General features: G+C 43.8%; 1 protein-coding gene, 4 non-coding genes and 2 pseudogenes across 11 annotated transcripts in view; 1 reads left to right on the top strand and 6 right to left on the bottom strand.

The window, feature by feature from the left end:
- LOC109758074 (isoleucine--tRNA ligase, chloroplastic/mitochondrial) overlaps positions 1-5,645 on the top strand; it is a 12,701-nt gene extending 7,056 nt beyond the window's left edge. For all 7 annotated transcript variants that reach the window (XM_020316916.4, XM_073508791.1, XM_073508790.1 and 4 more), the window contains 11 exons: positions 31-167; positions 582-729; positions 1,393-1,524; positions 1,918-2,046; positions 2,444-2,571; positions 2,641-2,805; positions 3,206-3,331; positions 3,764-3,837; positions 3,941-4,190; positions 4,840-5,019; positions 5,108-5,645. In XM_020316916.4, the coding sequence (XP_020172505.3) occupies positions 31-167; positions 582-729; positions 1,393-1,524; positions 1,918-2,046; positions 2,444-2,571; positions 2,641-2,805; positions 3,206-3,331; positions 3,764-3,837; positions 3,941-4,190; positions 4,840-5,019; positions 5,108-5,362 (1,724 nt within the window). In that variant the 3' untranslated portion in view covers positions 5,363-5,645. The remainder of the gene's footprint in view (positions 1-30; positions 168-581; positions 730-1,392; positions 1,525-1,917; positions 2,047-2,443; positions 2,572-2,640; positions 2,806-3,205; positions 3,332-3,763; positions 3,838-3,940; positions 4,191-4,839; positions 5,020-5,107) is intronic.
- A 26,438-nt stretch (positions 5,646-32,083) lies between these two features.
- On the bottom strand, positions 32,084-32,167 carry LOC120975097 (small nucleolar RNA R16). The gene has a single exon (XR_005770935.1). It is a non-coding gene; the product is annotated as a small nucleolar RNA R16 (small nucleolar RNA).
- A 49-nt stretch (positions 32,168-32,216) lies between these two features.
- On the bottom strand, positions 32,217-32,303 carry LOC120975098 (small nucleolar RNA R16). Its single transcript, XR_005770936.1, has one exon. It is a non-coding gene; the product is annotated as a small nucleolar RNA R16 (small nucleolar RNA).
- A 1,744-nt stretch (positions 32,304-34,047) lies between these two features.
- On the bottom strand, positions 34,048-34,118 carry LOC120975086 (small nucleolar RNA R66). Its single transcript, XR_005770924.1, has one exon. It is a non-coding gene; the product is annotated as a small nucleolar RNA R66 (small nucleolar RNA).
- A 276-nt stretch (positions 34,119-34,394) lies between these two features.
- On the bottom strand, positions 34,395-34,491 carry LOC120975067 (small nucleolar RNA SNORD96 family; annotated as a pseudogene).
- A 626-nt stretch (positions 34,492-35,117) lies between these two features.
- Positions 35,118-35,241, bottom strand: LOC120975031 (small nucleolar RNA SNORD14). Its single transcript, XR_005770878.1, has one exon. It is a non-coding gene; the product is annotated as a small nucleolar RNA SNORD14 (small nucleolar RNA).
- Positions 35,242-35,775: 534 nt separating this feature from the next.
- On the bottom strand, positions 35,776-56,758 carry LOC109758083 (heat shock 70 kDa protein 4-like; annotated as a pseudogene).
- Between the last annotated feature and the right edge of the window lie 15,331 nt (positions 56,759-72,089).

Below are 72,089 nucleotides of genomic sequence, written 5' to 3'. Positions count from 1 at the left end.
TGTCTGCCCATTGTGGTTTTTGGTTGTCAGAACACAAGTACCCCTATGACTGGAGATCGAAAGAACCAACCATATTCCGAGCAACTGAACAGTGGTTTGCCTCTGTGGATGGTTTTCGGGATGCTGCACTGGATGCAATCAAGCGAGTAACTTGGGTTCCTTCTCAGGTATTTAGCTGCTTTATTTCTTGTACCTATATTTTGAATCAGCAACCGTGTTTATGTTCCTTTGGTTTATCGTCTCACTGAACCTCTTTGAACTGTTAATCTGCTTATTAGTAGTGATAAAACTTAACGCTTGGCAACAGTGCTTGGTATGTTTGCTCAGTGCATATTTCTTATCTTAACTAGTGTATCTGCAGAAGAGCTTTAAGTTCCGTGCATATTTCTTGTCTTGATTTTTTTTTACTTTGGCAATTGATTTCTTTGTTCCTTATATCTGGTTTCATGCAACATTGCTGTGTTGCCTTGCAATCTATGTTTGTCATGCTAGCATGCATTCACCTAATCATACTCTTGAATTGCTATTGGTGTTTTCTGACAAGTTAACCTTGTTTCTTACCTGTGTTTCAACATCCTCAGGGTGAAAACAGGATTGTTAACATGATCTCTGGCCGTTCTGACTGGTGCATTTCCCGGCAGAGAACATGGGGAGTTCCCATTCCTGTTTTTTATCATGTAGACACACAAGAACCTCTTATAACCGAAAAAACGATTGAACATATCAAGGGTATGCCGATGTTTATGATTTCTTGCACTTCTTTGTTAGGCTCCCTTTGCATTTGCAACACCATCATTCTCAAGCAATTGCTAGTCTTGTTTGAAGTTGTCCCTCAAATATTTTTAGATAATGCTCCTAGATGTTAACTTTCTGGTGCAACATATGAACTGAATTATGTGCCATATCTTACAGTATTTTCATCTAAGACTGTGTTTGACATTGCGGCGGGTGGATAATGACAATCTAGCTTATCCAACCAGCTTTTGCCTATTTTGATGCTTGTTTAACCAACTTATCTCTAGTTCTGTGACTATTTTCCCACAGCAGATTATAAAATAAGCACATCGCATTGTCAATATAATAAATAAGCACAGCGCAGCACATTCAGCTACCCCAAACTGAGCCTAAATACGGCTGCTGTATCTGTACCAAGTCCAGTTTAGAAATTTTCAAAGACATCTCTAAGATCCATTATGTGATCCTTTATGACAGCTTTTATCCATTTGCACTTGTACTTTCTGAATCATTATAAAACGACCTTATGCTTGCCATGCTTTCTCAGGCATTTAATTCCATTTCGACTTCTTTCCTTCTTACAGGAAAACTGGCTTTACTTCTGATTGGATTTTGAATCACATGATAGCCCGCCAATATTTTTGTTTTTTTATGCAGGTATAGTGTCAGAAAAAGGCAGTGATGCCTGGTGGTATATGCCAACTGAGGAACTTCTTCCAGAGAAATATCGTGACAAAGCATCTGAGTATCGCAAGGGCACTGATACAATGGATGTTTGGTTCGACTCTGGTAGGTTCCTGTCTTCATTGTTCTGCTAAGAATATAGTATATTTTAGAAAGTTCCGTTGGTGATGGTTATCAGTTGTGACAATGCATAAATCAAACGTTCACCATAGATCTCTGTGCGCGCGCGTGTGGCCGCACACTGTGAATCTTGACAGCTGCCATCATTTTAATCGCCAAGCCAGCCAAGTCATGCGTTATAATCTTGCATTGATGTCATTATTGGGCTTGTTATTGTGTATCCAGTCCTCCAGACTTATTTGGTTTTCCATGCCACCTTTTCTCCTGACGTCACATTAGTCCTTACCTCTAAAGCACTCATATTTCAATAATATCTTGAGATTGAGCATTGTTAAGAACACTTTCTATTTATTGATTCCACATCTTCTCTTCATTCAGGCTCCTCATGGGCTGCTGTTTCAGCAAAACGAGATGGCCTTAATTTCCCTGCAGATGTATACCTTGAAGGTTCAGACCAACATCGTGGATGGTTTCAGAGTTCATTGTTAACCAGCATCGCTACTACAGGTAATTATGGGTCCTATTTGTTGCAGTTCGTTCGGGTTTAATATCACCAGAAGTACTTCTTGTTGCGACCTTACATTCTTAGGAACAGATATTTCTTATATAAGATATAAGTTACCGCGTCACACTAAGAGTCTACACCGTGATTCATCAACAGTTATTCATTCCACAAGATATCTTTAAAGGCATTTTCGCTATATTTTCTGTATACTCATATTTATGTTAAAAAATGGAAAATTATCCATATGCAATGATCAATTATGTTTTATTTGTTTATTTTTCACGAGAACTCGGAAATCTGAACACTCATCGGTCTTTTATCTCAGTACTTTTGACATCTGAAATCTGGGGACTGACATAATTGGTTCTTCATTCTCCATTTTTTGCATTAAACAAACAGGAAAGGCTCCATATTCCAGTGTTATTACCCACGGTTTCGTATTGGACGAAGAAGGTTTCAAAATGAGCAAATCTGTTGGTAATGTGGTGGATCCTGAGAAAGTGATTGTTGGTGGGAAAAATTCTAAGGTATGTTGCTACAGAAACTTATGTTACTTTCTAGTTTTGAGGAGTGAAATATGTCTCAACCTTGTGCAGGAAGAGCCTCCTTATGGAGCAGATGTTCTCCGTCTATGGGTTTCTAGTGTAGATTACACTGGAGATGTGTTGATTGGTTCACAAATCTTACGCCAGATGTCTGACATGTATAGGAAACTACGAGGCACAATGCGTTTTCTGTTAGCAAATCTCCATGATTGGAAAGTAAGTTCAGGTGGCCAAGTATATATTTTCATTTCATTTTCTGATAACTGGAATGCCCCAGCTAACAACAGATGTTCTTACGCATTTTAATGTACCTTCTGATAATTTGAACCCATACTCATTTTACTGAACTTCTCCAGAGTATATACTTTTTCCTTCTTTCCTCGGTGCAAAGCTTTGAACTAATTTTGATTAAGTGAATATAATTCTTGGAGTTGAGAATTGTTTCATTAGATGTAGATAATAGGAAGGATGGCATGATACTCCCCTAGCTAAATACTACACACTGTTAATATTTTTAATTGTTTCTCTAGTTTCTTTTTCTTATTTATTTTTACAACTTTCCTTTCAGTGCATGCTTCTTTTCTAATCCTATCTTTTTTTATGTTCCTGTCTATAGCCGGAGAATTCTGTGCCCTACAGTGATCTGCCGAAAATTGACCAGTATGCACTTTTCCAACTGGAAAATGTCGTGGCGTCCATGAAGGATGGTTATGATAATTACCAGTTCTATAAAATATATCAGGTGTGTAACATTTTTCCGTAGTCACACTAATTCAGACTTACTTTTCTTTGCTCTCCTTTCCAGTTCCTCCTTTTTTTACACTGTGCGTGTGTGTTCACGTGTTTCTATGCACGTGCATGCGTAAACTATGGTTGGAACTATGTTTATCTGGTTTGGTATATTCAGGTCATATTTCTGATAAACACAAAGTGTGCTTAGTGAATATATGGTTTGCCGATTAGCAGTTCACTGGATTTGGATGATCAAAGTTTCTGGAAGTGGAATGATCTTGTTCAGTTACTCCTTTGTTTTCGTTCTGCATTCTGGAAGTTGTTTAATTTTCTTTTTCAAAATTTCAGATCACATGCGTTGCACAATTGTTATATTATGTGATGCCATATGCTTAGGATGGTCCACTTCAGATATACATCGACATATGTTTCTCTATTTCAGACCCTTCAGAGATTCGCCATCGTTGGTTTGTCCAATTTCTATTTTGATGTTGCAAAAGACCGACTTTATGTTGGGTATGACATTCATCCAATGTTCATTTCCATCTGCACCTAGTTCTTAGAATTGATCTAGCTAGTGTTGTTTGTTAATGCAACTTATGTCATCTTATCTTATCAGTGGCCGAGTTAGCTACACGAGGAAAAGCTGCCAGACAGTACTTGCTGCACATCTACTCTACCTTGTTAGGGCCATTGCTCCGATTATGCCACACTTAGCAGAGGATATCTGGCAGAACTTGCCCTTTCAACACACCTTGGAAGATGGATCTGTTGCCAAGTTTGCTTTTGATCTAAAATGGCCAGATAAGAATGAAGAATGGCGCTCAGTTCAAAAGGATGATGTTGATTTTCTGGGTGTTATCCTGGAGGTACACAACACTTCTGTATCACTTTAGAGGCATTCATTCATATACTAGTAGTTGTGTTTCTTTGCCATGGTATATGGGTTGTAGGTAGGGATGCAAGTGGCGCCCTCCCTGTCCTGCAAAACTATGCAATTAGCATACTATGGCCACAAAATTAACACTAACGTGTACTGGGGTGTGTGATATGTGGCACACTGCTTACATCCCTAGTTGTAGGTTATAACTTGACCGATGTATTCCTAGAGGCCAGCCATCTTTTCTTCAATAAATGTTTTATGAAACCCGTGCCTCCAACTTGGACCATTCCAGTTCAACACATCCAAGTTCCATCATATTGATCAGAAACAGATGAAACCACTTCTGATGTGTAATACACACATTTCTGTTAAATTGGTTAATTAATTGCTACTACCTCTTGAACTGCCAAAACGTCTTCACATTGGTGAACAGAGGGTGTAACTAATGTAAGACGTTTTCGCAGTTCAAAGTTCAATCGTTAGTGAACAGAGGGTGTAGATACTAGAACATTTGCAGCTCTTTTATTATCATTATTATTTTATGGTCATTATTTTAATATATTTTGTTGCCACACATGAGTTCATATCTTCAGCACAGATTTCTTACAGATATTTTGCATTTGCTTGTTAACCAGTTGAGATCAGAGGTGAACAAGATTTTGGAGAGCGCTAGAACAGGGAAGCTGATAGGCGCTAGTTTGGATGCAAAGGTTTATCTCCATGCTGAAAATCCTGATACGGTATCCAAACTGAAGGAGCTGGCTTCTGCAACCAATGATGCAGATGCTCTTCATCGCCTATTTATCACGTCTCAGGTAGAGCATTTGTCTTTTCTCAAAATCAGAGGCCCTCTTTCCGCATTCAATTTTGTTTTGACGTCTCCTCTTCTCTGTCTTTCTGCAGGTGGAGATTCTCCCATCCCTGAGCGAAGAAACCAAATTGGGTGTGTCCTATGCGGGAAAGTTCAGCGACCCACGCACGGGAGAGATCTGGATCGGTGCGACTCGTGCGGATGGCGTGAAATGCGAGCGCTGCTGGGTTTACACCAAGGACGTTGGGTCGTTCCTTGACCATCCTACGCTATGCTCGCGGTGCCACGGCGTCATTGATCTGCAACCGCAAGCATCTCCTGCCACCGCCGCCGCCGCTGTCGCTTGAAGAGCGGCGACCTGGATCTAACCTCCACTTCATTGTGAAGATTGTAGGTGGAATTCATCGACTTTTTGTTCCACGAAGAAAGCTTTGACCGTTATACTGAACAAAATAGAAGAGAAGATTTTTAGGGGCTTCTGAAACCGGTTTTGAACCCCATTTTCTTTGTATGTAGTACAACTACACATAAGCTTTACCAATTTTTAGTAATTGGAGTTTTTGACCTTCCTGTACCCGTGTTGCAGAACTCCTCCCACTATACAGTAGATGAAACAATTTTGCGCCTAAACTCGATGGATGTTGCTGATAAATACTTCCTCCGTTCGTAATTACTTGTCGCAGAAATGGATGTATCTAGACGTATTTTAGTTTTAGATATATCTTTTTCCGAGACAAGTAATTCCGAACGGAGGGAGTAACAAGGCCACTGAAAATCCAGAGAACAGCACACTGTTACAACAGCTTCCAAAAACTTCATACAATGTCATTCCATGTAAATTAACTCCACGTACTACATCTTAATTTCACACATAGCATGCGGCGAGAGCCCATTGCTCGGAGTTCCTTTCTCCACCCCCACACCCCCCCAGCGTCGCCTAGCTCTGGCGACTCGGGGGTGAAAACCTAGCGCCGCCACCAGAGGCTTTGCCGGCAAAGCTCGCGCAGGACCCAGGGACGGCGGTGTCGGCGGAGCGTTTCTCCCTCCGGTTGGTGGGGCGTGGCGACGCGAGGCGCAGTGCCGGCGGCGCATCTGGTCGTGATCGACGGCGGTCTCACTTGGCGTGGGCTGCTGTGTGCTGGTGGATGCGAGGCGGCGGTGGGCGGTTGTGCATCTGCGGCGTGGCGGCCGAACGACCAAGTGGTCTGGATCTGGGTCCAGCGAGCCGGTCAGGCGCGGCGCCAGCCTGCATGTGGCGCGGGGCAGAGGTGTTGGGGTTGCACGGTGTGTGTGCACGGGATGCGTGGTCGTGCGGGGGTGCAGCCATGCCGGTCTGGGGGTGCTCCTTGGCACCCAGATCTGGTTTCTTCCCGCAGCTCGCCTGGCCAACCGGCGGTGCCATGGCAATGACCAGGGGGCCGGCGGTGGAGGCCGTCGACGGGGATTGACTACGGCGATGACGGGGTGTGGTCTGTGGCAAGGGGCTTGGATGCGGGAGGCAGCCGACAACGACCTGACTGTAGGGTAACGCAGCAGAAAACAAAAAATTTCCGACCTACGCACCAGCCCAGGACCACTATGGAGACTGCATACATGGTTTGATCTTTTTCGTTACCGACTCGTAGCGCAGCGGGAAGTAGAGTCGATGACGATCGGCGGTGCAGATCCCCGCAGCTAGGATTTACAACCTCCCAACCGCGAGGATGTAAACCCTCATCTGCTCCTCAGACAGCCCTCCGGGAGGCGGTCGAACAGCCCCCCGGACGGTGTCGCGGACTGCCCTTCGGGAGGACCTTCGAAACTCGAACGGTCACTCGGACAGCCCTTCGGGAGGACCTTCGAAACTCGGACGGTCACACGGACAGCCCTTCGGGAGGCACTCACGAACTAAGACCGAAACTACGATCTCTCTACAGAGTTGCACACATACGGTGTCATCTATCCGGCAGGGCTTCGCCGTCCAGAACTAGTTCCTGCCGGAACCCAGACAGCCTTACGGCTCTACGAAACTCTTTTCGTGGGAGGGAGAGAAGAAGCCAGATAATGCATGGCATGTGTATGAGAGCAAGGGATGATCCTTTAGGCAGCCCCCTCCACCCCTATTTATAGACCAAGCCCAATGGTGGCTTCTCCAAGAAGCCAAGGGGGGAATACCAAAAAGGCCCTCAAGGTGGCTTCTCCAAGAAGCCAAGCAAAAAGCACTTTCACTATTCATGACGACATTTTTCAGCGTCCGTTCGAACTGAAAATATTTATGTGGGCTCAGAACATTTCCAGTACCCACTAAAATAATTTTCAACGCGTTTCGAAACAATTTCGGTTTAGTGATTTTCATCTGCGAAAAGCAAACAAGAATGCGTTTTCACTATTCATGAAGACAATTTTTCGCGTCCATTAAATCCGAAAATATTTCTGTGGGTCTTAGAATAATTCCAGTACACACTAAAATGATTTTGGATTCGTTCTGAAACAATTTCAGATTAGTGAATTTCATCTGCGAAAAACAACCAAAGCGGTACCGGCAGCTCCGAAACATTTTCGGTTTTTATTTCTGAAAATTCCAAAAAGCTTCCAGAATGATTCTGGCATCCTCCAAGAATTATCAGGCATGTGCCGAAACCAATTTGACTTAATGGTGTATCCCGAAACAACTTTTCGGTATCATCGAAACTTATCCGATGACCTCTCTCTACGGTACGATTCCGCTGTCCGAAACTTTTTCGGTGATTTTCTCTCAGACTACCTGTCTAGTATTCAGCAGATAGATGACCCTTAAGCGTGTGACCCTATAGGTTCGGTGAAGTATAGACATGACCCGGAACCCCTTCCGATCAATGATCAACATCGGAGCCGTGGACACCCATATTGACCCCTATACCCACACGAATAAATATTCGAGTGAACCTCCAGTTGTCGTGTGCTATTCCTGTTGCTTCGCGATATGTTACAAATACCCGAGGTGAGACATGTTGGCATTCCCGTGGATCAACAACTTGTCCACTATGCTAGTTACCTCGTTACCGGTTTTGTTCTCTTTTCTCGTTTCGTGTTCCGGCATCCCCGTGATCAAATCACAAAGTGTCTGGCCAGACGATGATGGACACCGTAACACCGAGAGGGCCCGAGTATATCTCTCCATCGTCGGAGGAGCAAATCCCAATCTCGAGCTATCAAGTCACTTAACATACTTTCCCATGAACCCGTAAGCCGCCGTAATAGCCATCCAGTTACGGATGACGTTTAACAAACCCCAAAGTTCATGAAGCAAGCATGAAGAAACTCGATACTCTCATGGTCTAAGGAATTATGCAAACATTAACTATCTCTGTGTTATAAACCATTAACTTGTGACGAATGTATCTCATAGCATAACATCAATTCGGGTTGATTCAACACAAATGTCCTTCCTGACATTGTGCCCTCAAAATTGCTTGGCATAGACATGCCCATGATTGGGAAAACATAATCATCATGCAACACTTGAGCTAGTCTTAGAGGCACGACTAGGAATACATTTTACCGTTTATTATTCCACACGTGCATATGGGTTCTCCCCAAAGCCTTTATGGATATACGGGCTCGGAAACCACAGCAGTTATAGCATGGAACATAAACATAATTATGAACAGGGAGATAATCAATAACATTTATTATTGCCTCTAGGGCATATCTCCTACAGACTCCCACTTGCACTAGAGACAATAATCTAGCTTATGCTAATGCACTTCACACCTGTGGCACACCGGTGTAAATATGCTTCGCTTGTGGTATAGCCTGATGTCCAACGGATCTGACGACTTCAGTTCCGTGTGTATCTTTGCATGTCCTTGCGTTTTCACGTTTTCACAAAATTCATATTTTGTGTGGACTTGGCTTTGTATGTATGTGAATCGCAGGTCGAACCTGGATTCCTCAGACTGAGTTATGGAGCAACTACCTGTAGTAGTGTCCCATTGTCAAAAGCCATCTTGGAACTATACTAAGTTCATGAATGAACTATATGATTCAACATCTTCTTTGTCGCTTCTAAAGCGTCAACATACTTAGCCCTTGTTATAGAATTCGCCACAGTAACTAGTTTGAACAAATTCCAACTAACTGTGCCACCACATTGTGTGTTACACAAAACCCTTAATTTAAATCGAAAATCGCATGGAGAAAAGATGAAGACTGTATCGATGTAACATTTTACAACGAACTCTTCATGATCTCTGCTTGCGAGAAAACCATGTCATCAGTACTTACTCTAGTACTCTGTGACATCTTTCACTGTTGTCCCATGATCAGTAATTTGATCACTTTGGTATCCACACTCGCAACACCTTGGGAGTATCGGACATATCTGGTTGTTTTACATACCATGGAATACATGATTAATCCAAACAAAAAAGTGTGTGGAATCTGCATCATGTATTTTACTCATCAGTGTTTTGGGACACCGAGTCTTGCAAAAACTCTTTCCATGTGACTTTGGCAAGAATCACTCCTTGGCGTTTTAAATGCTAAAAGGTTTTAGCATCTTGTCAATATGTATTCATTGCTTAGCCCCATTAGGTAAATCTATCTCCATAGATCACCATGCCTAATATTGAGGCTATTTAGCCTAAACATTTCATCGAAAAACTATTTTCAAATGAAGTCCTAATTCGTGTCAAGAAATTTATTTCCAATTACCAATGTGCCAAGCACATAAGGTTTTTAGAAATATTATTACGCTCCCACTTACTTTCTTGAATTACAAGCATCTTCGTTACCCATTGATGAAGTCAAAACCCCTTTGACCATTTCATCAAAACACGAAGATTCCAACTCCATTTTGCTCTCTTCTGTCCATTGTTGGAACTCTGAAGTTTGCATACCTACTAGCATCCTCTGGATCGACAAATTACTTTGGACTGTATCATATACAAGTCCTAGCTTTCATTTCCATTAGATGGAAATCCTTTTATCATCCATGTTTCATATCTCATGATTGAAATATGTATTAATTGCTAGTTCAACCCGAACCTACTTTAAGCATCGCTACGATGAAAACAACCTCATCATAGTCAACTCTTGCACTTGTTATTTCAACAAGTCGAGCTTTATGGATAAAACATTTTTATCCGTATCAGTTTTAAGTTCCATAAATATTCGTTAGACTCTTAGTCTTCCGAAAGGTGTATCAAGGTTTAAATCTTGAATCACTTATATGGAAACTAACTCGGGTTGTATTGGCATTTAGCCAATTCCGGAGTCAGGGCCCATCAATGCTTCCTTGTGTATCGTAGGTATAATGTTGTCTAACAACATCTCGTTTGCGCACCTGAGAGGTTTGCACGAGCCTTGCCTACGTGGTTCAGCTGCAAGTTCGACCGAAGTTCATACATTTGATTGTGGAGACTTCCGTATCAGTCGCAGTAGGAAACTCTGGAATTACTTCCAAGGTCTCTTTCCTTTGATCTGATGACGTAGATACTGTTTATCTCGTCGAGTTGCACTATTCTCCCACTCACCTTTTTGAAAGAACCATTCTCTTTAAAAGCACACCGTTTCGCGGCAAAACTATTTGCCTCGGTATAGTGAGGGAGGAATACCCAACATTTTGGTATAACCTACAAAGTAGCACTTGTCTGATTTGGAATAGGTTTGTAACCTTTTACACAAGCCCCATATTCCAAATGTTAAGAAAAGATATAACATGGTTGGGCGTACCATACCATGGCTTCATTTCAATAGACCCGATGTAGCTCTTTTCAGTGTAAAAGCCGCAGTCTCTAAAGCATCACTTTAAAAAGGATAATGGTTAGATTACATCTCCACAGACTTTTCACTTGCAGTGGTGTTCCGGGAGGTGCAAGTTATGAAACCCCTTTCACAACTCATCAGACATTCGCTAAACATGTAACTCAAATATTCCTTTGTGCAATCAAATTGCAGAAACATAATTTTCTTGTTACAATAACTTCTACTTCATTTTTGAAAACCTTCCGAATGATTTCAAAAGATCCAGACTTACGTCTCATCAAGCAAATATCCATATATCTACTTGAGTCATTTCTGAAGATATATAAATCCACTACTTGCAACAACATTTATTGAACTACACACATCAAAATGTATGATCACCAATAAGTTTGTTGCACGTTCCTTATGGCCTGTGAACGGTATTTCAGTCACTTCACTTTTTGGAGAAAAGTTGCAAGTGTCAGATGATTCAAAATCAAACGACTTCAAAATCCATCATAATGGAATTTTTCCATGCGGGTTTCTTCAATGTGACCAAATACAGTGCCACACATGTGTGGTATTCTCATAGTCTTGCGACATTTAGCGTCAGTGTTATGGATGTATTATATTACCATCAATATTCATAACATACATCCATCTTGGATGGAAGCATGGCCCTTCATGTTATTCATAATACTTAACAACAATTGTTGTTTTTATGAACAACTCTTTTGCAACAAACATTGTGCAATGGGCTAGAGTTTATGAAACTCTAAAATGAATTATGAAAGTAAACCCAGAGGTATTGTATTATTATCAATATTCATAACATACATCTCATTCATAATGAAAGTATGGCCCTTGTGTTATTCATAACATCGAACATAAGAAGTTCTCTTATGAACAACCTTCTTGCAAGATACCTTATGCAATGGGATAGAGTTTGTAAAACTCTAAATGAATTATGAAAATAAATACAGACGGCAATACACCGATGGAAGGTATAGTAACATTTACTATGTTCCCTGTGTATACCTTAACCTCATTTCTAGCTAGTCTTTCAGGCCATAGTAGTTCTTACATCGAGTTGCAACAGAATGCAATCGAGCGGGCATTTTTGTGATGAACTCACAATACCCAAGAATTAGTGATTAACATGTTTAACCATAATTCGCAAGAACTATATCTTTGACCAGCCTTCTATACATCAAAAACTTGTATGACATTCATACATGAGCTGGATATTCCAGTCTTCTTTCCTTTTGCCTTTATACTTCTAACAGTTTAACTTTTAGTATTTCTCCTACTCTCAGAAGAAGCACCCAACTTAAGAGTGGCATTAGCCCCGGACTTCCTAGGCGTGTAAGTCATACTAACACCCTTTGGACACTTCCTTTCTCTTTAAGTTGTTGTTTTATTCACCTTTCATTATATGACAGGCGTTCTTCTGGATCCCTTTCCCAACAGTCAAATGCATAGTAAACACTTTTACTAATACTTGCAAACAAACATTGCGTTGTTTGTATCTGAAAATAATTTTCAGTTCCATGAATATCATATAACTATCCCAACTTTCGAAGTTTGGGTTTCATGGAAGCAAACATATTCCACTTGACCGTAACAGAATTCTAGCTTTTGGATCGAAGGACGAGAGTCACATGATCCATAGCATTAGAGGGAGGATACGGAAAGCATGTGATAGGACAAAGTCCTTCTCGGCACTTTTGAGGACAATCCTCATATTACGTTACCAATCGTAAAGTTTTAACCAGATATTTAACAGCTATTCAATTTTAATAGGGAAGGTGGAAATGCGAGCCATTATTCTACAACTATTATGCAAACCACACTTAGACAGTGTTCAAAATTAATTGCATTGAGAATTAAACATGTTAATTCAACAGTGCGCTCCCACTCAAATCAATATCTCTCAAAATTGATTGTGAGTGATACAAGACCCACATTTCAATTGTTCGCCATTGGTGTAACACCACTGATGATGAAAAATCTCAACCGGTAGGCCAACTTGCCAATCACATCTCTATGTGACTCTTGTTCATCTTTCGATGCGTGTGTTTCGAGCTCATGACGGTCATGCCTGAACGTCAAGACAACCAAGTGATCTCGCTGCGAGGTCTCAACTCACCCGCCTCACACTTCTCTAATCGTTCGTACCCGTGTGACACGGCGCACCCCGAAAAGATAGGTGCCGTGACGGTGCTACACTTGGGAGAACACTAACTACTTGGTATTTTTGTGAGAGATCACCCTAATAAAAAGCGACTACCGCGCAATCAAGAAGGGTGCATCATAAGGGATAAACATCTCAGGCAATTCATAATAGCATGATATGGTATAACCCTTTCTGACGGAGAAGTATTTCATTTGTTCGTCTTCGGCATTCGTGTTGGTGTTCACCTTCGCGAAGATTGCCACCACCTTGTCGATGCACCAGATAATATTGCTATCTCCATAGCGTATAAAATTAATGCATTACTTAAGGTTGACACGCAGGTCATTAAAGTGCAATCATATGGCTCCAGCCATCATGCCGAATCATGACACGCAGGTCATGTTAATCAAATTACATCATATAGTCATCTCATACATAATCGAATTAGTATGAGCACTGCTATACCACATCACATGCACATCCTGCAAAACCAAGTTAGACGCCTCTAATCGGTTTATGCAAAATTTATTTTACGTGGCTTCTAAGGTTTTGACTTAAACCGCAGCTACCAATGTTTTATCATCAAGTATGATTATTCAAGTTGCTAGATTAACATCTCGGGGTGTATGAAACACGAGATAATTAAATCTCGAGCCCCATAATAAACTTCGTCATACGCATGACCCCCGTGCAGATCATATCTGCAATGCCCTTTCATCTGCGAATTTCATCTTTCTTTTGACTACGGCAGAACCCAAAGAACTGATAGCACTTCCATGATCAATCAGGATCACGGATTGCCAGAACTTTGTCAAATTCCACCATGCTGTCTCGAGATTGAGCAAACGCAAATTCTAGGGAAGCAACAAGAACGTCGGGTAACAGATTTCATCTGTCACCCGCATAAATAATTTAGCAATAGATCTCATCTACTACCTAAATATATTATGCAATACCCATACATCTCCATGTATTCTAGATCGAAACCTGCATCTACGCATAGCACGGCTCTTGATGCCACTGTAGGGTAACGCAGCAGAAAACAAAAAATTTCCGACCTACGCACCAGCCCAGGACCACTATGAAGACTGCATACATGGTTTGATCTTTTCCGTTACCGACTCGTAGCGCAGCGGGAAGTAGAGTCGATGACGATCGGCGGTGCAGATCCCCGCAGCTAGGATTTACAACCTCCCAACCGCGAGGATGTAAACCCTCATCTGCTCCTCAGACAGCCCTCCGGGAGGCGGTCGAACAGCCCCCCGGACGGTGTCGCGGACAGCCCTTCGGGAGGACCTTCGAAACTCGAACGGTCACTCGGACAGCCCTTCGGGAGGACCTTCGAAACTCGGACGGTCACACGGACAGCCCTTCGGGAGGCACTCACGAACTAAGACCGAAACTACGATCTCTCTACAGAGTTGCACACATACGGTGTCATCTATCCGGCAGGGCTTCGCCGTCCAGAACTAGTTCCTGCCGGAACTCAGACAGCCTTACGGCTCTACGAAACTCTTTTCGTGGGAGGGAGAGAAGAAGCCAGATAATGCATGGCATGTGTATGAGAGCAAGGGATGATCCTTTAGGCAGCCCCCTCCACCCCTATTTATAGGCCAAGCCCAAGGGTGGCTTCTCCAAGAAGCCAAGGGGGGAATACCAAAAAGGCCCTCAAGGTGGCTTCTCCAAGAAGCCAAGCAAAAAGCACTTTCACTATTCATGACGACATTTTTCAGCGTCCGTTCGAACTGAAAATATTTATGTGGGCTCAGAACATTTCCAGTACCCACTAAAATAATTTGCAACGCGTTCCAAAACAATTTCAGTTTAGTGATTTTCATCTGCGAAAAGCAAACAAGAATGCGTTTTCACTATTCATGAAGACAATTTTTCGCGTCCATTAAATCCGAAAATATTTCTGTGGGTCTTAGAATAATTCTAGTACACACTAAAATGATTTTGGATTCGTTCTGAAACAATTTCAGATTAGTGAATTTCATCTGCGAAAAACAACCAAAGCGGTACCGGCAGCTCCGAAACATTTTCGGTTTTTATTTCTGAAAATTCCAAAAAGCTTCCAGAATGATTCTGGCATCCTCCAAGAATTATCAGGCATGTGCCAAAACCAATTTGACTTAATGGTGTATCCCGAAACAAGTTTTCGGTATCATCGAAACTTATCCGATGACCTCTCTCTGCGGTACGATTCCGCTGTCCGAAACTTTTCGGTGTGCAAAACTTTTTCGGTGATTTTCTCTCAGACTACCTGTCTAGTATTCAGCAGATAGATGACCCTTAAGCGTGTGACCCTATAGGTTCGGTGAAGTATAGACATGACCCGGAACCCCTTCCGATCAATGATCAACATCGGAGCCGTGGACACCCATATTGACCCCTAAACCCACACGAATAAATATTCGAGTGAACCTCCAGTTGTCGTGTGCTATTCCTGTTGCTTCGCGATATGTTACAAATACCCGAGGTGAGACATGTTGGCATTCCCGTGGATCAACAACTTGTCCACTATGCTAGTTACCTCGTTACCGGTTTTGTTCTCTTTTCTCGTTTCGTGTTCCGGCATCCCCGTGATCAAATCACAAAGTGTCTGGCCAGACGATGATGGACACCGTAACACCGAGAGGGCCCGAGTATATCTCTCCATCGTCGGAGGAGCAAATCCCAATCTCGAGCTATCAAGTCACTTAACATATTTTCCCATGAACCCGTAAGCCGCCGTAATAGCCATCCAGTTACGGATGACGTTTAACAAACCCCAAAGTTCATGAAGCAAGCATGAAGAAACTCGATACTCTCATGGTCTAAGGAATTATGCAAACATTAACTATCTCTGTGTTTTAAACCATTAACTTGTGACGAATGTATCTCATAGCATAACATCAATTCGGGTTGATTCAACACAAATGTCCTTCCTGACATTGTGCCCTCAAAATTGCTTGGCATAGACATGCCCATGATTGGGAAAACATAATCATCATGCAACACTTGAGCTAGTCTTAGAGGCACGACTAGGAATACATTTTACCGTTTATTATTCCACACGTGCATATGGGTTCTCCCCAGAGCCTTTATGGATATACGGGCTCGGGAACCACAACAGTTATAGCATGGAACATAAACATAATTATGAACAGGGAGATAATCAATAACATTTATTATTGCCTCTAGGGCATATCTCCTACACTGACTCCGGCTGTGCAGGTGCTCAAGGTGAGCTTCTGTGTCAATGGAGCCTCATGCTAGTCCTAGTGGGGATGCTCGCCGCGGACTGGTAGGAGGGCGGGGAGGTCTCGGGCTGCTGGGCATAGCTGCCAGCTTCGACGGAGATGACTGGGAACGGGATGCTTCAGGCGAAAGCCTTGTGTCGATCTTGTCGGCAACGATGGCGGCGATGCCTTCGGGCGCCGCTTTCCTTGATGAAGTCGTCATCGGGAAGCTACTGTTGCCCTCTTAATCGTGCGCCTCAGGCGAAAGCCTCAGATCCATCTCTGGATTGGACGACGATGACGTCTCGATGTCGTTTTCCCCCTTGGGGGCATTGTTTTTGGGAGCCACGGATCCGTGGTTGGCAACTGGATGTCTGGGCCGGAGTGCTTGTTGGGTTGATAGTGTGCAGGGTGGTGGCGGTCGAAGTGATCTATGGCGGCGACCAATCCCTTGGTCACCTCGATGCTGATGTTTGACCTATCTCTTGGGGGCTCGTGGCGGCGATGAGGTCTCGGTGTTCGGTGCCCATCGACGGTGTATGAGGTTTTGTTGCCTTGCATAGTGCTTTGGTTCTTTCTATTTGTGATGGTGGCCGTGGTGTGGCCTAAAGAAGGTGCAGGGTTGTCTCAGCGGAACATTGCCCTTTGGCACAGTCTGTGGCTCTCTTTGCCGCGACGTGGCTAGGCTGTTGAAAGTGCAATCATGCCCTTAATCTCCTGGAAGATATTAGTGTGGTTCAAAACTTACATATTCAAGATACTCAAAGGAAGGTGAAACAAGATGCAAAGCTTTAGATCCTTCTCTGTTTTACTTTTATTTGAGTATAGGGATCCCGCACTATTAAGAGGGGATCACTGGTTCTCGCAAAAGACTTGCTCAAAATCTAGAATAAAATCTCTTAGATAGCGTTCCTATCTTAGCAGGCCTTTTGGCCTCTGTTTCTGTCCAGACGACCGAAGGGCTCCGGACGTCCGGTGCTTCCCTGTGCTCCGGATGTCCGGTGCCATGTCACAGAAGAGATATTCTCGGATTTCCGTTCCCTCCGGACGACCGGCTTCCGGATGTCCGGTGGTGACCGGCCATCCGGTGCCACTTCACAGAGCTGAAATAACGGAAGTCCGTTCCTTCCAGACGACCGACACTCTCGGACGTCCGCTCCGTGTGCGTCTTCCCTCACTTCTACCGCACTAGATCTCTGTTTTTATTCGTGTGTCGGACGACCGGTGCTTGCCGGACGTCCGGTCCAACTTTTCTGTCCGGACGTCCGGTGTCTGTGCAACATAAGTGACCTCCAACAGCCACTTTTGCACTTAGACTATAAATATCCTCTTCCCACCCCGTGGGGGACCTGTTCAACACAGTGCAAAGATTCCAAGAACACCTTTCTCTCTCACTCTCTCTTGCTTCCACCAAATCCTAGATCCCAAAAGCGTTTGTGCGGATTCTTGAGTGTTGTTCCAATCAAAAGATAGATCGTCTCTCTCTCCTCCTCTCAACCAAAGGAATTCGTGATTTGAGCAAGTTTTGAGTGGTTCCCTTGATCTTGTTATTCTTGGAGGTTGGGGACTCCTAGGCGGTAGGAGTCATTCGAAGAGGAATCGACCATTGTGATTATCCCCGGTGTAAGGGCATATTTATCCCTAAGATGTTTTGGTGATTGATGACAATGCTTTTGCGGACTAATCGTGTGCGTTGAGTGTTTTTCAGAGATTCATCCTTTTGGCACGAGACGATTTCCTCCCCTCGGAGCTTAAAGCGAAGACGGTGTAGTCCTTTCCGATTAGTTTGGTGGACTAGTTTCATAGGGATCACCGTACTATCAAGAGGGGGTCCGTTTTGGAAAGGATAGGGCGGAATCGTCACGTACACTTCCTTTGCCCCTCCCTCCGAGCCTTTCCGTTTCGATGATGGGCTTGGTTCTCCTCTCTTTGTGCCCTCTCTGGTCCCAGCGGTAGTACCGCGGGCCAGAGCGGTAGTACCGCTTGGGTGCTACAAGCGGTAGTACCGCTCTGGAGCGGTAGTACCGCCCAGAGCAGTAGTACCGCTAGTAGCCCCCATGTGTGTACTAACTCTGGTCCCAGCGGTAGTACCGCGGGACGGAGCGGTAGTACCGCTTGGGTGCCACAAGCGGTAGTACCGCTCTGGGAGCGGTAGTACCACTCCAGAGCAGTAGTACCGCTAGTGGCCCCAAGCCGTAGTACCGCGGTGGTCTCGTGCTAGTACCGCCTCGATTCGAGGGCTCCTTTTTCGTGTCGGGTTTTACGGTACTGGCCGCGGCTGTGGGTGGCCGTAGTACCGCTCCTGTGCGGTAGTACCGCCCTCCCTCCGCGGTAGTACCGCTGTGGGCCAAGCGGTAGTACCGCGTTGTGTAGCGGTAGTACCGCTTATAGTGGCAAGCGGTAGTACCGCTGGCACAGCGGTACTACCGCTCTCTTCGGGGCAGAAGGGGGGTAACGGTTGGTTTGTTCCCCCAACTATATAAAGGGGTCTTCTTCCCCAAAGTTGACTCACCTCTTCCCCCAAAAGATCCATTGTTGCTCCAAGCTCCATTTTCGCCCGATCTCTCTCCCTAGCCAATCAAACTTGTTGATTTGCTCGGGATTGGTTGAGAAGGCCACGATCTACACTTCCACCAAGAGAAATTTGATTCCCCCCACTTATCCCTAGCGGATATTGTTACTCTTGGGTGTTTGAGCACCCTAGACGGTTGAGGTCACCGCGGAGCCATAGTCCATTGTGGTGAAGCTTTGTGGTGTCGTTGGGAGCCTCCAATTAAGTTGTGGAGATTGCCCCAACCTTGTTTGTAAAGGTCCGATCACCGCCTTCAAGGGTACCAATAGTGGAATCACGGCATCTCGCATTGTGTGAGGGCGTGAGGAGAATACGGTGGCCCTTGTGGCTTCTTGGGGAGCATTGTGCCTCCACACCGCTCCAACGGAGACGTACTTCCCCTCAAAAGGAAGGAACTTCGGTAACACATCCTCGTCTTCACCGGCTCCACTCTTGGTTATCTCGTTCCTTTACTTTAGCTAGTTTACTTGTGTTATATCTCTTACTTGCTTGCGTGCTTGTTGTCGTTGCATCATATAGGTTGCTCACTTAGTTGCATATCTAGACAACCTATTTTGATGCAAAGTTTAATTTGGTAAAGAAAAGCCAAAAATTGTTAGTTGCCTATTCACCCCCCCTCTAGTCAACTATATCGATCCTTTCAATTGGTATCAGAGCCTCGTCTCTTTATTAAGGACTTTACCGTCCAAAGAGTATGGTTGACGTCGTAGACGGTGCGGAGGAGCACTCCGGTGAGAATCCAGTCTCGTCTACGGGAGATGGGGGAACCGCGGTCTCTCGTGAGGAATTCAATGTGGCGATGGACACATTGAAAACCTCCATGACGACCAAGGTCGAAAGCATGTTGAATAAATTCTTAGAAGGGCTTAAACTTACCACCGCACCGTTGAAAGTGGGTGATCCCGCTAACAAGGTGACGGATGCTACCTCCGACAAGGGGGAAGCTTCGAGCGAGAAGGCTCCTTGTTCTAGTGATAAAAATGGGACCGGCATCTTTGCCCATGTGGAACCTCCACCTGTCTATGGTGGACCGCTCCCTTCCACTCATTTGAATCATGCCGGCCCGGCCCCTAAGATTGAGAAGAATGTAGATTTTGATTCTTGGGTCTATCGTTTTAAGCGTCATTTAAATCATGTGAACACTAACCTTTGGAGAATCATTGAAGAAGGCTTTTATCCGCATGACCGAAGTAACTTCACTCCTAGAGAAGTTGTGGATCATCAATTCAATGAAAATGCTCTCTTCATCATCCAAGAAGCCATCCCACCCGAAGATCTTCCTCATCTCCGGCCTTACACCGTGGCCAAAGATGCGTGGCTCCAAGTTGTTTCCCTTTATCGGGGAAGCGCAAGCATTCAACGCTCCAACTATGAAGTGGTGCAAGATGAAGCCGACGAGTTTGCAATGAAAGAATATGAAGAACCTCGTGAGCTTTTTCGGAGAGTAACCAAACTCGCGGTCTCGCTCCGAGATCATGGAAGCAAGGACACGGATGACAATTGGATCAAGCGCAAGTTCCTCAAGGCAATGATGCCCTACCACAAAGCCATGTCCTCCGTAATTCGTCAAAGGCCGGACTTTCACACCTTGTCCTCAAGTGAAGTGTTGGATGAGTTTGTGGCTATGAGAATCTTGGACAAGACCGCCGACAATGCGGTTCTTCGCTCTCAAAGAGTTAAGAAGCCCAACCTTGCTCTAAAGGCCAAGGTTAGTATGGAGGAAGAGGATGAAGAGGAAGAAGAGGAGGGCAACCTCGAAGATACGAAGTATGCCTATCATGAACACATGGCTCTTGCTTCAAGGCAATTTTGGAGCAATAAGAACACAAGGCCAAACTTCAACAAAAGCAACTCAAGTGGTGCAAAGGGCAAGCAACGGATGAGGACTTGCTTCAATTGTGGCAATGTTAGCCACTTTGTTGCGGAGTGCCCTTACGAGAAGAGGGAAGACAATGGTGGCAAGCTCATTAGAAAAGACAAGGCCAAGTCGTTCCCCAACAAGAGCAACTTCACCAAGAAGACTCCTCCCAAGGCGTTGGTGGTTCAAGAAGAGTACAATGAGGATGATGACGATGATGAAGATAGTGAGTCGGTTGCCATGGCCTCCGTTGCCATTGCGAAGACTCCACGGGTGTCTCTCTTCGACTCGCCCAATGAGAACATCACCGCCAAGTGCCTCATGGCTAAAGCCACCAATAAGGTAACCTCCAACATCAAAACTACCATCATTGATCATCCTTCTTCGACGAATAGCATTGATGAACATGAGGGGACAAATGTGGAGGAAAATGAGTTTGAGATCTTTATGGGTAAACTCAAGGGTAAATCCAAGAAGCACTTCGTTGCTCTCTTGGAACAACTTGGTGAAGCCAATGACATGATCGAGGCTCACGAAGATACCATCTCTAAGATGGAGGGGCATAGTCGTGACTATGCCGATGAGATTTCGGATCTTTCCAATGCTCTTGACGAAGAGCGTGGTCTTCGTTTGGCTCTTGAGGAGTCATACAACGATGATCATGCTAAGTTAAAGAAAGATCTTGATCATGCTCTTGTTGTGTCTCGTGTGCTAAACTCCGAGAAGGCAAAACTTGGGGTTGATCTTGCTAGACTCAAAGAGGAGTTTGGCATTCTCGACAAGGCTCACAAAGTCTTGAAGGGTGTTCATGCTAGCCTCAAGGAGTCTCATGATCAACTCCAAGTGAAGCTAACAAAGGAGAAAGCCACCTTTCCTCATATGGTGTTAATTGATAATGCAAATGCTACTAACCTGTGTTGTGAGCATGTACATCTTGTTGAGGAGAATGCTAAGTTGAAGGAGCAACTTGAGAAAGGCCTTGTGTCATGCATACAAGGTGAGAAGAACCTCAACGACCTCTTGAGCAATCAAAAGGAAGTTGTGGCCAAGGAGGGGATTGGGTTCACACCCAATCCCAAGAACAAGAAGAAGAATGACAAGACCAAGCGACCTCCTCCTCTCAAGCAAACTTTTGTGAAGGAGGGAGAGGGTGCTTCCAAGGAGAAGAAGAGCAATGCGAAGGGTGGCGGTGTCAAGAAGAGCAATGCCACTCCTTCCAACAAAGCCGGCGACTTTAATCCTTCTTATGTGTTATGCCGTGCTAGTGATGGGCATGTTTATGCCAAATTCGTTGGTTCTCCTTATGAGTACATTGAATGGTCTATTTGGGTTCCTAAGACCCTTATTACTAACATCAAAGGACCCATTACAAAGTGGGTACCTAAAACCAAGCATTGATCTCTTGTAGGTGTTTGCTTCCGGTGGGGGATCATGGTTGCTCGATAGTGGAGCTACAAATCATATGACCGGAAGCAAGGACTTGGTGGTGGACGTGCACAAGATTCCATCTATGCCCACCAATGTCGAGTGGGGTGATGCCTCGTCTTCTAAGGTATTGGGACTCGGCAAAGTTGTCATTTCTCATGATCTCACGATCGAGAAGGTCATGCTAGTTGAGTCCCTTGCATACAATTTACTTTCCGTTCGTCAACTTGCTATCATGGGTTTTGCCACCTTCTTTGATATTGATACCGTGGCCCTCTTGTGGAGCAAGACTCTTAAAGTAGCCTTTGTTGGGCATGTCGAGAACGGTCTCTATGTGATTAACTTTTCGGAGCGACCCACTAAGACCGCGACATGCCTAATGGCTAAAGTTGACGTGGGATGGCTTTGGCATCGCCGTTTAGCCCATGTCAATATGAGATCTTTGCAAAGTCTTCTCAAGGGGGACCATGTCCGTGGACTAACGAACGTTAGTTTTGCCAAAGATCGTGCTTGCAGTGCTTGTATCGAAGGAAAGCTTCATGAGAAGGCTCACCCTCCCACGACTCTTATTTACTCGAAGAGGCCGTTGGAGCTCCTTCATTTGGATCTCTTTGGGCCTCCATCCTTTGATATTCTTGGGGGTAGAAAGTATTGCTTGGTAATTGTGGATGATTATTCTAGATACACGTGGGTGTATTTCTTCAAGAGGAAGAGTGAGACCCAACAAACAGTCAGTGACTTTGCAAATGAAGCCCAACGTCAACACAATGCAAAGATCTTGACAATAAGAAGTGACAACGGCACCGAGTTCAAGAACTACACCTTGGATGAGTTTCTCAGTGATGAGGGGATCAAGCATCAATATTCCGCACCTTACACCCCTCAACAAAATGGTGTTGCGGAGAGGAAGAATCGGACGTTGATGGATGCGGCAAGGACCATGATGGCGGAGTTCAAGTCTCCATACAACTTTTGGGCCGAAGCCATCAACACCGCGTGTCATGCTTCAAATCGGCTCTATCTTCGCAAAGGCTTGAACAAGACTCCATATGAGATCCTCACCGGTAACAAGCCCAACCTCAAGTACTTTCGAGTGTTCGGGTGTAAGTGTTTCATTCTCAAGAGAGGTGTCGTTTGTCTAAATTTGAGACTAGAGCTCATGAGGGCATATTTGTTGGTTATGCTACAAACTCCCATGCTTACCGTGTTCTCAATAAGTCCACGGGACTTATTGAGGAGACGTGTAACGTGGAGTTTGATGAAAATAACGGCTCCCAAGTGGAGCAAAGTGGTACTTGTGATGTAGGTGATGAAATTCCTCCCCAAGCCATAAGAAGAATGGGTATTGGATATATCCTACCCATTGAGGAACCCCTTGTGGCCGAAGGAGAAGGACAATGCTCCACTCAAGTGGAGCCATCACCAACCCAAGACCCACACGCTTCCGAAGAACAAAGTGAAGGCCCTCAACCTCATGAACAAGATCAAGGGCAAGATCAACCTCAAGATGGTGGTGATCCACCAAATGATGCCCAAGGTCAAGTTCTTCCCCTCGAGCTAGTTCAAGATCAAGAACAAGCTCAAGACGACGCTCAAGATGATCAAGTAACCCCTCCTCACTTCACTTCCGAGGAGGAATTGGAGCGTCGTGCCGCTAAGATCGCTTCCAAGCTCACCACCAAAGGTCATCTCATGGAGAATGTGGTTGGAAGCCTAAGAAAGGGGGTAAGCACTCGTAGACAATTAGCAAACTATTGTGAACATCATGCGTTTGTTTCTTGTGTCGAACCCCAAAAGGTTTATGAAGCGCTTGAGGACCCGGATTGGCTCAACGCCATGCATGAAGAACTCAACAACTTCGAACATAACCAAGTGTGGAAGTTAGTGCCAAGGCCAACCGGGAATCATAATGTCATTGGAACCAAGTGGATATTCAAGAACAAGCAAGACGCTCATGGAATCATTGTTCGCAACAAGGCTCGTTTGGTGGCACAAGGCTACTCCCAAGTCGAGGGTATCAACTACGGTGAAACCTTTGCCCCCGTTGCTCGCCTTGAATCTATTCGTTTGTTGATTGCTTATGCTTCTCATCATAATTTCACTTTGCAACAAATGGATGTGAAGAGTGCTTTTCTTACTGGTCCCATAAATGAGTTGGTATATGTCGAACAACCCCCCGGGTTCGAAGATCCCTATTTCCCCGATCATGTGTATCAACTCCACAAGGCGCTCTATGGCCTTAAACAAGCCCCACGTGCGTGGTATGAGCATCTTACGGAGTTGTTACAAGATCGTGGATTCGAAATCGGGAAAATCGACCCCACTCTTTTTACTAAGAAGGTCAAAGGGGAGTTGTTTGTGTGCCAACTATATGTTGATGATATTATTTTTGGTTCCCCTAACAAAGCTTTCAATGAAGAATTTGCCGCTCTCATGACCTCAAAGTTCAAGATGTCTATGATGGGAGAGTTGAAGTTCTTTCTCGGATTCGAAATCAAACAAAGAAGAGAAGGAACTTTCATCAACCAAGCCAAATACACTCAATACATGCTAAAGAGATTCAAGCTAAGTGATGTCAAGCCGGCTTCCACTCCAATGCCCACCAAGTGCCAACTTGACATTGATCCCAATGGTAAAGCGGTGGATCAAAAGGTATATCGCTCTATGATTGGATCCTTGCTTTACCTTTGTGCATCTAGACCGGATATCATGTTGAGTGTGGGAATAAGTGCACGGTTTCAAGCCGCACCTAAGGAAAGCCACTTTGTGGCGGTCAAGCGAATCTTTCGATATTTGGCTCATACCCCAAACTTTGGCCTATGGTACCCAAGAGGAGCAAACTTCAAGCTTGTAGGTTATTCGGACTCCGATTGGGCGGGAGACAAAGTGGATAGGAAGTCCACTTCCGGAGGGTGCCAATTTCTTGGTTGCTCTTTGGTAAGTTGGTCTTCTAAAAAGCAAAGTTGTGTGTCTCTCTCGTCCACCGAAGCGGAGTATGTGGCGGCCGGAAGTTGTTGTGCACAACTCTTATGGATGAGGCAAACTTTAAAGGATTACGGTGTCATTTGTGACAAAGTGCCTCTTTGGTGTGACAATGAAAGTGCTATCAAGATTTCTCTCAACCCGGTGCAACACTTCAAGACAAAGCATATTGAGATTCGGTATCACTTCATCCGGGATCATATTAGGCAAGGGGAGATCGAGCTCAACTATGTCAACACTCATGATAACCTTGCAGATATTTTCACGAAGCCATTGGATGAAGCAAGATTTCGCGAGTTAAGGCATGAGCTAAATATCATTGATTCGAGCAATGTGGTTTGAACCTTTGCACACCCCTCACATTCATTGTGCTTTCTTGTCTAGGTGTAGGCATGGACGTAGGGCGAGTGTTGTTCTCTCAATGAACTTTCCCTCCCCCCACAATGCATAAACTGATCTCACTCTTTCACATTAGCCATTTTTGATGGTACTTGTGCTTCAAAGACGAGCTTTGGTCATGGGCCCAAGGATAATTCTTCGCGGTGCCATACCAAGTGACTCAAACATAGGTGGCCTCGGCCACCGCCCTCTCGTATAGAGGCGTGTGATTCTTGTTCTCTTGCTAGTGCTCTTGTTGGTCTTCTTGCGTTGTTTCCCGTCTTTCGTTTTGCACCATATGTGTTGAGTCTGGTTTGAGTTGCGCTGGGCGGTGCTACCGTTGTGCAGGAGTGGTACTACCGCTGGAGCGGTACTACCGCTCCACGGAGCGGTACTACCGCTTATACGGCTAAGCGGTACTACCGCCCCTCACCACGGTACTACCGCTGAGGGGCGGGGCCAGGGGGTTAAGTCGTGGGCAGGGGTGGTTTCCTCCACGCCATACCCATTTGCTTCGTCCCCTGGTTCCTCTTCCTCTCTCTCCAGCACCATCTCGCCGCAGGAAGGCTCCGGCGGCCCTCCGTCTCCGGACCGTTCCTCTCCATTTCCTTCGGTGGAGTCGATCCCCACCTCGTCCTCTTGCCATGGATGCCGGTATTGCCCCCGTTCCTCTTCTCTTCTTGTCTAGTTTTCAGATCTCGCGTTTTAGGGGCAATAGTAGTTGCATCTCTAGATTTTTGGCCAAATCTAGGCTTGAGTAGGTTGGAGAAGGCAACTAGACTCTTTGGATTGATGTTTGGTAGGTTTATTTTTGAATTTGGCATCCCCGGTAGTGCCAGATCTGACCACGGCAGTAGGGATCCGCCGTGCCCCGTCTCGGGCGGTACTACCGCCCATCTGGCACGGTACTACCGCTCCACGGAGCGGTACTACCGCTTATATGGCTAAGCGGTACTACCGCTGAGCAGGCACGGTACTACCGCTGGATGCCCAGTTCCATTGTTTCCTACCACATGTTGATCCATATTTGTTGTGTTTATTTGGTTTTGATCGTTCCTTCTGGTTGTTTCTTGTGTCCGTGTGTTTGGTTCCAGGTGATGAACATCCTGAGCAGCAAGTCCGCCGTGTCAACCCCGGGCGTTCAACGTCGAAGCGGTACCGCTCATCTGAGACTGCAGGTGGTTCTTCCAGTGCTCCACAGCCGGCAGGGGGTGCTTCCTCAAGTGCTAATCCTCCTCGCAAGAAGAAGATTGCCAGCCGACCGAAGCCAACTGGCAAGAAAGTGACTGAGATGTCTAGCAAGGAATTCTGGGACAGGCGTCGGCGCAACCCCTATGAGGAAGACCAAGAACCCAATCTTGTCAATCGCCCGTTCTGGAACCGGTTTCAGTATGCCACATACTTTGATGTGATCAAGGCTAAGAAGAATCTCTTTGTCAATGTTCATTCCATCAACACGGATGCTATGGAGAAGGACCTTGAGTACTTTGGTGATGCCCTACAGATGTGCTCTCAGTTGAACATTCTTAGGATCATGCAGTTCAACAAGGACTTTGATGCAGATTTGCTGGCACAGTTCTTTGCCACTGTTCACCTAGGAACTGATGCAGACAGGACTCTGACTTGGATGACAAATGGAAAGGTGCTAGCTGTCAAGTGGCAGGCCTTCATGGGGCTGCTTGAGGTGGAAGATCAAGGGCTCGAGACTCCAGTTGGTTTTCGTCCTCACCAAAATGTCACCTCCACTCACAAGCAAGCCCTCTGGCCCTACTGTACTCGGAAGGTCCACCCTGAGACCAGGAAGGAAACCTATGAGTTGTCTACCTATCTGGACATCCTTCACCGTATCTTCCGCGAGACTCTCTTCCCTCGTATTGGGAATCTGGACATGGTACACTCTTACCTTGTGGACATGCTTCTCTTCTGCCAGCGTGAGAAGGACGCAAACACCGGCGAGTCCCTGGACATCTCTCATGTCATGTGGTCTGAGCTTCTGGCGGCTGTTTCTGAGTGCAAGTGCCCAATTTATGGTCCGTTCATCATGTTGCTTATTGAGAGGGCCTGGAGACATACCTATCCTGAGGAGCAGCTGGAAACTGGAGAGTTGGTCTCTCATGAGATCAAGCGTCTGAGGAAGAAGGATAATTGGGGTAGATCTGGAGCTCCATTTTCTGCTGCTGCCATGGAGACCGAGGACGAGGCTGATGCCGGTGATGATGATGAGGATTATGTGCCTCCTGGGACAGAGCCTTCTGCAGCAGAGCCCTCTTGGGCAAAGAAGCTCAAACGCAAGATGAAGAAGCTGTTCTGCATGGAGTCTCATGGTCAGTACATGACTCATGTGGCTGAGAAGAAGGCAAGAGGACGTCACAAGGAGCTGATGCGTCAGATGGGTGCGACAGTCACCAGCGGCTCTGAGGGTCAAATTACTGAGGAGGAGGAGTGGATCCAGCAGCACTGTCCGTGGACCGACTCAGATGCCGAGCAGTTTCCGGGCGAGGACGGCAGTGCAGATGATCACGCAGAGTCCTGATGTTCGAGATCCTCAGCATGCTCTCATCTGGAGCCGTAGGTTAGCTCTTTGCCCCTTTTGGTGTCTCGATGCCAAAGGGGGAGAGAGTTTAGGGATTTGCGTCGTTGTGTTGCGAGTGTGTCTTTGCCTTTGTGCTTTCGTTATGTGCTACTTTGTGCTTTGCTTGGACCTTGTGCTTTGCTTGGTTTTGTGTTCAGTGAGACTTTAGTTTGAGTCATATGGTGTGAGACATATGCTACCCTATCATTATCATATCTTTATCTTTGTCTCTAGTCATTTGATATCTCATGAGTTATATGCTTCATTTTGTTATATATCCTGCTATCTTGTATCTCGTAGGTTGTTGGTCTCTAAAATACAGGGGGAGTGTTGATCCTAGTATGTGTGTCGTGCAGTTCAAAGCACTTATCTTGATGGCACACATCTAGGGGGAGCCCGTCTATATTTTAGAGATTTGGGGTTTGCTTATGTCCTTTGTTTTTTTTCCCAGTTGTGCAAATCCCGTATTGTCATCAATCCACCAAAAAGGGGGAGATTGTAAGGGCATATTTATCCCTAAGATGTTTTGGTGATTGATGACAATGCTTTTGCGGGCTAATCGTGTGCGTTGAGTGTTTTTCAGAGATTCATCCTTTTGGCACGAGACGATTTCCTCCCCTCGGAGCTTAAAGCAAAGATGGTGTAGTCCTTTCGGATTAGTTTGGTGGACTAGTTTCATAGGGATCACCGTACTATCAAGAGGGGGTCCGTTTTGGAAAGGATAGGGCGAAATCATCACGTACACTTCCTTTGCCCCTCCCTCCGAGCCTTTCCATTTCGATGATGGGCTTGGTTCTCCTCTCTTTGTGCCCTCTCTGGTCCCAGCGGTAGTACCGCGGGCCAGAGCGGTAGTACCGCTTGGGTGCTACAAGCGGTAGTACTGCTCTGGAGCGGTAGTACCGCCCAGAGCAGTAGTACCGCTAGTAGCCCCCATGTGTGTACTAACTCTGGTCCCAGCGGTAGTACCGCGGGACGGAGCGGTAGTACCGCTTGGGTGCCACAAGCGGTAGTACCGCTCCAGAGCAGTAGTACCGCTAGTGACCCCAAGCCGTAGTACCGCGGTGGTCTCGTGCTAGTACCGCCTCGATTCGAGGGCTCCTTTTTTGTGTCGGGTTTTACGGTACTGGCCGCGGCTGTGGGGGGCCGTAGTACTGCTCCTGTGCGGTAGTACCGCCCTCCCTCCGCGGTAGTACCGCTGTGGGCCAAGCGGTAGTACCGCGTTGTGTAGCGGTAGTACCGCTTATAGTGGCAAGCGGTAGTACCGCTGGCACAGCGGTACTACCGCTCTCTTCGGGGCAGAAGGGGGGTAACGGTTGGTTTGTTCCCCCCACTATATAAAGGGGTCTTCTTCCCCAAAGTTGACTCACCTCTTCCCCCAAAAGCTCCATTGTTGCTCCAAGCTTCATTTTCGCCCGATCTCTCTCCCTAGCCAATCAAACTTGTTGATTTGCTCGGGATTGGTTGAGAAGGCCACGATCTACACTTCCACCAAGAGAAATTTGATTCCCCCCCACTTATCCCTAGTGGATCTTGTTACTCTTGGGTGTTTGAGCACCCTAGACGGTTGAGGTCACCGCGGAGCCATAGTCCGTTGTGGTGAAGCTTTGTGGTGTCGTTGGGAGCCTCCAATTAAGTTGTGGAGATTGCCCCAACCTTGTTTGTAAAGGTCCGGTCACCGCCTTCAAGGGCACCAATAGTGGAATCACGGCATCTCGCATTGTGTGAGGGCGTGAGGAGAATACGGTGGCCCTTGTGGCTTCTTGGGAGCATTGTGCCTCCACACCGCTCCAACGGAGACGTACTTCCCCTCAAAAGGAAGGAACTTCGGTAACACATCCTCGTCTTCACCGGCTTCACTCTTGGTTATCTCGTTCCTTTACTTTAGCTAGTTTACTTGTGTTATATCTCTTACTTGCTTGCGTGCTTGTTGTCGTTGCATCATATAGGTTGCTCACTTAGTTGCATATCTAGACAGCCTATTTTGATGTAAAGTTTAATTTGGTAAAGAAAAACCAAAAATTGTTAGTTGCCTATTTACCCCCCCTCTAGTCAACTATATCGATCCTTTCACCCGGAAAGTTTGTGAGGGTTTGGAGACCACCTAAAGGTCTACCACTAGTCTAATCAAACGCTCCATCGTAAGTACGCCAGATTCTGAATGTCTTGGACCACCTGATGGATACAACAAAGTGTAAAATAATTCAGTGTGTTTTTTCAAAAAATAGCAAAAGATCCTCCTCTTTTCAAATATAATTTGTCTCCACTTTAGGCATGTTCAATGAAAAAGTATTCAGTGCCTTGTTTGCGACATCATTTTGCCCCTGGCTAGCTAAATATACCGCTCTGCTATATATCTGCAGTTCTGCACTAATTGAAGGTTCTCTACAAGCCCTATATTAGCAGTAAACCAGACATATAAAAAATGTACTAGTAGTTATTTTGGAAGTTCTATCAAAACGAGCCCGAATTATATTACAAGGAATCTGTTTTGCATTGAGCCCACTCGTCTAGAGTGGATTTGTGGATTCGTTGCCGGCAGCGCCAGCTTAAGAGCAGAATGTCGGCAGTGACAACTAGGCGGACGGTCTCTGCAAGAAAGACTAGAGCACTGTGGTTCTCCACACAACCCAGACGATGCCCGCCATCATGGGGACCAAAGCTTCCGAGCCTGAGAGGCTGAGAACCATGCTGATGAGAATGGCGCGGACATCGAACACTATGAGCATCACAGCTGTGAACGCCCAGCCACGAGCTCAAGCCATTCAAGAGTGTCTATCCAGGGAAATGCTGTCATGTAGCCTAACTAATTTGTTGGCATATAAGATAATCCAGATTGCATATTCCAGTTCAACAAGAAACAAGCAAAATTGAAAATCCTTACAAACTCTGTTTTGGGAGCTTATCTTCCTCAGACATCTTCCATCTAGAGGAGCTACATGGCAGGGTAGATAGATTTTTAAGCTTGCATACAAACTGGGAGAAAAGATGGACGATCAAAGATCCTTCTCCAATAGCACAGACAAAGAGGGACTGAAGCAAGCGATTGTCTACTCTCTACTTGGGCAGACTTTCAATCTAGGAAAACCAAAGTTGAACGTACATAGGGGGAAAGAAGGATGAAGATCTGAACTCCAGATAAGTTAAGCCTCACAAACAAAATTGGAGTTCTATTGCAAGGTTGCTGTCTCTAATCTTCAAACTAGATATACGCACACACGATTACGGATAGGTACATAACAAGAAAGGAAGGCGTCATACCTCAAGCAGATTGTGGCTGTGCTCAACTGCCAGAGAAATGATGGTCTAGCTGAATATAGGATCAGGCAACAACGTTATCTTGAAGACTCCAAGGACATGATGTTTATGAAGAACTCCTGTGTTGGTCTCTGGTTTGCAGCTGTGTTTAAATTACACTGGTCGGCTTAGGACCAGCTTTGATTAAACGAATCGACCATTAGCTGCAGATGATAACTTTGTCAAGTCAAATGAAGTATATGAACCACGTGGCATATCCTGGCGAGCGATCAAAACTTGATATGAACCCCAAAAAACAATGTATATGTGGGCGCCCCTCGATGTAATTGATTAGCATAAACAATTCAGTAGACATGTGACAGCGGCGTAGTTACCGCTAACCACATGTACGTGTGCATACCGAATTTGTATGTCCTATTGGTTGCAGCTCTCTGCCGTACAAGGATGACCTGCAAGGTCGTAATGAAAGTCGGTCTCATACGCTTCTGGTTCCACAAGGGAAAAGATCAAATGTGTAAGCCAGCGCCAAAGTGAACACAAACAACTTACCACACCAAGGAAATGTGCAATAAGAACATCCCAATCATTTTCGTGCAGTGAAGGAAGCAAGTGCTGAATAACACCCTTGTCTGCCTGATACATATAATTTGACAGGTAATTCCATGGAAATTAAATGGAAGGAAAAAAATAGCTCATCGCGTAGCAAGGGCAAAATGGCGCTGAACAGATGAGATAACGTGTCGAGATCTTCAACACTAAAAGAAGGGTATGGAAATGACTTGTTGAAGTGCTCTGGGTACCAAGTCCTTTTACATACTGCCATTAATCAAAAGAAATCCACGGAAAGAGATGGGCATAAATACCGCAGTACACCAAAATTGTGCAGACAAGATAACTTGATAAAAAGTAGTTTGAAGCTGATGGGTGGCATCAGATAATAAGCCGAGTTTTGTAAACATATCGAAGGTTCAGTGTTTACCATATAATATTTCACATCATTTGCAAGGTCTGATAAATTTGTACGGGAAAAAAGAAAGACAAATAGAGCACTTTATGCAAGGCATCAGATAATAAGCGGAGATTATTGGTACACACATGGAATTTACCATTGAGGGTGTAGTTCTCTGATCAACACTTGCCAGCAGAAAAGTAAAATAATTCTAAATTTTGATAACAATATATGAGAAAAAAAAATCTCGGTTAGACCATTTGACTCCAGAGCAATGGCAAACACCGCAAAGGGTTTGCAAGTAAACCAGCTCACTATTCGCGCTCGCTGCGTCCCCCTCAGATCCAAGTCCAGTAAAAAAGTTGACTCCCAACTAAGAGGGATAATAGGAACTAAGTGCAAATATGAGAAAAGGCAGAGGAAAATAAGTAATTGAAAATGTAATGTCTGAGAAGATTGGAGAAGATAGATAATGTTTTCCCTTGGATGCCAACCACAAGGCTAGCTCGGATGATGCAGACATATTTGTCCATGAGGCCAAAACAGAGACCAGATAGCTAAAAAAACACAAACGAATAACAAAATCAGATGTGTTGTTGATTCAGATCTCTCTGGGTGATAATACAGATCTCATCAATGTATGAGTCAGGCCACTACTTCTCAACATCACAAGTCATCAACGGGATCCATGAGCGACAATCTCCAATCCGTAGGAAAGAAAAATCAAATGGAAACCTTATGCCTCAGTTCAGGCCTACAGTTCTTTGACATTGAGAATTTCATAACAGATGGTTGAGCTGTCAGACAATGCTTTATAGGCAAATGCATCTCCTTCAGACCACAGCGATGTTCGCTGCTCGGAGCCAGTGGCGGAGCCAGGGGTATTCCATGGAATACCAATGATTTTGGGGCACAAAAAATTATATATACATATATATTACGTATATAGACTGAAACAGCCAAAGCCCACTTGACACATGTCCAGGTCCAGCCCGCACAACAACTCAAGGCCTCAAACTGGCCGACTCCAGTCCAGTACGCATCATCTATTCTCCCCTGCTCCCCACGACCTGGTGGCGGCGGCGCGGCAAGCAAGCAAGTCCGCAAACTGCCACTCCGGGTCACTGCCCTCCGCAGTTCTGCTCTAGGCGTCCGCCATTGCAGAAGCTCCACGAGATCCATCCGCCCAGGTAAATTTATCCTCTGATTTAGAACGGAATAGAAAGGTCAAGAATCAGCCATAGTAATAGTATAATTCTGGCATTATGTTGATGGTTCATGAATCCTTTCCATCTGCCGACTATTAAAATAAAAATCATGATCAAGTAATCATTTAGAAATTTTCAGACATATCAACTATGCAAACAACTTTAAGAGCAGGAGATTTTACTGTTATAAGAATATATTTTCCAGCAAGCTTACTTCATGCAATGCAGATGTGTATTGTTCTATTTTCAAAAGAAAAAAAACCCAAGAAATTATTTATTGGCAAGACCAAAACTCCAAAAGTGCTATTGAATGTGACCACTTGGAGCTTTGCTGGATAGTTCATTGCCAGGCTTTGTACGTGTGTGCATCAGCTACTGATTGCAACTTTGATGAAATTCTAGAACGTATCTGATTTTTTTCTTATGTTCTTGTAATGTAAGAATTTGCATCATTTCGGACATTTGTGTTTGTTTTCTATTGCATTTCCAAAAAAAATTGGATATCACTGCCAGTTTCTATTGAATTACAAAAACAAATTTGCAATGAATACCCAGAAGCAAATTCCTGGCTCCGCCACTGCTCGGAGCCCAATGCATATCATCATCCATGACACCAGAAGACACAAGCAAACAACAGTCGAGCAAAAGTTAAGAAAGAGGATCATGGAACGACAGAATGTTTGAATGATTGAATCGGTAGACCAGGAACAATAGAAGATCAAATCAGTAGGCCGTAGGGATTATGCTTATGATTTTCATCAAGGAAGAAAACTCAGGTCTCAAAGATGTGTCATCACTCGACTCACAGAAGTGAACTGCAGAGAAAACTACGACTTGTAAACCATCAAACATTTATGATAAGAATAGCATGAACAATTTTAGAGAAATGGTATTCGCTGCACCTTACAATAAGCCCTGGTGGAAATGGAACTCGAGATCCACATAAAGTGTTGCCCATTGGAAAATTCAAGCCCTGGTGGAAATTTCGTCATAAAATTCGATCTCTAAAATTTCAACATAGATCAAATCAGCACCACATAAACACAAAAGTTAAATTTTGGAGGAAATCTGGTAGGTGGACATCAGAATTGTAGACTTTCACAGGATGGCACACAGAGAGCACCAATCAGTCCCCAAAGATGGTGTGTTTTGTTCGTGATTTTCATCGCTGTCCAGCCAAATTCTAGACAATACACATAAGAAAATATACATAATAAACAATAGAAGCAAGAGCAGAAAGAAGAGCGGACGAGATATCTAAAGAATTTTGAAAGTATTCGGAAAAATCACATACTCAAGAATAGAAGATGCAAAAACAACTATCAAAAGCAATTTGGTCTCGGAATTGCAGAATGAAAGATGGTATGATTAGTAGGTTTTTCATCACCGGACAAACATAAACAGAAATAACACAAATATCCAGGTCTACAATACAAAACTTAGATTTATTACAGAATTGCAGATTTGGCAGCGGCACACAGAACACACAATCAGTCCCGAAAGATGTGTGTTTTGTTCATGTTTCATCATCCAACCAAGTAACCAAACAATATCGAGGGAGGACTGCTACACACACGATGGATTGTGCCCGATTTGTGGACGACAAGATATCAGTTGGGTTCACGTGGGCCGCAACCATCGATCAACAGGTCGTCTGAGAATCGTCCAGCATACTGTCGTGTGCACAGTAATTTCGTGAGGAAAAACATAGCAACAACAGCTTCAAGAACAAAAAGAAAGGGCAGACAATAAACAACGAAAGACAGAAGAGGAAAGACACTAAACAGTGAGCTCATATATGCCCTCAGACATCCCAAGTAAGGATCTAACAACATTAGCTCTCACAAGCCTGGCAGGGCGAAAGCAAATATGCGGCAACTGCAAATGTTTTTCACAAACAAGCATAAATTAGTCATCACCGGGCATGCATTACCACCCACTAAATTAACACAATAGAAATGAAGTCCCAGATCAAACAAATCATCAATCTCAAAAGAGATGACCTACCATTTGATTTGTTGAGCTTGAATTGCCATCAGAACAAAAAGGAAATGAAGGCAATCCAAATAAAAAAGGCAAGTTAATGTGCTAAAACAACTGGCTGGCAGGCAATTGCTTTATGGTTCATCCTCGAAAATACTAAGTAGATTGCCACAAGCAGGGCATATGGAAATAACAAGCCAGTTTCCATTTTTGACCAGCTTATTAGGCGCATAGAAAAAACGGAATGATTAACATACTCCCACGCAAAGAAAAGGATAGTGAACTGCCCAAAAGCACCAGATGACTTAGAATATTATATTACTTAGACGTGACATGACCCATAATCCACTGATGTTCCACGAATGTTTAACTCGCACGGCATAACCCCCGACCACTCGGACCAAAACAATAACCACCACAACTAGTCTCAGATAACGACACAACATAATAACTAAGCAGCAGGCTTCGCCGCCTCTGCCACAGAACATGACCCGTTTAGTCGACCTCCTCGATCTTGGGGCCAGCACCGCCAGATGCAGCTGGGGTGTCGTCATCCATTCCGCCCTCCATGTCGGCGCCAGTACCCTGGTACATCTTGGCGATGATGGGGTTGCACAGGGCCTCCAGCTCCTTCATCTTGTCCTCAAACTCATCCGCCTCAGCGAGCTGGTTCATGTCCAGCCACTGGATGGCAGCGTCAATGTCCTCCTCGATCTTCTTCTTGTCATCCGCCGGCAGCTTGGAGGCGATCTTATCGTCCTTGATGGTGTTGCGCATGTTGTACGAGTAGTTCTCCAGGGCATTCTTGGACTCCACCTTCTTCTTGTGCTCCTCATCCTATGACTTGTACTTCTCAGCCTCCTGGACAATCTTCTCAATCTCCTCCTTGCCCAGCCTGCCCTTGTTTCTCCAATTACTTAATGCTTTGCCTGATCATCCTCTCAAGAAAAATGAAATACTTGACATCTTTTATAATGGACTAACCGATGCTTCCAGAGACCACCTAGATAGTTGTGCTGGTTGTGTTTTTAGGGAAAGAACTGTTGATGAAGCTGAAATTCTATTGAATAATATGCTGACGAATGAAAACAATTGGACACTCCCTGAACCAACTCCTAAGCCAACTCCGAAGAAAAGGGGTATTCTATTTCTCAGTCCTGAAGATATGCAGGAGGCAAAGAAATCTATGAAAGAAAAAGGTATTAAAGCTGAAGATGTCAAGAATTTACCTCCTGTTGAAGAAATGCATGGCCTTAATTTACCACCTATCGAAGAAATACATGGCCTTGATAACCCGACACAGGTAGTAAAGGTAAATTCTCTCTATAGATATGATAAAGCTGAAATCCCGCTTGCTAAGTTTGCTAGCCAATGCTTAGATGAGTTTGATAATTTTATGGTTAAGCAAGAAGATTTCAATGCTTATTTTGGTAGACAATTAAAACGCAATGCTTATATGATTGAACACTTGAATGATTATATGTCTAGAGTTAAAGGTGAACTTAAACTCATTAGTAAACATGCTTCCATGGTTACCACTCAAGTAGAACAAGTACTTAAAGCTCAGAATGACTTGCTCAATGAATTAAATAATAAGAAGAATGATAATGCTGTTAGAGTTGTGACTAGAGGGGGTAGAATGACTCAGGAACCTTTGTATCCTGAGGGCCACCCTAAGAGAATTGAGCAAGATTCTTAGAGAACTAATGTTGATACACCTAGTCCTTCTAAGAGGAAGAAAAAGAAAATGATAGGACTTTGCATGCTTCTAGCGAACCTATTGTTGACACACCTGAGAATCCCAATGATATTTCTATTTCTGATGCTGAAACACAATCTGGTAATGAACATGAACCTAGTGATAATGTTAATGATGATGTTCATGTTGATGTTCAACCTAGTAATAACAATGATGTAGAAATTGAAACTGCTGTTGATCTTGATAACCCACAATCAAAGAATCAACGTTATGATAAGAGAGACTTAGTTGCTAGGAAGCACGGTAAAGAAAGAGAACCATGGGTTCAGAAACCCATGCCTTTTCCTCCCAAACCATCCAAGAAAAAGAATGATGAGGATTTTGAGCGCTTTGCTGAAATGATTAGACCTATCTTTTTGCGTATGCGTTTTACTGATATGATTAAAATGAATCCTTATGCCAAGTATATGAAAGAAATTGTTACTAATAAGAGAAAGATACCGGAAGCTGAAATTTCCACCATGCTTGCTAATTATACTTTTAAGGGTGGAATACCTAAGAAACTAGGAGACCCAGGAGTACCAACTATACCATGCTCCATTAAAATAAACTATGTTAGAACTGCTTTATGTGATCTTGGAGCCGGTGTTAGTGTTATGCCTGTAACATCCCAAATTTTCAATTTGGAATGTTATACATAGATCATCATTGCATAGCATATTTTATTTGCATTTTGGGCAAATCCTCGATAAATCCTAAGCAACTCAAGGACCCTCGGAGAGAGTTGGGGATTTTCCCGATTTATCATATTTGATTTTCATCAAATAATTGAAACGAGGATTTTGGTTTTAATTATTTTCTCTCCGGAAAAATATTTCACATTTAAAATAAATGAGAGGAGAAAATATGACTTCTCCAAAACAATTGAAATATTGGAGGAAACATATTAAAATCATATATTGGATTTTATTCGGATTTTATTTGCAATTTTAATTGCATTAAAAAAATTGCACGTTTTCAAAACTGCGTTTTTGTGTCAAAAAATGTTCACCTTGTTCTAATTATTTTAATTAGACGGGGAAAATTTGTTTTATTATTTTTGGATTTTTATTTATTTTTCTGTGATTTTTTTTAGATTCGGCGGAATAATTTAAAAAAAAAATAAAAAAAATCGCGCCCGACCGGGCCGAGGCCCAGCCGAGCCGGTCGGCCCAGCCCCGCCGTCTCCCTCGTGCGCACGCGAGCGCCGCCGCGCCCGAGTCCGAGGCGAGCACGCCATCGCCGCCGCCTTGCCCCCTCCTCCAAGCAGCCCCCCTCATATATACCCCCGCCGCCGCCCCCTCCCTCACCCCCGAGCCCCGCCCAAGCCGCCGCCGCCGGAACCCGCCGCGCCGCCGCCCGAGCTCGCCGCCCGCTCGCCGTTCGCCGCCGCCCCTCGCCACCCCGCGCCCCGCCCGAGCCCCGCCGCCCCAAGCCGCCCTCGCCGAACCCCGCCGGAGCCCGCCGACCCGCCGGAGCCCCGTCCCGACGAGGTACCGATCCGACGCCGTTGCCGGTTTTCTAAAAAAAAAACCATTCATTTTTTCTCTAAACCCTAGATCGGTTTATTTTTCTTCGGTTTTATTATTTAGTGAACGTTCACCGACCCGTTCGTTTTAACGAACGTGTTCGTCGGATTTTCGCGGTTAACGAACGTCCGTTCTTTAATCGTTCGTCAGTTTTCTTTTTCGTCAGATTTTTGCGCGATTATTCCAGATCTCGATTTCTGATCGGATCTTCGTTTTTGTTTAACTTTTCGCTCGTTTATCGGAATCAGACGATTCAAGCGCCTAGAGTTTCGTCTCGAAATTCTCTTTCCGTTTAACCTACTCAACCAAGTTTTTGCTACTGTAAAATTTGACCTAGATCCAGATTAGTAAACGAAGCCTGTTTCTTTCGCCGTTTGACTTTCGTTGCTTAGTTCAATTTGATTCTTTTTGCTAACCGGAGTTCTTAAGTTGAACCTTCTGGTTGTATCTTTTATTCGAGTTTTACCTGTGCATTAGATGAGTACTTATTGTTTTCTTGTTTGTTTGCGATAGAGTATCCGGAGTGCGCCGCTTGTTACTTCGAATCTCTAGGTTTCGCGGATCATCAGCAAGGCAAGTAACACTTTGATCATACTCTTCCATACCCAGTTTTTATTTGCATTAGATCACTCCTCAAACATTGCATGGTTAGGATCTAATTAAACTGTGGGTATTGGGAAGTAGTTGAGGTAGTACCTATTACCTGTTTTATTTATCAAACCCTTGGGAGTTACTTCTACGTTGCTTTTATTGCCATGCTATGCTCGTAGACGTGGATTGGGATTGAGAGATATTCATGACAGATGTGAGATTGTTAATAATGGTTTACTTAAGGTGACAACTAAAACTCACATCTGGGTGGATTGAGGCACCTGGGGAACCCAGTGTTGTCTGTTTTTATAAGGACCGCCACCCAGGCTCAAAGGGATCATAAGATTATTCATGCTAGAAACTTCCGTGTGCAGCCACAAGCTATTATGGGCTCTAGCATAGTTGAGTAGGTTACATGATCTCTTGAAGAGGTGGGCTAGCAGATGTAGGGGAAAGTAGGTGTAACTGTCCATCCGGAGTAAAGGGTGATTGTTTCTGAAAGACTGTGTCTCGGTCATCCGTTTCTCAAACATCATGTAGTGCGAGAATCAAGCGGAGGCGATCGAGTCTTGTGGGGAAAAGTGCGCAAACCTCTGCAGAGTGTACAAACTAATCATGGTTAGCCGTGTCCCCGGTTATGGACAACTTGAGTATCTAGTACCTGGATTATCATGTGAATCTCATCACCATGTTACTTTAATTAATTTTGTTGGGTTAATGATGACACTTAATTGGGATTGAGTTGGAGGTACCTTCTCAATGTTTAACAACCACCAAGATAGTTAAATAAAAATTTATTCCTTTGCAGTAGGGAAAAATTGGCTTTTCGCAAAACTGTAACCATAGAGCTTTCCACCGGCCATATATGCATGTAGTATAGCATTATTATGTTCATTATTCTCTATGTGTTACTTTGCCAGCATATTCCATGTGCTGACCCGTTTCGGGCTGCAACGTTTCATGTTGCAGACTTTTCAGACGACGAGTAAGGTGCCTTAGGTCGTGGTCTTATACTCAGTGATGCCGTTGGAGTTGATGGACTCACTTATCTTCCAAGCCTTCCGCTGTTATCGTATTTAGATGGCCTTAAGCCATATTTATCATACTTATTCTCTTTTGAGATATTCGTTGTAATAAGTGTGTGATTGCTACTCTGTTATAAATCCTCCATTTGTACTGTGCGTGTCATCATTACTGATCCAGGGATGACACTGGTGCACAGCAGCACAGACTATTTGAGGTCTGGTCGCTACAATGCCTCTCTCTTTATATCGTAGACTTGATTTGAATAAGTTGGCACCTACTGAAATATCTTTGCAAATGGCTGATAAATCAACTGCTATACCTGTCGGTATTTGTGAGGACGTGCCTGTTGTAGTTGCAAATGTTACTATTTTAACGGACTTTGTTATTCTTGATATTCCCGAGGACGATAGTATGTCTATTATTCTTGGAAGACCCTTTTTGAATACTGTAGGGGCTGTTATTGATTGCAACAAAGGCAAGTCACTTTTCATGTTAATGGTAATGAGCATACGGTACACTTTCCGAGGAAACAACCTCAAGTCCACAGTATCAATTTTATTGGAAAAATTTCAACTATTACTATTGGAGGTTTTGAATTTCCTCTTCCTATTGTCAAAAAGAGATATGATATTCTTATTATTGGGGACGTGCATATCCCTGTTGAGGTAACATAGTGTTATTCAAAATTTCTCTGGTTCCATGTTATTCAAAATGAGTTTGTTAACAAGACTTGATCAACCTTGTTAGTGGATTCCTTTTGATGAACATGAGATGGATGAAGTTAGAAAGCACAACCTTCTGTACCTTCCTTTTACTTTCTGTTATTTAGATTAAATAAAGCAAAAAAATAGTATATTCTGTCTGTTTTCTGAATTATCCGTGCAATAAAAAATACCCCGAAAATAAAAGTTCTCCAAATGCCCCGAAAATGAAATATGATTTTTTCTGGAATATTTGAGAATATCTGGCACTGAGAACACATCAGGGGGAGCAAGCACCTGGCCACGAGGGTCCAGGGCGCGCCCACCCCCTGGGCGCGCCCCCTGCCTCGTGGGCCCATGGTGGCTCCCCTCCACTTATTCCAGTGATAACCCACAAGTATAGGGGATCGCAACAGTTTTCGAGGGTAGAGTATTCAACCCAAATTTATAGATTCGACACAAGGGGAGCCAAAAATATTCTCAAGTATTAGCAGTTGAGTTGTCAATTCAACCACACCTGGATAACTTAATATTTGCAGCAAAGTATTTAGTAGCAAAGTAATATGGAAGTAACGGTAACGATAACAAAAGTAATATTTTTGGGTTTTGTAGTGATTGTAACAGTAGCAACGGAAAAGTAAATAAGCGAAGAACAATATGTGAAAAGCTCGTAGGCATTGGATCGGTGATGGAGAATTATGCCGGATGCGGTTCATCATGTAACAGTCATAACATAGGGTGACACAGAACTAGCTCCAATTCATCAATGTAATGTAGGCATGTATTCCGAATATAGTCATACGTGCTTATGGAAAAGAACTTGCATGACATCTTTTGTCCTACCCTCCCGTGGCAGCGGGATCCTAACGGAAACTAAGGGATATTAAGGCCTCCTTTTAATAGAGTACCGGACCAAAGCATTAACACATAGTGAATACATGAACTCCTCAAACTACGGTCATCACCGGGAGTGGTACCGATTATTGTCACTTCGGGGTTGCCGGATCATAACACATAGTAGGTGACTATAGACTTGCAAGATAGGATCAAGAACTCACATATATTCATGAAAACATAATAGGTTCAGATCTGAAATCATGGCACTCGGGCCCTAGTGACAAGCATTAAGCATAGCAAAGTCATAGCAACATCAATCTCAGAACATAGTGGATACTAGGGATCAAACCCTAACAAAACTAACTCAATTACATGATAGATCTCATCCAACCCATCACCGTCCAGCAAGCCTACGATGGAATTACTCACGCACGGCGGTGATCATCATGAAATTGGTGATGGGGATGGTTGCTGATGACGACGGCGACGAATCCCACTCTCCGGAGCCCCGAACGGACTCCAGATCAGCCCTCCCGAGAGGTATTAGGGCTTGGCGGCGGCTCCGTATCGTAAAACACGATGAATCCTTCTCTCTGATTTTTTCTCCCCGAAAGTGAATATATGGAGTTGGAGTTGAGGTCGGTGGAGCGTCAGGGGGCCCATGAGGCAGGGCGGCGCGCCCAGGGGGGCAGGCGCGCCCCCACCCTCGTGGACAGGGTGTGGGCCCCCTGACGTGGATTTTTCTTCCAGTATTTTTAATATTTTCCAAAAATATGTTCCGTGGAGTTTCAGGTCATTCCGAGGACTTTTGTTTCTGCACATAAATAACACCATGGCAATTCTGCTGAAAACAGCGTCAGTCCGGGTTAGTTCCATTCAAATCATGCAAGTTAGAGTCCAAAACAAGGGCAAAAGTGTTTGGAAAAGTAGATACGACGGAGACGTATCAACTCCCCCAAGCTTAAACCTTTGCTTGTCCTCAAGCAATTCAGTTGATAAACTGAAAGTGATAAAGAAAAATTTTACAAACTCTGTTTGCTCTTGTTGTTGTAAATATGTAAAGCCAGCATTCAAGTTTTCAGCAAAGATTATAACTAACCACATTCACAATAACTCTTAGATTTCATGTTTAAACATATCAATGGCATAATTAACTAGCGAGCAATAATAATAAATCTCGGACGACAACACTTCCTCAAAACAATCATGATATGATATAACAAGATGGTATCTCGCTAGCCCTTTCTGAGACCGCAAAACATAAATGCAGAGCACCTTTAAAGATCAAGGACTCACTAGACATTGTAATTCATGGTAAAAGAGATCCAGTCATAGTCATACCCAATATAAATTAATAGTAATGGATGCAAATGACAGCAGCGCTCTCCAGCTAGTGCTTTTTAATAAGAGGGTGATGACTCAACATGAAAGTAAATAGATAGGCCCTTCACAGAGGGAAGCAGGGATTTGTAGAGGTGCCAGAGCTCGGTTTTGAAATAGAGATAAATAATATTTTGAGCGGCATACTTTCATTGTCAACATAACAACCAAGAGATGGCGATGTCTTCCATGCTACACACATTATAGGCGGTTCCCAAACAGAATGGTAAAGTTTATACTCCCCCTCCACCAACAAGCATCAATCCATGGCTTGCTCGAAACAATGAGTGCCTCCAACTAGCAACAGGCCCGGGGGAGTTTTGTTTGCAATTAATTTGATTTGATTTGCATAAAGCATGGGACTGGGCATCCCGGTGACCAGCCATTTTCTCGTGAATGGGGAGCGGAGTCCACTCCTCTTGAGAATAACCCGCCTAGCATGGAAGATACGGACAGTCCTAGTTGATACATGAGCTATTCGAGCATACAAAACATAATTTCATTTGAAGGTTTGGAGTTTGGAACATACAAATTTACTTGGAACGCCAGGTAGATACCGCATATAGGAAGGTATAGTGGACTCATATGGAATAACTCTGGGGTTTAAGGGATTGGATGCACAAGCAGTATTCCCGCTTAGTACAAGTGAAGGCTAGCAAAAGACTGGGAAGCGACCAACTAGAGAGCGACAACAGTCATGAACATGCATTAAAATTAATAGACATTGAGTACGAGCATGAGTAGGATATAATCCACCATGAACATAAATATCGTGAAGGCTATGTTGATTTGTTTTCAACTACATGTGGGAACATGTGCCAAGTCGAGTCACTTAAATCATTCAAAGGAGGATACCACCCCACTATACCACATCACAACCATTTTAATAGCATGTTGGCACGCAAGGTAAACCATTATAACTCATAGCTAATCAAGCATGACACAAGCAACTATAATCTCTAATTGTCATTGCAAACATGTTTATTCATAATAGGCTGAATCAGGAACGATGAACTAATCATATTTACAAAAACAAGAGAGGTCGAGTTCATACTAGCTTTTCTCATCTCAGTCAGTCCATCATATATCGTCATAATTGCCTTTCACTTGCACGACCGAACGATGTGAATAATAATAAGAGTGCACGTGCATTGGACTAAGCTGGAATCTGCGAGCATTCAATAAACAGGAGAAGACAAGGCAATATGGGCTCTTGGTTAAATCAACAATAATGCATATAAGAGCCACCTCAACAATTTAATTATGGTCTTCTCCTATCGACCCACAACGAAAAGAAAAGAAATAAAAACTATTTACATGGGAAAGCTCCCAACAAGCAAAAGAAGAACAAGAAATCTTTTTGGGTTTTCTTTTTTTAATTATTACTACTACAGCAAGAAAGTAAACTAGCTTAAAGCTACTACTAACTTTTTTTGTTTTTCTTAAGGTTTATTAAACACACAAGAAGAAAGCAGGAAAAAGAAAATAAACTAGCATGGATATTACAGTGAAAAGGTATGAGCACCGACATCTAGCAATGAGTGTGTGTGAACATGAATGTAATGTCGGTGGGAAATACGTACTCCCCCAAGCTTAGGCTTTTGGCCCAAGTTGGTTTATTGCCACGGATGGCCTGGCGGATATCCATAGTTGTAGCTGGGGTCGTACTGAGATGCAGAGGCTATTGCCTCCTGAGCTGCAGCATGACGGCGAGCTGCCTCCGCCCTCCTCTCGTACTCATCTGCCTCCTCTCTGGTAATAAAATGTCTTCCTCTGAAAAATTTCTGAAATTTTTAGTAACTTCAAAATAAAAGTGAACCAAGCTCAACAAAATTGATAGCAACTACTCCTACAACTGCCTAGAGCCTATATTATGCATTAGAACTACTTGGAACCATATAAATTTGACATGCAAGCTCAAGAACATGGTCACCTAGGTAGCACAAATTTTGCAATGAATAAGGCACTAGAACAAAAACTAATTGGACCAATGGAGGAGTCACATACCAATGAACAATCCCCCAAAGCAGTTTTGTGAGAGGTGCTTCGAGCAAGGAGATCGAAAATCGCAGCAAAATGAGCTAGAACTCGTGCTTGAGCTGGATGGTGATTTTTTTGGGAGGAAGAAGAAGTGTGTGGGTGCAGGAATAAGTGGAGGGGAGCCACCATGGGCCCACGAGGCAGGGGGCGCGCCCTGTAGGGGTGGGCGCGCCCTGGACCCTCGTGGCCAGGTGTTTGCTCCCCTGCTGTGTTCTTAGTGCCAGATATTCTCAAATATTCCAGAAAAATCATATTAAATTGGCAGGGCATTTGGAGAACTTTTATTTTCGGGGTATTTTTATATTGCAGAGATAAATCAGAAAACAGACAAAAAAAAAAATACTATTTTTGCTTTATTTCAACTAAATAACAGAAAGTAGAGAGAGGGTACAGAAGGTTGTGCCTTCTAGTTTCATCCATCTCATGCTCATCAAAAGGAATCCACTAACAAGGTTGACCAGGTCTTGTTAACAAACTCATTCCGAATAACACGGAACCGGAGAAATTTCGAATAACACTATGTTACCTCAACGGGGATATGCACATCCCCAATAATAAGAATATCATATTTCTTCTTGACAGTAGGGAGAGGAAATTCAAAACCTCCAAAAATAATCGATGGAATTTTTCCAATAGAGTTGATACTATGAACTTGAGGTTGTTTCCTCGGAAAATGTATCGTATGCTCATTACCATTAACATGAAAAGTGACATTGCCTTTGTTGAAATCAATAACAGCCCCTGCAGTATTCAAAAAGGGTCTTCCAAGAATAATAGACATACTATCGTCCTCGGGAATATCAAGAATAACAAAGTCCGTTAAAATAGTAACGTTTGCAACCACAACAGGGACATCCTCACAAATACCGACAGGTATAGCAGTTGATTTATCAGCCATTTGCAAAGATATTTCAGTAGGTGTCAACTTATTCAAATCAAGTCTACGATATAAAGAGAGAGGCATAACACTAACACCGGCTCCCAGATCACATAAAGCAGTTTTAACATAATTTCTTTTAATGGAGCATGGTATAGTAGGTACTCCTGGATCTCCAAGTTTCTTTGGTATTCCACCTTTAAAAGTATAATTAGCAAGCATGGTGGAAATTTTAGCTTCCGGTATCTTTCTTTTATTTGTAACAATTTCTTTCATGTACTTAGCATAAGGATTCATTTTGAGCATATCAGTTAATCGCATACGCAAGAAGATAGGTCTAATCATTTCAGCAAAGCACTCAAAATCCTCATCATCCTTTTTCTTGGATGGTTTGGGAGGAAAAGGCATGGGTTTCTGAACCCATGGTTCTCTTTCTTTACCATGTTTCCTAGCAACAAAGTCTCTTTTATCATAACGTTGATTCTTTGATTGTGGGTTATCAAGATCAACAGCAGGTTCAATTTCTACATCATTATCATTGCTAGGTTGAGCATCATCATGAACATCATCATTAACATTTTCATTAGGTTCATGTTCATTACCAGATTGTGTTTCAGCATCAGAAATAGAAATATCATTTGGATTCTCAGGTGGTTCAGCAATAGGTTCACTAGAAGCATGCAAAGTCCTATCGTTTTTTTCTTCTTTTTAGAAGGACTAGGTGCATCTAAATTATTTCTCTGAGAATCTTGCTCAATTCTCTTAGGATGGCCTTCAAGATACAAAGGTTCCTGAGTCATTTTACCAGTTCTAGTAGCCACTCTAACAGCATAATCATTATTCTTACTATTCAATTCATTGAGCAAATCATTTTGAGCCTTAAGTACTTGTTCTACTTGAGTGGTAACCATAGAAGCATGTTTGCTAATGAGTTTAAGTTCACCTTTAACTCTAGACATATGATCACCCAAGTGTTCAAGCGTATCGGAATTGTATTTCAATTGTCTATCAAAATAAGCATTAAAATCTTCTTGCTTAACCATAAAGTTATCAAACTCATCCAAACATTGGCTAGCAAACTTAGTAGGAGGGATTTCAGCTTTATCATATCTATAGAGAGAATTTACCTTTACTACGTGTGTCGGGTTATCAAGACCATGAATTTCTTCAATAGGTGATGAATTAAGATCATATGTTTCTTCAACAGGCGGTAAATTTAGACCATTATTTCTTCAATAGGAGGTAGATTCTTAACATCTTCAGCTTTAATACCCTTTTCTTTCATAGATTTCTTTGCCTCTTGCATATCTTCAGGACTGAGAAATAGAACACCTCTTTTCTTCGGAGTTGGTTTAGGAATATGCTCAGGAATTGGCTCAGGAAGTGTCCAATTATTTTCATTAGTCAACATATTATTCAATAGAATTTCAGCTTCATCCGGTGTTCTTTCCCTAAAAACAAAACCAGCACGACTATCCAGGTAATCTCTGGAAGCATCGGTTAGTCCATTATAAAAGATATCAAGTATTTCATTTTTCTTAAGAGGATGATCAGGCAAAGCATTAAGTAATTGGAGAAGCCTCCCCAAGCTTGTGGGAGACTCTCTTCTTCAGTTTGCACAAAGTTGTATATATCCCTTAAAGCAGCTTGTTTCTTATGAGCAGGGAAATATTTAGCAGAGAAATAATAAATCATATCCTGGGGACTACGCACACAACCAGGATCAAGAGAATTAAACCATATCTTAGCATCACCCTTTAATGAGAACGGAAATATTTTAAGGATATAAAGGTAGCGAGATTTCTCATCATTAGTGAACATGGTGGCTATATCATTTAATTTAGTAAGATGTGCCACAACGGTTTCAGATTCATAGCCATGAAAAGGATCATATTCAACCAAAGTAATTATATCAGGATCAACAGAGAATTCATAATCCTTATCAGTAACACAGATAGGTGAAGTAGCAAAAGCAGGGTCAGGTTTCATTCTAGCATTAAGAGATTGCTGCTTCCATTTAGCTAATAACTTCTTAAGATCATATCTATCTTTGCAAGCAAAAATAGCTTTAGCGATTTCTTCATCCATAACATATATATAGCCCTCAGGCACAACATGAAATTCATATTTATTAGGGGGAGAGTCTTCATCATCACTTTCATCAATATTATCAGTTTCAATAATTTCATTCTCTCTAGCCCTAGCAAGTTGTTCATCAAGAAATTTACCAAGTGGCACAGTAGTATCAAGCATAGAAGTAGTTTCATCATAAGTATCATGCATAGCAGAAGTGGCATCATCAATAACATGCGATATATCAGAATGAATAGCAGAAGCAGGTTTAGGTGTCGCAAGCTTACTCAAAACAGAAGGTGAATCAAGTGCAGAGCTAGATGGCAGTTCCTTACCTCCCCTCGTAGTTGAGGGATAAATTTTTGTTTTCGCGTCTTTCAAGTTCTTCATAGTGACCAGCAGATATAAATCCCAAGTGACTCAAAGAATAGAGCTATGCTCCCCGGCAACGGCGCCAGAAAATAGTCTTGATAACCCACAAGTATAGGGGATCGCAACAGTTTTCGAGGGTAGAGTATTCAACCCAAATTTATTGATTCGACACAAGGGGAGCCAAAGAATATTCTCAAGTATTAGCAGTTGAGTTGCAATTCAACCACACCTGGATAACTTAATATCTACAACAAAGTATTTAGTAGCAAAGTAATATGGAGTAACGGTAACGATAGCAAAAGTAATATTTTTGGGTTTTGTAGTGATTGTAATAGTAGCAACGGAAAAGTAAATAAGCGAAGAACAATACGTGAAAAGCTCGTAGGCATTGGATCGGTGATGGAGAATTATGCCGGATGCGGTTCATCATGTAACAGTCATAACATAGGGTGACACAGAACTAGCTCCAATTCATCAATGTAATGTAGGCATGTATTCCGAATATAGTCATACGTGCTTATGGAAAAGAACTTGCATGACATCTTTTGTCCTACCCTCCCGTGGCAGTGGGATCCTAACGGAAACTAAGGGATATTAAGGCCTCCTTTTAATAGAGTACCGGACCAAAGCATTAACACATAGTGAATACATGAACTCCTTAAACTACGGTCATCACCGGGAGTGGTCCCGATTATTGTCACTTCGGGGTTGCCGGATCATAACACATAGTAGGTGACTATAGACTTGCAAGATAGGATCAAGAACTCACATATATTCATGAAAACATAATAGGTTCAGATCTGAAATCATGGCACTCGGGCCCTAGTGACAAGCATTAAGCATAGCAAAGTCATAGCAACATCAATCTCAGAACATAGTGGATACTAGGGATCAAACCCTAACAAATCTAACTCGATTACATGATAGATCTCATCCAACCCATCACCGTCCAGCAAGCCTATGATGAAATTACTCACACACAGCGGTGAGCATCATGAAATTGGTGATGGAGGATGGTTGATGATGATGACGGCGACGAATCCCCCTCTCCGGAGCCCCGAACGGACTCCAGATCAGCCCTCCCGAGAGGTTTTAGGGCTTGGCGGCGGCTCCGTATCGTAAAACGCGATGAATCCTTCTCTCTGATTTTTTTCTCCCCGAAAGTGAATATATGGAGTTGGAGTTGAGGTCGGTGGAGCGTCAGGGGGCCCACGAGGCAGGGGGCGCGCCCCCACCCTCGTGGACAGGGTGTGGGCCCCCTGACGTGGACTTTTCTTCCAGTATTTTTAATATTTTCCAAAAATATGTTCCGTGGAGTTTCAGGTCATTCCGAGAACTTTTGTTTCTGCACATAAATAACACCATGGCAATTCTGCTGAAAACAGCGTCAGTCCGGGTTAGTTCCATTCAAATCATGCAAGTTAGAGTCCAAAACAAGGGCAAAAGTGTTTGGAAAAGTAGATACGACGGAGACATATCATCCAGCCACCACACACTCCTTCCTCGCAAAAAAATCACCAACCAGCTCAAGCACGAGTTCTTGCTTATTTTGCTGCGATTTTTGATCTCCTTGCTCAAAGCTCCACTCACAAAACTGCTTTGGGGGATTGTTCTTCGGTATGTGACTCTTCCAATGGTCCAATTAGTTTTTGTTCTAGTGCTTTATTCATTGCAAATTTTTGATGCCTAGGTGACCCTGTTCTTGAGCTTGCATGACAAATTTATATGGTCCCAAGTAGTTCTGATGCATGATATAGTCTCTAGGCACTTAAGGGAGTAGTTGCTATCAACTTTGTTGAGTTTGGTTCACTTTTATTTTGAGTTACTAAAAATTTCAGAAATTTTCAGGAATAGATGAAGAGATTTTTGAGGGGCTCTTCGAGCCGAAGCTCGAGGGATAAGCAAAGTGAAGAGGATAAGAGGCCCAAATATAATCTCCCTCGTACCATAGAGGTTCGGCCGTGTGAATGGCCTTGTGATGAGTTCTTAACAGCAGCCGGGATTCATGATGATTTTTATTCTTTGGTTGAGAATGCGGGCCTCACCGACTTCCTCCGCGACCAGCGCGAATAGTATCTCTTAATCACTAATATTTTCGTGCAAAATTTTCATTTCCATGCTAGGAGATCACCACCTTCAGTGGAATTTATTTATATGATGAGCATAAGGAGATGTCCCTTTTTGATTTCTGCCGGGTCTGTAAGATACCCTTTACAGGCAGCATAGAAGAACCACATCGTAGTGATGTGGAAGGATTTATTGATATGATTGCCGTAGGGGAAACTAGGAAAGTTTCAGATGCAAGAATCACTAGCATACATTTTCCGGTTCTGCGTTACTTTGCGATATTTGCTAGTAGATGTTTAATTGGTCGCGGAAACTGTGGAAACCTTAGTGCCCCTGATATTGTTATTTTGGGCCATGCCTTGTTTCGTGATAACTCTTTTCGCCTAGGCGCTATCGTTGCCAAACGGTTAAGTCTTAACCACACGAAGGGTCCCATCTTGGGAGGTATCTTCGCCTCACGCCTCGCTGCACACTTTAACATACCTATTAGGCATTATGAGAAAGAAGAAAAGTTGCTGCCTCCTGTTTTTCTAGACTATAAGAGTATGGTAGCACATGATTTTATCGTTAAGAATAAGGAAAAGACGCTTAAGTACAAACTGATTTTTGATAAAATTCGCCCTGAGATTATTACTTTGCCTGCTCCTTCTTTGTTTGACCTATCTACAGGCAAGTACCTTGTTTAGCCGGAGGCATTTCATGCCTACCGGAACCCCACACCAGCTACAGAGTCAGAGCCGGAACCACAATTTGATCCTTCACGACAGTCTGTTTACCAGTGGGATCCGGAGGAGATTGCCAGCCAGTGGCAACCCGAGGCTCCTTCTCAGTACGACCCCAACTATAACTTTGGATATCCGCCAGGCCAGCCGTGGGCCTAGACCAACTTAGGCCAAAAGCCTAAGATTGGGGGAGTACGTATTTCTCACCGACATTACATTCATGCTCACACACTCATGCTAGTTGTCGGTGCTCATACTTTTTCATTGTAATATCCATGCTAGTTTATTTTCTTTTTCTCGCTTTCTTCTTGTGTGTTTGATAAACCTTAAGAAAAACAAAAAAAATTAGTTGTAGCTTTTAGCTAGTTTACTTTCCATGCTTGTAGTAGTAGTAATTAAAATAAAACCCAAAAAGATTTCCTGTTCTTCTTTTGCTTATTGGGAGCTTTCCCGTGTAAATAGTTTTATTTCTTTTCTTTTCTTTGGGGGAAAATGTTGAAGTGGCTCTTATATACATTATTGTTGATTTAACCAAGAGCCCACATTGCCTTGTCTTCTCGTGTTTATTGAATGCTTGGAGATTCCAGCTTAGTCCAAAGGACGTGCACTATTATTATCATTGTTCAGTCATGCAAGTGAAAGGCAATTATGACGATATATGATGGACTAATTGAGATGAGAGAAGCTGGTATGAACTCAACCTCTCTTGTTTTTGTAAATATTAGTTCATCGTTCCTGATTCAGCCTATTATGAATAAACATATTTGCAATGAAAATTAGAGATTATAGTTGCTTATGCCATGCTTAATTAGCTAGGAGTTTATAATGGTTTACCTTGCATGCCAACATGCTATTAAAATGGTTGTGATGTGGTATAGTAGGGTGGTATCCTCCTTTGAATGATTCAAGTGGCTTGACTTGGCACATGTTCGCGCATGTAGTTGAAACAAAATCAACATAGCCTCCACGATCTTTATGTTCATGGTGGATTATATCCTACTCATGCTTGCACTCAATGTTTATTAATTTTAATGCATGTTCATGACTGTTGTCGCTCTCTAGTTGGTCGCTCCCCAGTCCCTTTCTAGCCTTCACTTGTACTAAGCGGGAATACTGCTTGTGCATCCAATCCCTTAAACCCCAAAGTTATTCCATATGAGTCCACCATACCTTCCTATATGCGGTATCTACCTGCCGTTCCAAGAAAATTTGTATGTGCCAAACTCTAAACCTTCAAATGAAATTCTGTTTTGTATGCTCGAATAGCTCATGTATCAACTAGGGCTCTATGTATCTTCCATGCTGGGCGGGTTATTCTCAAGAGGAGTGGACTCCGCTCCTCATTCATGAGAAAATGGCTGGTCACCGGGATGCCCAGTCCCATGCTTTAAGCAAATCAAATCAAAATAATTGCAAACAAAACTCCCCCAGGACTGCTGTTAGTTGGAGGCACCCGTTGTTTCGGACAAGCCATGGATTGATGTTTGTTGGTGGAGGGGGAGTATAAACTTTACCATTCTGTTTGGAAACCGCCTATAATGTGTGTAGCATGGAAGATATCGAGATCTCTCGGTTGTTATGTTGACAATGAAAGTATGCCGCTCAAAATATTATTCATCTCTATTTCAAAAACCGAGCTCTGGCACCTCTGCAAATCCTTGCTTCCCTCTGCGAAGGGCCTATCTATTTACGTTTATGTTGAGTCATCACCCTCTTATTAAAAAGCACCAGCTGGAGAGAACCGCTGTCATTTGCATCCATTACTATTAATTTATATTGAGTATGACTATGACTGGATCCCTTTTACCATGAATTACAATGTTTAGTCAGTCCTTGATCTTCAAAGATGCTCTGCATTTATGTTTTGCGGTCTCAGAAAGGGCTAGCGAGATACCATCTTGTTATATCGTATCATGATTGTTTTGAGAAAGTGTTGTCATCCGAGATTTATTATTATTGCTCGCTAGTTGATTATGCCATTGATATGAGTAAACATGAGACCTAAATGTTATTGTGAATATGGTTAGTTCATAATCTTTGCTGAAAACTTGAATGTTGGCTTTACATATTTACAACAACAAGAGCAAACAGAGTTTGTAAAAGTTTTTCTTTATCACTTTCAGTTTATCAACTGAATTGCTTGAGGACAAGCAAAAGTTTAAGCTTGGGGGAGTTGATACGTCTCCGTCGTATCTACTTTTCCAAACACTTTTGCCCTTGTTTTGGACTCTAACTTGCATGATTTGAATGGAACTAACCCGGACTGACGCTGTTTTCAGCAGAATTGCCATGGTGTTATTTTTGTGCAGAAATAAAAGTTCTCGGAATGACCTGAAACTTCACAGGGATTATTTTTGGAAATAATAAAAAATACTGCTGAAAGAATCAAGGCCAGGGGGCCCACACCCTGTCCACGAGGATGGGGGGCGCGCCCCCCTGCCTCGTGGGCCCCCTGGAGCTCCACCGACCTCAACTCCAACTCTATATATTCACGTTCAGGGAGAAAAAAATCAGAGAGACGGATTCATCACATTTTACGATACGGAGCCGCCGCCAAGCCCTAATCTCTCTCGGGAGGGCTGATCTAGAGTTCGTTTGGGGCTCCGGAGAGGGGAATCCGTCGCCATCGTCATCATCAACCATCCTCCATCACCAATTTCATGATGCTCACCGCCGTGCGTGAGTAATTCCATCGTAGGCTTGCTGGACGGTGAAGGGTTGGATGAGATTTACCATGTAATCGAGTTAGATTTGTTAGGGTTTGATCCCTAGTATCCACTATGTTCTGAGATTGATGTTGCTATGACTTTGCTATGCTTAATGCTTGTCACTAGGGCCCGAGTGCCATGATTTCAGATCTGAACCTATTATGTTTTCACGAATATATGTGAGTTCTTGATCCTATCTTGCAAGTCTATAGTCACCTACTATGTGTTATGATCCGGCAACCCCGAAGTGACAATAATCGGGACCACTCCCGGTGATGACCGTAGTTTGAGGAGTTCATGTATTCACTATGTGTTAATGCTTTGGTCCGGTACTCTATTAAAAATAGGCCTTAATATCCCTTAGTTTCCAATAGGACCCCGCTGCCATGGGAGGGTAGGACAAAAGATGTCATGCAAGTTCTTTTCCATAAGCACGTATGACTATATTCGGAATACATGCCTACATTAAATTGATGAATTGGAGCTAGTTCTGTGTCACCCTATGTTATAAATATTACATGAGGAATCGCATCCGGCTTAATCATTCATCACCGATCCAATGCCTACGAGCTTTTCACATATTGTTCTTCGCTTATTTACTTTTCCGTTGCTACTGTTACAATCACTACAAAACTATCACCGTTACTTTTGCCACTATTACCATTACTTCCATACTACTTTGCTACTAAATACTTTGCTGAAGATATTAAGTTATCTAGGTGTGGTTGAATTGACAACTCAACTGCTAATACTTGGGAATATTCTTTGGCTCCCCTTGTGTCGAATCAATAAATTTGGGTTGAATACTCTACCCTCGAAAACTGTTGCGATCCCCTATACTTGTGGGTTATCACACACACATCTTGTTAAGTTGAATCGTTTCTGTTGCGTTCGCTAATCGAAAATAGTTTGTCCGAGTGAACCGTATGCCCTATATCACACACACCTTGATCTGACTAATCGTTTATGTTGCACTCCCTAATAGCAAACGGTTCATTGGAGCGACCTGCATGCCGTATATTGCACACACATTGATATGGCTGCCCGTTTCTGTTGTTCTGCCTCATCGCAAACAGTTCGAACGGGTTAACTGTGTGGCCTGAATCGCACACGCAACTAAAATCTGAACCGTGTTTGATGCATCCTCCATCGCAAACGTTTTGCATCATTTCTGATGATTTTCATACAACACCGTTTGCGATTATTGCATCAGACACAGTTTCTCGAAGGGTCTCTGATCATAGTGTTGCGTTAGCAGCATCCTGCAGTAGTGATAGCTGTGAATATCCCTCTTGATCGGCTCAATGCCACAAACCACTTGGGGGCTTCCCGCTCATTGAGCATAGCTGTGAATATCCCTCTTGGTCCGGCTTATACGCCATGGTTACAAAGCACTTGAGGGCTTCCTGTTCAAACATAGGTGTACTCACCAAAGAGAACATAGCATTACTACCCTCGTGAACTGGTTTGGAACACCAGGTGTATTCACCAAAACTTTCCGGGTTCTCCTGCTTTGTAGAATCTGCCACTCGGCCCGGGTAATCCCGGAATGACAAGACGAACTTTTGACAGTCAATCTTACATAGACCCTGAACTTGTCAACGTTAAAATGGCGGTCATGTGAGGCTAGGTTCACAAAGTGTAAAAGGTTAACTCAGTGGCTTGGCGGCCCATGAAAGCCTCGGAGCTTTAGGCTTGGCGGCCTATGAAAGCCTTGTTTTCTTGATTTGATTCTTTTTTGAACATTTTTGGGTTCATCTTGGTACCATATTGACATCTGGATTAAAACAATTCAGGCCATGTAGCCTCAATCCTTACAACCCATATTTGAGTATATCCGTGGTTTCTGATAACCCGGCGTGGCTTTGGATGATAAGTCGCTAGTATATGATGATATTGAATACTTGAAAGTATTGTATTCTAAGTTTTGGGATATCACCCTTACTGCATTGGTACAGTAAGCCGACAGTTTTATCAAATATCACAGGTATGATATTTTTTGATTATGTCCAGTTATGATTAAACCGGCCCTGGTTATGAACTGTTTTAGACACCAGTGGTTTTATATGGGGTATTATGACCCGTCCTGCGGTAAACCGCCGGGGCACTTGTGATCTACTTGTGTGCAGGGTAATGATAAATCTCATCTGCATAAATCGACGTTATCATAAGCATAAAGGGGTAGCTTTTCAAATGGCGGATCAAACAGTGTTGCGCAAAAAAACGTCCACGATGGCACGACAGATCAAAGTTTCGCTAGTCTATTACATGGCTCAGCGAGCCAAAAGATCAAGTGTTTTCAGAGGATCAAATATATGAACCGCCCAGCGGATCAATCTTCTTGGCTTTGACGGTTCGAAGCTTCTGGATCATCCTTTTCTGGTTCTCTGTCCTCTTTCGTCGTCTGGAAATTTGGTGATGACCAATTGATGTCACACAAGGCTTGGAATTCAGCTTCATCATCTATAAGTTCGGACGGTTCAACTTCAGGGGCGAAAGTATGCTTACGGATTGGGGGGATTAGATCCATCACTTTATAAGCCTGCATGGGCATCTTCTGATTTTCCATGTCATAAGCCGGTTGGTATCTTGAAAGATCCGTTTCATTTGCAATCAGGCTGACCAGGGGATGTATCTCCTTCACGCAAGCAAAAAAGTCTTTCTTATCAAAGGGAGTGCCATATTCTTTTAAGCTTGGATACCCAGTAGCTATCTCGGCCGGGTCTAGCTCTACTAGCCATGCCTTGGCCCGGCTTAAAGCGGTCACGGCACCAGCTCTTGCAGATGACCGCTTCATCTCTTCAATCCTAGCAGGCAGAACAGAAAGTTTTTTCAAGACATCACTCAAGAGAGTAGGTGCTTGATTAGTCGGAGAAATCGTAGCCAGTGCGCGCTGAGTTCCAGTATATAGCTTCAACAAGTGTATAAACAGCTTTGAGCTTCACAAGCATCTCTTGGCTAAGATTGCTGCTCCTGGGACCTGAGTAATAATTATGGATTGGTTAGAGGCGGTTTGTACCATCAAGAAAGAGAGTCAATTTTGATGCTAGCACGGCTACTCACCAAAGATAGCAGAAACCATCTAGGATACACGGTGTTTTAAACCGGTAAGCTCAGTGGTCACCTCTTGAAGATCAGCTTCCGCTTTTTCAGCCCGCTGTGTAAGAGAAGTTTTCTCTTCAACCCAGGCGGTTCTTTCAGCATCAAAATTGCTCTTCAGTTTTTCCATTTCAGCCACAGTAAATTGGAACTTTGAGTCGGCTTTCCGGGTCTCAGATTCCTGATTCTCCAGCCGGGTCTTTGCATCAGCCAATTGTGATTGAAGTTGAGCAGTGGCGTCCTGTACAAGCACAGATTTGTCACCACATTCATATCCGGGTTACAGGAATATAAGTCCCAAGCCTTTTGCAAGCAACAACACTTGGCACTTGGGGGCTAATGTGTCACGCCCAAGATGTGACCCTATCCTAAAGGAACTCGACGGTCCCACCAAGGATAGAAGCGCATCTTGAAGACGCTTTTGCAAGGTGGATATCATTACATCAACATTACATAATATTTGGGGATACATACAAGGCATACAAATGCCGCAAGAATACATCAATATATCATACATGAGATCAACATCCGACTACGGATGAAACACAAACAGAAGCTCAACGACATCCACCCTGCTAGCCTAGGCTGCCGACCTGAAACCTATCCCCTGATCGAAGAAGAAGCAGAAGAAGAACTCCAAAACAGGTAAGCATCGCTCTCGCGTCATGATCATCGCATAACCTGTACCTGCAACTGGTGTTGTAGTAATCTGTGAGCCACGAGGACTCAGCAATCCCATTACCATGGGTATCAAGACTAGCAAAGCTTAATGGGTATGGAAAGGATAAGGTGGTGAGGTTGCAGCAGCGACTAAGCATGTATGGTGGCTAACTTACGCAAATAAGAGCGAGAAGAGAAGCAAAGGAACGGTCGTGAAACTAGCAATGATCAAGAAGTGATCCTGAACTCCTACTTACGTCAAACATAACCCAGAAACCGTGTTCACTTCACGGACTCCACCGAGAAGAGACCATCACGGCTACACACACGGTTGATGCGTTTTAATTAAGGTCAAGTGTCAAGTTCATTACAATCGGATATTAACAAATTCCCATCTGCCACATAACCGCGAGCACGGCTTTCGAAAGATAATACCCTGCAGGGGTGTCCCAACTTAGCCCATTATAAGCTCTCACGGTCAACGAAGGATATTCCTTCTCCCAGGAAGACCCGATCAGTCTCGGAATCCCGGTTACAAGACATTTCGACAATGGTAAAACAAGACCAGCAAAGCCGCCCGAATGTGCCCACAAATCCTGATAGGAGCTGCACATATCTCGTTCTCAGGGCACACCGGATTGTCCAAGCTTCCGGTAGGCCAGACCAGAGTTGCCCCTGGTGGCCACCGGCGACTGACAGGTTGGACCAACACTCGAAGGAGCACTGGCCCGGGGGGGTAAATAAAGATGACTCTCGAGAGCGCGACTCCCAAGGGAAAAAGGCTAGGTGAGGCAAATGTAAAACCAAGGTTGGGCCTTGCTGGAAGAGTTTTATTCAAAGCGAATTGTCAAGGGGGTCCCATAAATCACCCAACCGCGTAGGGACGCAAAATCAAGGAACATAACACCGGTATGACGGAAGCTAGGGCGGCAAGAGTGGAACAAAACACCAGGCATAAGGCCGAGCCTTCCACCCTTTACCAAGTATATAGATGCATTAATAATATAAGAGATATTGTGATATCCCAACATAAATATAATCCAACATGGAGCAATCTTCATCTTCACCTGCAACTAGCAACGCTATAAGAGGGGCTGAGCAAAGCGGTAACATAGCCAAACAACGGTTTGCTAGGAAGGGTGACAAAGGTTAGAGGTTCATGGCAATTTGGGAGGCTTGAGGAGCAAGTGAATAGGTAGCGCAGCATAGCGATAGAACAAAGCAACTAGCATAGCAATGATAGTAATGAGATCCAAGGTGACGGTCATCTTGCCTGAAATCCCGCTAGGAAGAAGAACGAATCCATGAAGAAGATGAAGCCACGAAGACGAACGAATCCTCACGATCGCAACGACACGGGAACTATCGAGAAGAAGCACAGAACAAGGTAAACACACCACACATGAACAAGGCATGATGCTCAATCAAGTATGATGCATGACAAGGCTACATGAAGCTACTCATGACGAGAGATGATGCGTACAAGAACAACACATCAAGGCAAGTTTAAATGAGGCAGGAAACAACATATAACAATTCCGGTAAGTCCTCATATGCAAATTTCGAAATTGGTCCAGAACTGAACAAGCATTAAGTTGAAGTTGTTAAACAGCAAGTTAAAGAGCACCATGATGATCTACACGAAATTCTAGTCTAGTTACATATAAAGTTCATTAGGTTCGGAGCTACGGCCTAGAAGATATGAGCAAAACAAGTTAAACATGGCATTGGTGCAAAATGCATACAAACATCAAGCAAACACCTCAAAACAAGGATGCAACATGATAATATGAAACTACATGCAATTCTAAGCAGGTTTCATACACAACATGCTCGAAACGGAGCAACGGTGCAATACATACACTCCAAACAAGACATAGCAACAAACTGTCCAAAACAGCAACTAGGCATAATGCAAGCATCAAAATAATATGCTACAGCAACTCAACATGAAAACAAAAGGCATGGACATGATTTACAGGTAAAGCACAACAAAACATGAACACTGAGCTATCTCCAGAGACCAATAGAGCATGCTCAAAAGGACATGGCAAGATTGCAAATAATAACAGGTTCACAGACTTAGCAGAAATTACTGGACATGACAGAAATAACATTAGGTTGCAATGAGAAATTACTGGACATGACAGAAATAACATCAGGTTGCAATGTTTAGAGCATGAAATCAATATGCTACAGGCACTTAACATGGCAAAACAAGGCATGGCATGAATCTACTAAATGCATATGACAAAAGTCCCTTACTGACCATAAGCCAAAAAGGACCAGAAGATATGATGGCAACCATGTAAACATAGCAAGTTTCGTTATCAGTTTTCAGACTTAGCAGAAAACAGAGCATGGCATAAACAATAATATGAAGGCATCTTGGTGAGCTTGATGCACTCACCACAAAGCAATGCATGACAAGACAAGCATACCTACAGCAAGATGGCATGTTTATGAAGCTATTCATGGCAAGAGAAATTACATAGCATGTATGGATCAACTACAATAACCTTGGCAAAATTGAGTAACACGTAAACAATCTGCCAGAAATATTTTATAACAAAAGTAGAGCAAGATTGAGTCATGCTATGGCACTCCATAATTGCAAAAAAGGGCAGGAATGGATCAATTACAACTATATCTACAAATCATCCTTACTGAACATCACCAAAATATGCATGGATCTCTCTGTAGCATCAAGTTTACATGGCAACAAAATAACAGCAGACAAGGACTTAGAGAAATTACCAAGTCCCTGAAATCAGAAACATTACGGGGCCTAGTTTGCATACTTGTGCTAGTCACCACAGAGATCACAAAATACATGGCATACACCACTAGAAAGATGGCATGGCATACAACAAAACACATGTAGAGCTCAAGCCCATAAGATGCACAGATTAAAAGATACAAAAATAACAAATCTCCAAGTTCTGCTAAGTAACAGCAGATAACAGCAACTAGCACTTTTGCATCAGAGATTTGGGCATCAAGATGGACTCAAATGAACATGGTGCAATGGACAAAAATGAAGAGCATCACGAGACGAACATTTTGATATATTACATGCGTGAAACGGAGCTATATGCAGAGAGTTATGCCATGATGAACAGGTGCATGTTATGTCAAAATTTCCAGACTTGGAGATTTCGAGGGGGGGGGGAAGTCAACCTCCACAGTATTTGGATCTAGATCGGGCGCCGGCTCGGGCTCGGGCTCAGCCTGCTCGCCGGAGCCAAGGACGGGGACGCCGGCGGGGACCTCGACGGCGTCGGGGCCGGAGAGGAGGAGCAGGGGGGCGCGGGAGGAGGCCGGACGGCGCGGCGCGGCTCGGTCCCGCGGGCGCGGAGGCGGCGGCGCCATGGCCGGGTGGCGGAGCTACGCCGGCGGCGGAGGCGGCGGCTCGCGGGCGGCGGCGCCGGTGGGAGGCGGGGCGACGTGGCGGCGGCGGATTGGTCGGAGGGCGACGGCGGACATGTCCGGCGCGGGGGAAGTTTTGTCCGGTGGCGCGAGGAGGAAGGAGGCTAGGGTTTCATCCGCGAAATTTCGGGGGAGAGGGCAAATATATAGGCAGAGGGAGCTAGGAGAGTCCAAATGAGGTGCGGTTTTCTCCCACGCGATCGTGATCGAATGACCGAGAGCATGGCGGAGACTTAGAAGGGTTTTGGGGCTGTTTGAAAGGGGGTTTTGCTGCAACACACAAACGGACTTTGCGGTTACCCGGTTAACCATTGGAGTACCAAACGACCTCCAAATGGAACGAAACTTGACCGGTGGTCTACCGGTGGTATACCAAGGCCACTTGACAAGACTCGGTCCATTCCGAGAACGTTCAACACCCGCTCATGAAAAGAAACAAGAGGGGTGCGCCGGAGGAGATAGGAGTGCCGGATTGCAAAACGGACAACGGGGAAAATGCTCGGATGCATGAGACGAACACGTATGCAAATGCAATGCACATGATGACATGATATGGGATGCATGACATGAACAAAAATGCAACACGCAAGCAGATGACAAGGCAAGGACGGCGAATAACTGGCAGACACCTGGCGCATCGGATTCGGGGCGTTACAACACTCCTCCACTAACAAGAGATCTCGTCCCGAGATCTTAGGACCGAGACGGAAGAGAAAAGGATGAGGTGAAATAAGAACAAAACAATGAGGATGAACAAAGTCAAGAACACTCGAGTAGGAAAAGGAATGTTGAGTGAGACAAGACGCAAAAGCTCAAGGAATAAGACTGAATTTGAAATCACTCCGGTTGGAACAAAATCGAAAAGGAATAAACGAAGGAATTTATGCAGCACTCCGGCTGAACAAGGAAAAAAATAGAACATGAATTTGAGAAATGGAATGATACTTGACTTGAGGAACAACACAAAACCTCCGGAAAGAATTGAAAGAGTTGACTGAAAAGAACGGAGAAGAAAATGACAACTTGTGCCACGAATGAAATAGAAGGCAACCTTAGAAGAAAGGATTGAACGGAGTTGTTGAGGAAATCAACAACGAAAAGAATAAGCTTGTTGTGGACTTATAGGTAACATCTCAAAATTTTGAGGTGATAACCGACCACGAGCGGAAAAGATGGAAAAGATGAGAAGAACAAAGAAATGCAAAACTCCATTTCAGACGAATACGGAGAATTAATTGCACTTCGAGACGCAAGAAAGAAAGATACTTGAGCTCCTTTGATAAGAATCTTGATGAACACTTGAGAAATGAATTAAATCATGACGAGCCACCGTGAAGAAACTCCGGTACCAAAAGGATGATGAGATAAAATAGAAGGAAGAATAGCATAAGCTCTGAGTCTTGCGATGATTTAGATGGAGGTTCCGACGAGATGGCCGAGGAAGCTTGGAACTCCGAAAAAGAAAAAGATGAAAACACTTGAACCGAGAATGTGATGAGATGATCAATCTCCTAAAAGAAAAGATTAATCCACATGAAGAAAGAAGAATAAGAATTACGTTATGCTTGTCCTCCACCAGTTAAATAGATGAGAAACAATGGATTTGCATACTACTTATTCTCGTTGGAAAGATTAAGCGGGACATAACGCAAAACTTGAGAAAGTCTTCGTGAACCACCGGTAGGATTTGGAAAGAACGAATTAATTGATATGATATCAACAGAAGGAATCTTGAACGAACCACCGTTAGAATTCAAAATTGACTGACGAAGGAGGATGACTCACCGGGAAAAAATAGTTAAAGCACGAATATACATGAGGGAATCAAGATGCAATTGAAAGAAGAGATCGCGAGCTGATTAAAGCATACTTGAACGAAGCACCGGAAGAATAATGTAAACGAACGAAGGGGCACAAATATAGAATAATCGGAGAACGGATTTAAAAACTTAGAACGAAGAAATATTCTGGAATGAAGGCCTCCGGATAATTGAGACGGAAAACAACTCCTGAAATACTCCGGATGGGTGAAAATAATTGCACGACTTGTAACAATTTGAGCGGATAGCATCAAGCTAGAGACATGAATCTTCGGGAGAACGGACAAGATTTAAGAGAAACTCTTCTTCGGTCTTCGAATGTTGAGAAAGATGACGAGAAACAACACCAAAATTGATGAGATACTCCGGGAGAATGAAAAGCGAAGAGGTTGAGCCAACAATGAAAATAATTTGAAATTGATCTTGGAAAGGCATCTGACTGATGAAATTCATTCTTACGTCAGACTTCGGAAAGGATTTGAGAATAACTCCGGGAAATTAGAAGAGTCAGGTAAGATCCTGGGAAAAGACCTGTGGGTTAGGGCCCACTAAAAGAGACACCGTTGAAAAAGATTGTTGCAGAGATAGATGTTGCACCGGAACAATTGAGATATTTGAATGAGGTGACAACCTTGAATTAATTCGAACACAGACGAATCTCCTGAGATGTCTTCATCAGTCCAGAACGATTAAATGACGAGAGGGGAACGAGCAATGGAAAACATTTGAGCCGAGGAAAAAATATAGTTACTACCGAAAATTGGAATTGAATCCACCGGAGGAGAAAAGAGATGAAGAATGTCAAACGAGACGAGAATTCACCGGTTGAAATAATTGAGGAAAGACTGAAGATACTCCGCACGAATGAAATAGATGCTTGAATAGCGGCTAAGACTCCGGGAATAAAAGGGGTGGGAGGGCGGGAAAACAACGGCAACTTGGAAGGGGAAATCGACGAATAACTTTGAAGAGAAAAGCACCGGTTGAAATCATTGAGGAAAAAAATGCAAAGACTTCGCACGAGTAGACACCTGGCACATTGGATCCGGGGCGTTACATAATGCCTGCCCAAACAATTCTTCATACAGCGGCTTATATGAATAAGTCCCAAGCACTTCGCAAGCAAGAATACTTGGCACTTGGGGGCTAATGTATATTGCTTGTGTTTCCTTTACTACTTTATGATGACCCAGTTGTGCCGTAAACAATCACAGCCGGTTCATGGGGGCTACACAAGTAAGCTTTCCTTTTATAAACAATGGTGAACATGACTGACTCATTAATGCTAGTTAAACCGGCCCTTAGGGACTACGAATGCAATGTTAATTGTTAAAAATACGGTTTAACTCTAATGGTGAAAACCGGACTTGGAAGGATTCTACCAAAGATGCTCATGGTTATTCTAAGTCTACCGCATATTCAAGCTTATCATACACAGTAGACTTGGGGGCTGATAGGATATGCATAATGTATTAAAGGAGGAATGTATACCTGATATTTTTGGTGCATCTGCTTCACCATATCAATTTCAAGGTCACGGCTGGTGTGCACTTGGTTGAGGTAGCCATAGAGTACTTCACTAATATTCAATTGAGAATAATCGATGATGTCAAAACCTCACTTTCCGCTTTTCAATCAACTCCTGTTTGGCGGAGTCCTTGGCCAAGATAGTAGGATTTCCCGGTTCTTTAAAGCCGGTGCCAGTGATTATAACATCGTCATGTATTTCTGACGGTTTAATCGGGCTTGATGATTCAGCGTTCAGAGGGTGGATGTCTGTGCGGTCACTAGAGAGGTCGGGAATTTCTGGTGGAACATCATGGACAGGCTTTTTTGGTTGTAACACGGAGGTGTCAGAGGCCAGAATTTGCTGTTCCGGTTCATGGACTTTAGGGTCTTCTACCGGCTTGAGCACTTTTGCCTTCTTGCTAGGCTTTGCCTTTCCACTGCATGGGTCATGGGAGGTCAGTACAAGTATAAAGAGCATAAGGAGATAGAAAATGAAGAAATTGTTATTACCCAGGAGCAGTTTTGAAAGCCGGCAACTGGGTCTGTGATGAATCGCCAGAAGAAGAGCGAGAAGCCTCCTGGTAGTTTGAATCAGAAGAATTAAGTGGCTGGCGAATGAGACCCGCTAGTGGGTAAAAAGAGTTTAAGTTTGGAAGGACCTCATTTCGACGTTTTCGTGGAACTGGAGTATTCGGTAAGCCGGAGGATAATTCTTCACCTCCGCTGGTCCGAGTTTGTTGCCGGTTCTTGTGCTGCTGTTGCTTCAAAAGAAAGTGAGGATCCAAATGATCTAAGGGGTGTGAAAAGCTTACTTTCCGGGTTACCCATCGAATTTTCTGTCTTGGCAAAGGCGCTGAGTCGGAGGAAATAATAGTTACCTCTTATTCGACCGCTTGACTGGCCCCCGTGTCATCCTGATAATAATCAGTGTCAATAAGATGGTTGAAAAAGGAGCTAAGGGAATCAAGGGCTACCTCCGACTCAGAACTGTCATCCAGCTCAAACATCTCGGAAGCGCTCGGTTTCTTCTTATTCTTTTTGGCGGCTCTCTTGGCGGCTTTCACTTTGGCCCTCGCCTTCTTGTCCGCTTCATGGTCATATTCCTTCTTCCAAAAATTGGAGTCAGCCTGTAAAGATCATTAAAGTTGATTTTAAAGAGCATTTGAATAATAAGGAAAAGTAAGTAATTTAGAGACTCACATCTGGTGGCGGGTTAGGTTTGCAGAAAGGGTTCAGACCCGCTTTGCTGCAGTCTTCCTGGATTTCATTCAGAAGGGTCTTTGTCATTTCATTGATTGCATCATCAGTTAAACGCACGGAGCTGTGGCGTAGAGGATATTTTACACCACCCGTGTAAGTGCACATTAAACCGAGCGGCGACTCAAGGGTATGATTCGCCAAGAAACCCAGCACCGAACCAAGTCAATACCAGTTAATCCATTTCCTAGCAGGGCCTTGACCTTTGCAATAGTGGGGGAAAGCTTTGCACGTTCAACAGTGGTAAGCTTTTCGGGAAGATGATGCTTTGGGTCAAGACGCTGGACACGATAACCCGACAGTGGATTCTCGTCAGCCGGAAAGGTATCTTTGCGGTAAAACCATGTCTGGTTCCAATCTTTGGGATGACTCGGCAAGCGAGCATAGGGGAAGATGGCCTCCCTTCTTCATTGAATTGAGATCCCACCAAGTTCTAAGCTGGGTCCGTTAGTAAACTCGTTTTGGCGGTTCAGATAAAAATATTCCCTGAAGAGCTCAACACTGGGTTCCTCTTGAAGGTATACTTCACAGAAGACTTGGAAATTACAAATATTTGACATGGAATTGGGTCCGATGTCTTGAGGATGCAATTGAAAGAAGTGCAGAACGTCTTGGAAAAATTTAGATCCAGGTGGTGAGAAGCCCCGATTCATATGATCAGTAAAAACAATGATCTCACCATCCTGTGGCTGAGGTTTTCCCTCATTTTGCTTGGGAGCGCGCCAATGCAGAATATCTTTTGCTGGTAAGAAGCCGATTTCAACAAAGTCCTTGAGTGAGTTTTCAGTAACGATAGAAGGAACCCAATTACATGAAGTGACTGTCTTCGGCGGCATTGTGAAGGAAGAAGCCTAAAAAAAGGAATTTTGCCGGTTTAAGTTGATTCATTAAGCCGGAAGTAAACGCTACAGTATCTATTCAGACTGGCGGCTTAAACGGGGCCTAATGACATATGACTAATTATAACTGGTGATGTAAGCCGCCGTGACAGCAATGGTGTTCAAGATCTATCAAGAGCGAATTCTACTAAGTGTTGAAACAAACAGGTTTCACAGATTGATGTTATGATTTCGGATCTACGACACTTCAGATAATGGAAAAAATGTCCGACCAAAATTACAGTGCTCGAGCAGTTCATATGTTCAGATTGGTTTTTCTTACGCAAAGGAGATGGTCCAATAACAAAGACAGGTATCACGACCGGCGCCATGCAGGAGGAGTGCAAAGTTTGAATCAAAGTTACAAACTACAGCGAAGAACAAGGACGAACTCTACGAACTTGTGGGAAACCCTAATGAGATCTAGAGGAAAGGGAAGGAGGAGAACTTATCGGAGCTATTAAGCGGTGGAGGCGCGGGACCAAACTCTGGATAGATCAGGTTGATGCAGCGGCCGACGTCAAGGAAGAAGCTGAGGTTGAGGACGACGGCGGAGCTCGAGCATTGGAGCGACGCGAGGAAGAAGAAAGAGATGAAGAGGCAAGGGAGGAAAAAGAAAGGGACCCCGGGCCCTATTTATAAGGCTGGAGGGATAAGTGACATGCGCGGGAATCGAGGAGGCCAAAAAATGGATATGTAACGACAAAAACGCCTCGATTTTCGGAGGTTCATTAAAAGAAAAAGGGGATTTGTTACAGATTTGGGCTTTGTGTAAAATTAATGATAGGTGACTTCATGGCGAGTTACCGCAATGTCAGGAGATGACGTCATGGCGGGTTACAGGATCTCGCAAGGATAAATGAAGAAGGATTTTTTCTAAGTGTTGGAGATTGATATGAACAAAGTTCAAATCAACCTGGGGCTAATGTTGGGGCTATGACTATTGGGTATGACCCTCCCAGGAGGGGCCGGGTTATCCCAATGGCGGTTCATCATAACAGAGCCCATGAAGATGTAGAAGATGGCGATTTACGAAGGAGACTGGTTAAGAGGCCCAAAGCCCAAAGGCGGCTTAAGGCCCATAAGTATAAACCGCTATATATATATAACTTGTATTGAAAGGCATGTATAATTAGTCACCGAGCCGGACACGTTTATGAGCCGGCCGGGACTCTGTAAGCCGCAGGGCGTCAACCTGTGTATATAAAGGGACGACCCGGCGGCGGTTTAGGGCAAGAGACAACAGATCGAAAGCTAGGTCAAGCGTATTCGCTCCCTGGTAATCGAAACATCAGCAATACCACCTCAAACTGGATTAGGCCTTTACCTTCACCGCAAGGGGCTGAACCAGTATAAACTCCCCGTGTCCTTTGTCCCATTTAACCCCTTTAAGCTAACCTCGTTGCGATGGCTCCACGACTAAGTCCTCAGACTAGGACATCTGCCGTGACAATTCCACGGCATAACTGCTATATCGGTTAACTACAAAGATGTGATATTCATTCTATAAGATTTGTTCTGGTGAGGCTCACGTGTTATCTTGGAGAATTTTACATATTAAGACATATTTTCCCTACTTTGTATGGGGTGCAATTTTTCATAGCATTACAGTTATGTTCGATCCTTCTGAATATTGCTAATCTCATCAAGATCATATACTTTTTTATCTCTGGTTCTTGCAAGATGATTCTTTGCGTACGTGCCAGGTTAGCGAGTTGAATAGAACGAATCCTCTATGCACTTATGTCTTTAAGCCCCGGTTCTTGCTTTTGTAGTTTTGTCTATTCTCTTCTAGTTTTTGAGCCAAGGTCGGAAGGTTGAGTAGGCTGAAAAATGTAACAAATGTTCTCTGCACAACAGTCACACATATGACGAAAAGAGAACAGGACGATTGGGTGAAAAGTGTTGATTGGGAGAGTCCAATCACCCCTCCTCTTGCAACGCCCCCGTGAGCGTTCGGGAGGCTAACCCTAGCATCGCTGCCTCCCCTCCTCCTTTTCGCCCTCCCTCACCACCGCTAGGAGGTGTGAGCAAGCGAAGCCCGGTCGTCGCTGGCGGTGGCGGGGTCCCTTCGTCTCCTCGCGTGGGGGTACAGTGTGGATCGGATCTCACGTGTCGAGATGCGGAGCTCGATACCGGGCGCGGCAGTGCTCCTACGTGGGCCGACGACAGTGGCGTGGCTCGGTGTGATGGGCGGTGGTGCATGCCGGAGGGTGGTGATTGCGGCGGGAGCTTCCCGGCAGCACCACTGAGCCGCCTTTGGCATTGCGGGTTGCGGACGGCCCCTCTTATAGTGCCTCTCTGATGGGGGGGGCATAGTGGTGGAGGTGAGTGTCCCCGCCAAGTCGGACCTTTGCGGCTGGACGGCGGCGCTCGACAGGGAAGACCTCCCTGGTGTCCTCCTATAGCTTCGGCAGCGGCGGATCTGCCATCCCTCCTCTTTGGCATCGGGCGGCGGTCGATGCGCTCCGACTGGTTCGGACCTTCGGCTTCGGGTGCGAAACATGGTGGTTTTGGGGGAGGCTGGTAGGGGGACAGTTGTGTCGTTGTGTGCCCCGTTGCCGGCACAGGGGTGTCGGTCTTGGCCATGTGCCACTCCTCACCCTCCCACTTCCCCCCGCCGGCGTTTGGTCGCGGTTCTTCTCAAGCTAGGGTGACCGCCAGCGGTTTTGAGGTGGTTGGGGGCGTGGATCTGGTCAAAGTCATGTCCTTTGGTGTCTCTTGTGGTGGTCTGGTGGCAGGGCGACGGTCCTATCGGTGGGAGGCTCCTTGGTCATGGGTTGACTCTGTGGCTCGAATGTGGGCGGGCAACCATGGCCGCCTGGGCGGCATGGTTGCAGCTGATTGGCGGAACGGGGATGCGATGGAGGGGTTGAAGCACCGGGGTACATCACTTGCCCAGTCCGTGCACTGAGCGACAGTGACGGCGTCCGTGGATGTCGTGTTCCTCCTTGCAGGCTCCGTCGTGGTGCTCCCTCTCCCTCCGTCTAGCTCCAGGTGAAAACTTGATCTTTAGATCGTATGGTGGCAACATTTCGTGGTCGTACCCTTCTTGGAGGCATCGCCTTGGAGTCCTTGGTCTGGCGTAGTCCGCCACACATCTTTCCGGACGATCGCTCATCTTGATGGTGGTCTCCGCCGGCTCTAAGCTATTCTTTTTTGCACATCTTGTAGGTGCTTGATAGTCGTTGAGGTTGTGTGTCGATGTCTGGCATGCTTGTATCTCGCCTTGGGTGTGTGTGTGATGTACGTTTGTTTCGGTGGCTTGGATGTAAGTGATGGTTGCTTTATAATATAAAGTGAGGGGTAAACGCTTTTTCGTTACTAATACTATTGATTGTGTGTATGCGCATGCATTTGGTTTGGATACTTTTGTTGTATATCCAATTGGATCGGTTCTATCTTATGCGCATTAATCAAAATGTGCATTGCACGTGCACGCTTACTAGTTCGGTTTGGGATGTTTATTTTCTTATTAGGGAAACTCCACCGGTACATTAAAATGGACACATTGAGTCATGGAATGTCCACAGAGAGCGGTAGAGTGTCGTGACGCCGACAATGATGGGTTAAGGCAAGTTTGACGAGCTGGTGGAGGCCTCGGACGACGTTGAGGAGGAGGAGGAGAAGCCATTTGGCCAAGCCACCACCGCAGCCGATGAGGTTGGTCCACTGGTGTGGTGATTGATATCCCGTCTGGCTCTTCTGACTCTTCCTCTGACATGGGTAGCGGACTCGGTCCGGACTTATCGAAGTATCTAACCGCGAGGGTGGTTGTAGTGTTAGTTCGATATCGGTTTGGTTGCAATGTAGTGTGTATGGAATGTTTAGTTATGGTGTGTGCAATGCTAATGTGCAAAATCATGTTTGAAATAAAGTTACGTGCAAGATTATGTATTTAACTTTTTTAGGGACTCAAACTATAGTGGATCTACTAGCTACTGCGAAACAATACTGTAGTTAAAGAAACAGAAAAGTATGATGGGAGCACTTTTGTCACATTTAATATAGGGGTCTACAAGAGATGTCATTTGATACCTTGCAAGCATGCATGCTGCTGCATGCATCAAGATAGTGGTTTTGTTGACATGGCATCAACGTTGATTATATAGTGTGATATCTAAATACACACAATAGTGCTCGTCACTTTAAGACGTTGAAGGTTGGTCGTCGATGGGTCGACGAGAGCTTTGAGGATCCATACAGAGTTCTTCTCATCGACAACTTCTGCATGAAAAAGAAATTGTCCATCCATGGTTGCTTATCTACAAAGTAAAACATCTGGCTATGTTCTCGTTTCCTCACTATGTATAAGTACATGATGCTAACCCACCTTTCAAGAATGTATCCGGTGCCACAAAATCGAACATATAAGATAACAGGAATCGCACGAAATCAGTTATGGAAACTGAGATGAGGACGGACTAGCAAGGTGATGTTACCTGAGTGAGGGCGTTGACGACGACGGGGCAGTCTATGGCTGGCTGCAGTGGCAGATCCATGATTTGAGGTTATCTAGGGCGGACCTTTAAAGAGAACAAAAATAATTGAACCTACGGTGCAACCAAATACGACAACCAACAAAATTTATATTGGTCAAATAGTACGAATTCATTAAGGCAAGAAATTAACAAAATTAATGGTTCAAAATAGCTTCGTTCTCAATAACTATGTGAAAAATATATACATGATAACCAACAAGTATAGGGGATCGCAACAATTTTCAAGGGTAGAGTATTCAACCCAAATTTATTGATTCGACACAAGGGGAGCCAAAAAATTGAAAGTATTAGCAGTTGAGTTGTCAATTCAACCACACCTGGAGACTAAGTATCTGCAGCAGAGTGATCAGTAGCAAAGTAGTACGCGAAAATGCTCTTTGGAGCTCAGGCTCCATGGAGCCCGAGTTTGACTTGATCAAAATTCAAATTTGAACGTTTCAAATTTTTTTGAAAAAAATACACACATACTTAAAGACATAAATCATGTGTGTGTAAATTTTGAGGACGAAACACCTTAAAATGAGTGCTACACAAAAAGAACAAATCTGAGGCTTTTTAGTAGAGGCACTATTCATCCTCAAAGTCCATGAATTTGTGTTTTTTGCACATATCACATTTTAGGGTATTTCATCCTGAAATTTTACATACATACACATAATATCCTTGTGTTACTTGTATGATTTTTTTAGATTTTTTTGAAACTGAAAAGTGCGAATTTTGAATTTTTCAAAAAATCCGGTCTCCATGGAGGCCGAGCTCTAAAACGCCCTACTCAGTAGTATCGTAGTTTGATAGCAATAGCAATAGTAGCAGTAATAGTAACAAAAATGGTAACAACAGTAGCAATAGTTTTGTAGCAGTTGTAACAACAGTAGCAACAATAGTAACTTTAGCAAGAACAATATGAGAAAAACTCGTAGGCATTGGATCGGTGATTTCGTTGGATGATATTCATCATATAACAGTTATAAACT

Source organism: Aegilops tauschii, chromosome 2 (genome assembly GCF_002575655.3).
Source record: "Aegilops tauschii subsp. strangulata cultivar AL8/78 chromosome 2, Aet v6.0, whole genome shotgun sequence".
NCBI classification, from domain to species: Eukaryota; Viridiplantae; Streptophyta; class Magnoliopsida; order Poales; family Poaceae; genus Aegilops; species Aegilops tauschii.
The sequence above is the reverse complement of the archived record's forward strand: the minus strand, read 5'-3'. Positions and strand labels throughout refer to the sequence as shown.